The following is a 71,713-nucleotide window of genomic DNA, read 5'->3' on the forward strand; positions in this document are numbered from 1 at the left end:
AGTAACATGTACCATACCCTTCAGAACACAACCAGACTAAAGTCAAACAGCCAATCAGCTCTTCATTATGTCTGCAGTAACATGTTCCCTACCCTTCAGAACACAACCAGACTAAAGTCAAACAGCCAATCAGCTCTTCATTATGTCTGCAGTAACATGTTCCCTACCCTTCAGAACACAACCAGACTAAAGTCAAACAGCCAATCAGCTCTTCATTATGTCTGCAGTAACATGTTCCCTTCAGAACACAACCAGACTAAAGACAAACAGCCAATCAGCTCTTCATTATGTCTGCAGTAACATGTTCCCTTCAGAACACAACCAGACTAAAGTCAAACAGCCAATCAGCTCTTCATTATGTCTGCAGTAACATGTTCCCTTCAGAACACAACCAGACTAAAGTCAAACAGCCAATCAGCTCTTCATTATGTCTGCAGTAACATGTTCCCTACCCTTCAGAACACAACCAGACTAAAGTCAAACAGCCAATCAGCTCTTCATTATGTCTGCAGTAACATGTTCCCTTCAGAACACAACCAGACTAAAGTCAAACAGCCAATCAGCTCTTCATTATGTCTGCAGTAACATGTTCCCTTCAGAACACAACCAGACTAAAGTCAAACAGCCAATCAGCTCTTCATTATGTCTGCAGTAACATGTTCCCTACCCTTCAGAACACAACCAGACTAAAGTCAAACAGCCAATCAGCTCTTCATTATGTCTGCAGTAACATGTACCATACCCTTCAGAACACAACCAGACTAAAGTCAAACAGCCAATCAGCTCTTCATTATGTCTGCAGTAACATGTTCCATACCCTTCAGAACACAGAGCAAATGGTTCTGGACTTTATCATGGAGCCAGACTGCCACCTTGTGGTTAGTTGTGTAGACCTTGGTCCATTTGAGACAAACCGAAGCAGACTCCTTCAGCACAAAACCCCAAACCCATTTATGGCAGTAGGGACAAATATGGATACACCGTGAGGCCAACAGACAGTAAGGACCAAGATGGAGGATGTAGGACAAAGAGGGATACACCGTGAGGCCAACAGACAGTCAGGACCAAGATGGAGGACGTGTAGTTCACAGTAGACAGCGCTACCACTAGACCACCAGACACATTCACACCAATTTCACAGCTTGCCATTGACCTGTTGACCTACCTGTCATCAACAACACCCAACCACCCCATGACCCCCATCCCTTAACCCTTCTACCCCGTGACCCCATCCCCTAACCCTTCCACCCCGTGACCCCATCCCCTAACCCTTCCACCCCATGATCCCAACACCTAACCCTACCCCCACAACACCTAACCCTACCAGCCCATAACCCCTGCTCCCCATCACCTCGTAACCAAGGCAACCATCACACCGGCCACATTATACTTGTTGTTGTTGTCGAGGCCAACTATTTGAACAGCACACACTGGTTCCTACCTGTCATCTTGTATCCGCTCGCCGCCAGCTGTCCAGCCATGTATTCCCCGTCTGAGTTGTTGTGGGAGCAGCCCCACGTCCTCATCCAGATCTTCTGCATGCCCGGGATCACGCTACAGAGAAGAGGATGTATCAACTACAACTACATGCAATGAATGCTGGGCCCCGTTTATACTATGGGAAGGGACTGTTGGCTTTTAGTACCCTGTTTAAATGTGTTGCTATATTTCACAAGAATATGTAGATAAGCAAGAAACACAAGCAATGGAAGGGGAGAGGAAGAGTCGGAGTCTTCGAAGCTGATAATGAAATTAAGTAATTGGGGGTCGATGGAGCTCGACAGCTTCCATTCTATAATGACCCCTAAGTGGCAGTGTTACTCTACAGTTAAATTGAAGTGGCCGAGAAGTACTGATTTGGTCCCTGGCTAGTGGCAGCAGTAGAGCCATCTTCAATACGGCATGGTCATTTGTTTCTTTAGGTCCTCTGTTCACACCTCCTTCTGATTGGAGGTGGTTAGAGGGGAGGAAAGTGTTGAGGAGGACAGAGGTTGTGAGGAATGGAGGGGAAAGACTATTGAGAAAGAGCCATAAAAATAGAGATAAGGTAGTAGCAGCACAGAGGTGTGAAGGAGCCATCCTCCCAAGTTCGTCTAAGCATGCTTTAAAAATGACTGGGACTGATCCCCGGGTTTCCTGCACGTCACAATACTGAGATAGCCCCCTGAACTAAAGCCCCTAGACATTAGCTCAGGAAGACAACTCAAGTCTTCAGCTCTCGGGCAAGGTTCCCTCTTTAATCAAACAAGTGTGCATTGGCCCCACTGCATTGATTTAACCACACCTGTCTGCTTGCAGCACCTCTGTCGTCTGCTGGGTGTTTCTCTTCCTGGCTCTGGGGACGATGCTCTTCCTGGCATACTGCCTCTCCTGTGGAGTCGGGTCGTCAGCTGACACCATGTCCTCAATGTCATCGATCGGGGAGTCACAAGCAGAAGGCATAATGACGATCTGGTAGAAAAACACACACATAAGAGTTACAAAATACAGAGTTAAAAGCCACATTGTGGACCTCTCAGAGTAGTGTAGTCAATGATAATACAGTATGTCTCATAGCTAGATATGTCCGGTGTCGATCCACAGATGAACTAGCAACACGCTGTTCTTTGGCGCGAACGACCCCCTCCTCGGCCCGCCTGAGTCCAGCTAACTTCCATTAGAAAACTAGCTAGGCGACTTACCCAAGATCAGTCTCAGCAGGGACATGTATAGTTATATCTTTACTGGCTGTTTGACAACTTTAATATTGTTCGGATAATATATAGTATGATTTACAAAGGTGGTGTCAAAATAGTCAAATTACTGCGACAGAAGCCTGGTCTAGCTAACAGTTAGCCACTGTTAGCTTTTATATTCAATAACTGATCCATAACTGGGCTACGTAGCTACATTTATGCATAACAATAACACAATTTATACGGCACAGAGCCCGTTTTATACCTATATTGTCTCTTTAAAACGTGGCCTTTCTGCCAGCTAACATTTGCGAACAGTAACACAGCAAAACGACCCACGTGTTTCTGTTTTGGAATGGCACGTGCGTTCAACTTCGTATTACACTTCCTCACCTGTGTTTATGTCCGGTTATTACTTCAGTCGTTAACACGGCACTAATAAATGTCCACTCTCAAGTGGAAGACAAACTCAAAGCTGCTAGCTGGAAGGTTGTTATGATCAGCTCTGACACAAAGATTGTCTATTATATTGACAAGAGAGTCGATTCGCCGCTCTAACGATGGAAATACATGTCCGTAAAGATGGAAGGCAGGTAGGAAGAGGCTAGATCAGGTGGGACCATTCTAGCCAATCAGGGGGCAGATACCCGTATTAGCAGGCCACAGAGACATATAGAGAACTCACTCACTAAGTCACTTTATATATTATCTACCTCACTTGCTTTGGCAATGTTAACACGTTTCCCATGCCAATAAAGCCCTTGAATTGAATTGAACTCATCTTTGTATCTGTGCGAATTGGGGCTGTCTCCATTTTAAAGTAGTACATTTTCTCCATTGGCCGATTGCACCCAGCAATCTACTTTAAAACAGTGGAAGCCCTCAATGGCAATGTCCATGTTAAAATAGGTTTTATCCATCTATCTTGAAGACAGACACAACCCAAATAGTAGTTTTTTTTCTAAGTTGCGGAATTGCCACGTGCGTCCACTTACAAACCAGTGTGTAGGTAACAACCTACCCATTACAAAACGTATATTCGATCAAATAAGCCTCACGTAGCAAATGAGCAATTACATGTTTTGTAGACCAAATTGTACATTCACGGACCCCCATACAAAAGAACCTCACTTCGTGGGCTTATTTTTCGTGTGACGATTCTGGGTGGAGTAAAGCCTCTCGCTTTGCCTCTTTCTCTCTGTCTGGCGTACTTGCTGGGCGCATTTTGATGACCACGTGGAACAATGGAAGGGAGTGAGGGACAAACTTCTTGCCTCGTGACAAGCGAAATCCGTTGTGAGTTACCTGAAACGACCCTAATCGCGGTTTATTTTTTGTACTCTTTCTGCACTCATTTGGGGGGCGAGCAGGGTAGGGCTTTTCCCACCCAAAATGTCATGTTGCCCACCCAAATGATGCTAGAGTCTAGCCAAAACTGCTTTTTTTTATTTTTTACTAGCAAGTCAGTGAAGAACAAATTCTTATTTACAATGACGAAATTGCAGGATATTAGCTCAGAAACAGAGAAAATGTCTGCCCACCCAGAAATATAGTCCTAGAACCAGTAATTAAATTAATTACCATAGTGAAGTTACAATTGCCATATTTATATTGCTTTTATTCAAGTTTTGGTGAATTTCAAACATCCAGAATATAAAACACCTCCTCAATGGCACCAACCCAACAGATGGTCCTGTTCAGATGCATTATATATATATTTATATATACACAATTTATATCAAAGCTTTCAAATAGAACATACATGTTTTAAAAAGCCATGTTACAATAAAACTGAAAATTAAATCTGTATTTTCAAAAATATTCACATAACATACTCTTTCATGCATTCATATAAAATAAAACAAATGGAAAATAAACTTTGAATAAGCAGTGTGTAATCTCCATGGTTACGTCTCAAATGACATGCTATTCCCTATCTAGTGTACTAGGGCTCATAGGGCTCTGGTCTAAAGTGCCACTTACATAAGTTGCCATTTGGGACGTATCCTATTTGTGTTTATAATAAGCATCCATCCACACACACACATTGGGAAAGACAGGCTTCCCTAATCACTTCAAAAATGGTTGAACATCGGAGAGGAATTTGTGACCAGATTCCAGGTCAACATGAGATAAAAAAATGGTTAGCCTGGTTAAACCCGACTTGAATGCTACGTGGAGAATGCAACGCAGCTTTCAATCTGGTTCAACCAGGCTATAAAATTGTAGGGAATTCCTTTTTTTATATAAATTCTTATATAGAATGAAAATCTAATTAGTATAAGAGAAAACAAATTCAAGTTGAGTTTATAAATACATATTCACATTGATATAAATATGAAATTAAAGATCAAGAGAGGAAATGTATTGACAAAATGTTTTGTGCACTTGGGGGGGATTTTTTTTCTACATTTTCCAGTACCTTTATAACAAGCAAAATCATATTAGAGACGCGAACACTGGCAAAATTGTAATCCCAAAAGGTATGGAAAAATGGGATAATTCAACGATGGCAACAATACTACCTAACTATTCAGTTCAGTAAATTCCTCCATTCTCCTCCATGAGAAACACCAATAACGTAAGTGAATCCCCAACCCTGGTTACATGAACTCATCGCTTGAAGAGTTCGGTTTCATTACTATCACCAAGGAACGCGCTCACTACGCAAAAACCATTTACACACACACACACAAATTAACTGGCTAAAACACAAACACACGAATGGAAACCAAGCCATTATATCAGAATATTAATTCATATATGCATCATTCTATCAACATAACACATCCACGTGCCTGACCATCAAGTCACCACCAAACCATCCTAGACCTCTGAACTCAGATACAGGTAAGAGGTAAGCCAAGCAGCCTGTCACCATGACTACTCTGCTAAAAATGGCCACCTATCAGGTAAGAGGTAAGCCAAACAGTCTGTCACCATGACTACAGCTCTAGAAATCAGAACCTCTACTGAAATGGCCACCTATCTGACTAACATAAAACACCCCAAAAATAAACAAGCATTAGCATAGTAATAAAACAACATCTAGAGCCAGAGGTCGTCTACAGTACCTAGTGAGTGATCAGAATCATACCTTCATTTAAAGAAGATGGTTTCTAGACTTCAGGGCACCAACCCCCCCCCCCAGCTTATACCAACATCCAGTCAGCAAGGCAATATCATTCAATTATCATCTAGGGCTAACTTAAGACTATCCTGTCTCTACTTCACTGTGACATCGACAAAAATGATCCAACAATATCTAGCCCCCCCCCCCCACCCAATTAGCCGAATGAACATACAACTGAACACATTTAAGAGTTCATTCGGCATCCAAATCAACCAAGTAGCCACCCTTGATCTGCTTGGTGAAAAGTTCCTTCCTTTTCTTCTCCACACAAAAAGAAATGTTGATGTCCGTCAGAAACACATTTCCCTTTAAGTAGAGGGAGATGTCCCATTCATGAGCTTGTGATTTTAAAATGGGGGGGTGATGGCTGTGTTAAAATATTCAGATGAGCACCGTAAGCAAGCGTAAGGTCCATCTACAACAGCATTGCTCGCTGACTAAAGGGTACATCTGTAGAGGGTATACGGTAATACTGATTGTACACCCAAAAGGGGCGCTATTTTTTGAGGCACAAAACAACTTAGGCAACAGGGCTCTTAAATCCAAGAGGGGGTTGAATATCTCTGTTGTAAACAAGAGACGCTTGTTCTTAACATCTCGCTACTTAGCTTGCACGTTAGCAAACCAAACGCTGGAGCCCTGAGCTGGATATCATTTCACACATCTTAGATTCCCTTATACTTAACCTTTAGATATACAGCACACAACACCCCCCCCCACCCCCCCAAAAGAAAAGTATTGAAAATCATGATATCGATATTTCTAAATCCCCAGTAGAAGGTATAGCGCCCAAGCCTCATCAGCACAGAGCCCAAGACTCTCTTTCCAAGATCATTTGAGGAATTCCATCAGAGCAATAACATACCGGTTGCTTTTAAACTGTGGTTGTTCTTGGAAATATCCATTCAAATCGATACAGACCGGGACAGACCAACTTGGGTTTCTGATTAAACCACGACTTGTTGAATTTAAATTTGGCTGACGCTTGTAAATCCATTATTTGCCCACAGCAACAACAAAAAAAAGGCTAAATATCCCTCGTCAGTCATTAGACAGTTAATATGAATGTCAGTTATAAGTAGGAGATAATATCTTGACAAGTCCCCAATCGAAACTAAGGGGTCAACTTGTACTTTATCATACAGTATCTCCACAATGAGTGTTGCTCTAAAATATTAAGAGTAGAGGCCCTGGTTCCTAAAAAGTTTCAAAGACAAACTCAATGGTTTTTGTGCCAAAATCACTCTCACTGCCATATTCTACATACGAAGACAAAAGCATAGAACTCATCGGCACAAACGTAGATCAGCCATAGGGTCAAACTGGTCACCTGACACGGCAGAGAAGCATCCAGAAGGAACACACGAGCAGCTGTCTAAAAACACACCGTTACAGAGGGGTTTCCACCTGCACCAGTTTGGATAAAAGGCAGCTCTCAGTGATCAAGAAGGTCTGAGAAGTGAGAGAAAGAGTTGGTCAGGGTCGTTTTCATTAGGCCACAAGCGAGGCTAAACATTTCCGCAACCGAAATTGAAAACATCCCCCTGTTTCAGTTTCAATGAGTTTATATGTTTTTTTTTGTTCCTACTGAACACGACCCAGTTTTAAGGCAGTCTACAGTGCCTCGACAAACAGGCAGGTACAGGGAGAGAAAGACAGCGGGTGTGGGGGGGGGGGGTCTCTCACCCACCTGGCCCAGTGTACTGCCTCGACAAACAGGCAGGTACAGGGAGAGAAAGACGGTGGGTTGGGGGGGGGGGGGGGGGTCTCTCACCCACCTGGCCCAGTGTACTGCCTCGACAAACAGGCAGGTACAGGGAGAAAGACGGTGGGTTGGGGGGGGTCTTTCACCCACCTGGCCCAGTGTACTGCCATGACAAACAGGCAGGCACAGGGAGAGAGAGAGAGAGAGATCTTTTACCCAGCATGCCCCGTGTACCTAATCCTCTTTAAACAGAGGGAAAGGATTGCCAAGGAGCTCCCCCCCATGGTGCAGTCTCTCTCTACAGACGGAGCCCTCTCTGCTCCTCCATGACAGTTACATATGAACACAGCAGACATTTCCCTGTCTCTCCTGGTACACGTGAACACAGAAGAGACAAGTGTCCCCTATGTCTCCCTCTACTCAGTAATGGGGGAGGGGGGGGCACATCCAGTCTTCCACCCCTCCCTCTTACATCGAGGGACACATGAGTTCTTCCAGAGGAAGCTTGTCAAAGTCACAGGTGTCGAAGAGATCGCTGATTCCCTCGTCGTCCTCTAAGCTCAGCATGTAGTCCTCGTTGAGGAGAGGGGGGGACAGGTTGACGAAGGGCCCGGCCCCGTGGCCCTCCAGGAGCCCAGACAGGGAGGAGGGGATCTGGTCCTCCGTTTGCAGCAGGAGGCTGGTGAAAGGGGAGGTGATGGGGGACAGGTTGGTCACCATCACCGCAGAGGGATCTGGAGGGACATAGACGTTACTGCTGCCACCTGTTGAGCTCTCTGTGGGGGAAAGGAAACAGGATGTGAGAGATATTACAACTAAAAAAACACTCAATGTTGATTGATCAAGACGCAAAGGAAATTTGATCAGACCTAAAATAATAATTGTAAAGAGCGTGCACATCCTGACGGGAAAGCTACCTGCTGCCCCTCCGCTCTAACCACTAGGCTACCCTGCTGCCCCTCCACTCTAACCACTAGGCTACCCTGCTGCCCCTCCACTCTAACCACTAGGCTACCCTGCCGACAGGAAAGGTACCTGCTGACACTTTGAGGAAAGGTGAGGAGTGTCCTTGGACATCCGGGCCGCCGTTCTTCACAGGACTACCGATGTTCTCCTCCGGACAGAGGAACACCTCAATAGGCCCCTTGGTGCTGGTGAGGAGGACCGACAGGCCCTGGTAAACAAACAACAACAACATGACCCATTGATTAGTTATAGAACAGGTGTCTCTCAACCTCAAGTGACACAGACCCAAAACCACCCAGCTAACAACAAAACGTTCCCGCAACTTTAGAGAACATTCCCTTAAAGAGTGTATTAGGTCATTACCTAACGTTTTCATAGGAATGTTGCAGCAACGTGCAAAGGGCCGTTTCCAAGGACCATTCATGGCAACCATGTTCTGTGTATGTTTGGTGGGATGTTGAAGGAATATTCTCCTAACCCACAGAGAACTAGACACCATGAAACACGTCTAGAACATTAATATTGATTAGTCTGGAGAACATGTAGCTACGTTCAGGGTACGTTATGTTTGACATTCAGGGAATGTTCTCCAAACTAAATGCTCCTAACTCCAATGCTAAATAGGTTCTCAGGTTCTCTAACATATTTAGAATGTTCCCCTAACTAATGGAACACTGGACACTCAAACATCTGGGGAACATGGACAGGTAACATTACAAAAACGTTCTCTCATCCTAATCTTGTTAGCTGGGTGGTCCCTAGGACGTCACTGACTAGTACATGGACAGGTAACATTACAAAAACGTTCTCTCATCCTAATCTTGTTAGCTGGGTGGTCCCTAGGACATCACTGACTAGTACATGGACAGGTAACATTACAAAAACGTCCTCTCATCCTAATCTTGTTAGCTGGGTGGTCCCTAGGACGTCACTGACTAGTACATGGACAGGTAACATTACAAAAACGTCCTCTCATCCTAATCTTGTTAGCTGGGTGGTCCCTAGGACGTCACTGACTAGTACATGGACAGGTAACATTACAAAAACGTCCTCTCATCCTAATCTTGTTAGCTGGGTGGTCCCTAGGACGTCACTGACTAGTACATGGACAGGTAACATTACAAAAACGTCCTCTCATCCTAATCTTGTTAGCTGGGTGGTCCCTAGGACGTCACTGACTAGTACATGGTAACTGCCTGACAACTACAGTATTAGTCCATTCTAAACTCAGCAACAACAAAAACACATCCCCTATTCAGGACCCTGTCTTTCAAAGATAATTCATTAAAATCCAAATAACTTTACAGATCTTCATTGTAAAGGGTTTAAACACTGTTTACCATGCTTGTTCAATGAACCATAAACAATTAATGAACATGCACCTGTGGAACAGTCGTTTAGACACTAACAGCTTACAGACTGTAGGCAATTAAGGTCACAGTTATGAAAACTTAGGACACTAAAGAGGCCTTTCTACTGACTCTGGAAAAACACCAAAAGAAAGATGCCCAGGGTCCCTGCTCATCTGCGTGAACGTGCCTTAGGCATGCTGCAAGGAGGCATGAGAACTGCAGATGTGGCCAGGGCAATAAATTAGAAAGTCCATACTGTGAGACGCCTAAGACAGCGCTACAGGGAGACAGGACGGACAGCTAATTGTCCTTGCAGTGGCAGACCATGTGTAACAACACCTGCACAGGATCAGTACATCTGAACATCATACCTGCGGGACAGGTACAGGATGGCAACAACAACTGCCCAAGTTACACCAGGAACGCACAATCCCTCCATCAGTGCTCAGACTGTCCACAATAGGTTGAGAGAGGCTGGACTGAGGGCTTGTAGGCCTGTTGTAAGGCAGGTCCTCACCAGACATCACTGGAAACAACGTCGCCTATGGGCACAAACCCACCATCGCTGGACCAGACAGGACTGACAAAAAGTGCTCTTCACTGACGAGTCACGGTTTTGTCTCACCAGGGGTGATGGTCGGATTCGCGTTTATCATCGAAGGAATGAGCGTTACACCGAGGCCTGTACTCTGAAGCGGGATCGACTTGGAGGTGGAGGGTCCATCATGGTCTGGGGTGGTGTGTCACAGCATCATCGGACTGAGCTTGTTGTCATTGCAGGCAATCTTAACACTGTGCGTTGCAGGGAAGACATCCTCCTCCCTCATGTGGTACCCTTCCTGCAGGCTCACCCTGACATGACCCTCCAGCATGACAATGCCACCAGCCATACTGCTCGTTCTGTGCGTGATTTCCTGCAAGACAGGAATGTCAGTGTTCTGCCATGGTCAGCAAAGAGCCCGGATCTCAATCCCATTGAGCACGTCTGGGACCTGTTGGATCGGAAGGTGAGGGCTAGGGCCATTCCCCCCAGAAATGTCAGGGGAACTTGCAGGTGCCTTGGTAGAAGAGTGGGGTAACATCTCACAGCAAGAACTGGCAAATCTGGTGCAGTCCATGAGGAGGAGATGCACTGCAGTACTTAATGCAGCTGGTGGCCACATCCGATACTGACGGTTACTTTTGATTTCGACACCCCCTTTGTTCAGGGACACATTATTCCATTTCTGTTAGTCACATGTCTGTGGTACTTGTTCAGTTTATGTCTCAGTTGTTGAATCTTTTTATGTTCATACAAACATTTACACATGTTAAGTTTGCTGAAAATAAAAACGCAGTTGACAGTGAGAGGACATTTCTTTTTTGTGCTGAGTTTAGTTCCAACGAGAGGTCCTTAGAAAGTGTTTTAAAATGGACGCTGTTCTCCCAGGGGGGAAATCATAACTAACCCTTGTATAAAAACACTGCAGTGGACAGACATGCTGCATTGATTAGGTATTGATTCAATTGGTAGTGATCCTCAACCTCAAGTACATGGACTGGTGTCTGGACTGGTGTCTGGACTGGTGTCTGGACTGGTGTCTGGACTGCTGTCTGGACTGCTGTCTGGACTGCTGTCTGGACTGCTGTCTGGACTGCTGTCTGGACTGCTGTCTGGGATATTGTTGACCAGTACCCTCTGTTGTCAGACACTGATTGGGTGATTGTAGTGCGAGCCGTCGTCCAACGCGGTTCGTTTTAGGTGTTAGTCGACGTTGAAAAGAGAAGAACCACAACTGCATGTACCTTGTACACAAACACAATGTTGTAGAACGTACACTAGACGAACACAAAGAGGACCGTCTCAAGGTCATATTGATTGTCTGATTACCTCCTGTGGGTCTGGCACCTCCAACTTGGTCTCAGAGGGAGCTTTCACCACGATGACCGTCTGGTCCTTCAGGTGACGTAGCTGACGGATGTCTTGATATGTCACATATGCAAACGTGGACCAGGAGGGTTAAAGAAATATTGACCAGCTTTGAGCACCTCAGTGACACTAGATATAACGGCTTCATAGTATCCTACGAAGAGAGCCTTGGCTCTTCCTGTTTTTCCTATTATAACAGTGTGGTTAACAGTGTGTGTCTGCTAAGGATATTTGTGGCTGTGCGAGGCCTCCGTCATCTGTTGGACGTCCAGGGTACAGCTCTGGATCAGCTCGTCCAGTCTCCTCTCCTCCTGACCCAGGTCACACAGCTCACGGCTCAGACTCTGGCTGCTGGTCAACGTAGACCCATCCTCAGACAGGTTACAGCCCCTGGAGGGGGGGAGAAAGAGAGAGAGAGAAAAAGAAAGAGAGAAAAATAGAAAGAGAGAGAAAAATAGAGAGAGAGAAAAATATAGAGAGAGAGAGAAAAATATAGAGAGAGAGAGAAAAATAGAGAGAGAGAGAAAAATAGAGAGAGAAAAATAGAGAGAGAAAAATAGAGAGAGAGAGAAAAATAGAGAGAGAGAGAAAAATAGAGAGAGAGAGAAAAATAGAGAGAGAGAGAAAAATAGAGAGAGAGAGAAAAATAGAGAGAGAGAGAAAAATAGAGAGAGAGAGAAAAATAGAGAGAGAGAGAAAAATAGAGAGAGAGAGAAAAATAGAGAGAGAGAGAAAAATAGAGAGAGAGAGAAAAATAGAGAGAGAGAGAAAAATAGAGAGAGAGAGAAAAATAGAGAGAGAGAGAAAAATAGAGAGAGAGAAAAATAGAGAGAGAGAAAAATAGAGAGAGAGAAAAATAGAGAGAGAGAAAAATAGAGAAAGAGAAAAATAGAGAGAAAGAGAAAAATAGAGAAAAATAGAAAAATAGAGAGAGAGAAAAAGGGGAGGGTTTTAACACAGGACACAAGCCTGAAAACTATATTCATTACCTCATGCAGTTAGATCAAGTCAGTGATGATGTCTAGTGATGCCCCCCCCCCCCCCCCCCCCTAAGGGGATGAACTTGTCTGAATCAAGTCGTTCTTGTGAGACACTTACATCCATTGGATGTTATTCTTAGACTTCTTCTTGATCAGATGCACCCCCTCCAGTACGTTGGTGATGTCATAGAGGCGTCTCTTCTGCACCTTGAGAACCTCCGCGGCCTGATTGAGGTCGATGACACCGTCAGACGACTGGCCCAGCAGCTCAACAAACTTCTTCGTCAGCAGGCCTAACGACGTGTCGTAGCGCGTCTTCTCTACCGGTGACCTCGGAGCTACAGTAAGACGGGCGGGGGGGAGAGAGAGACAGAGAGACAGGGACAGAGACAGAGAGACAGGGACAGAGACAGACAGAGAGAGAGAGACAGACAGAGAGAGACAGACAGAGAGAGACAGACAGAGAGAGAGAGACAGACAGAGAGAGACAGAGAGACAGAGACAGACAGAGAGAGACAGAGAGAGAGAGCGAGAGAGCGAGAGAGCGAGAGAGAGCGACAGACAGAGAGCGACAGACAGAGAGCGACAGACAGAGAGCGACAGACAGAGAGCGACAGACAGAGAGCGACAGACAGAGCGACAGACAGAGAGCGACAGACAGAGAGCGACAGACAGAGAGCGACAGACAGAGCGACAGACAGAGAGCGACAGACAGAGAGCGACAGACAGAGAGCGACAGACAGAGAGCGACAGACAGAGAGCGACAGACAGAGAGCGACAGACAGAGAGCGACAGACAGAGAGCGACAGACAGAGAGCGACAGACAGAGAGCGACAGACAGAGAGCGACAGACAGAGAGAGACAGACAGAGAGAGACAGACAGAGAGAGACAGACAGAGAGAGACAGACAGAGAGAGACAGACAGAGAGAGACAGACAGAGAGAGACAGACAGAGAGAGACAGACAGAGAGAGACAGACAGAGAGAGACAGACAGAGAGAGACAGACCGAGAGAGACAGACCGAGAGAGACAGAGCGAGAGAGACAGAGCGAGAGAGACAGAGCGAGAGAGACAGAGCGAGAGCGAGAGCGAGAGAGAGAGAGAGCGAGCGAGAGCGAGAGCGAGAGCGAGAGAGAGATATCCAGTTGAGTATTATATTTAAAGTTGGATGGGAGAGCGTGTTTAATTAAAAAATACATAACATTACAAGTTACAGTATGTTCTCACTGCAGTGAGCAAATAAGCATCTTTACAGAATGAGGGGATTCCATTAAAGCCCCGGGCCACCGTTGATTCCATTCGTTTTGGAACCGAGCTGCTTCCCAGGCGTCTGGTCAGGGCCTTTTGGTCGACGGCAAAGTCGGTGTGGAGTAATGAGTAGGATTGTGTGTTTTCACATACAAAAATTATTTCTTTAGATAAAGGGTCATTATCTGCCTTCCCACTGAAAACTTGTTTGAAAATTCAAACATATATTTTATGGAAAATAGATGTTGTAGGTTTCTGAACGATGCATTATGCGGCCTTGTTGACAACGTGCCCGAGCGGCGCAGACTGTTCGATTTCAGAAGGGCCTGCTTTTACCCACACACATCATGGGCCATAGCCCAGTACACTGAGCCCAACTTCCTCATTGATCATGTTTAGCAGGGGTGGCCAACCATCCTCCAATTGTTAGTAGTTACTATCTTGTCTCATCGTTACAACTGCCGTACAGGCTCGGGAGAGACGAAGGTTGAAAGTCATGCGTCCTCCGATACACAACCCAACCAAGCCGCACTGCTTCTTAACACAGCGCGCATCCAACCCGGAAGCCAGCCGCACCGATGACCGGAGGAAACACTGTGCACTGGTAGGGATATCCTTGTCTCATCGCGCACCAGCGACTCCTGTGGCGGGCCGGGCGCAGTGCACGCTAACCAGGTCGCCGGTGCGCGATGAGACAAGGATATCCCTACCAGCCAAACCCTCCCTAACCTTGACGACGCTGGGCCAATTGTGCGTCACCCCATGGACGCCTCCGGCTGCGACAGAGCCTGGGCTCGAACCGAGAGTCTCTGGTGGCACAGCGCCACCCGGCAGGCCACAGGAGGGCCACTTTATAGGAATGATGGGCTTTATAACACATTCCTCACTTGAACCATCTGCTCTGGTCCAGTCTTACTTTTGGGGCTCTTGAGCCCAGGCCCGGAGGCTCCTCCAGCCTTTCCCCTGGGGGTCCTGGCTCCTTCGATGGGGTACTGGTGGTCCGACTCATCCAACGCCAACCTCCGCTTGGCCTGCAGAAGGTAAACACCGCAGTCAGATTACTTCTCACAAAACAGATAAAAGATGTTCTTCAGTATCGTTCCAACTGTGTGATAGGCTTTAGATAATTCAAACCTCCTCTGTAGAATAGTCTCTACACCTTGAAATGGTATAACACATTTTAACAATGGCAATAGAAAAGAAAGCATTTGACTTCACTTGTAAAATATGCTTGTTTTGTACACGGAGAACGCTCCATTAGCGCCACGTCCCATTAAGAAACTGAAGTGTGTTTGTCAGTGTACAACAGCTGTGCCTCATTCGTTTGAAGACAACTCATTTAGCAGACTTATAAAGAGCAACTTACAGCCTTGTGCCTTCATCTTAAAAAAAAGGAATCCAGGTGAGAACCACATCACATTCATAAAGATTAATTCTATATTGTGAAAAGATCAAATCAACCAACATGCCCTCCATGTCATAAGACCACGACTTGAAGATGGCTCATGGAGTGTCAGTTGAGATGTCGGCCATTTTGTCCAACGACATGGCATGAGGGTTACTTTATTTACAGGCCTGGGGAAGAGTGATGAAAACAGGAGTGCTGAGTATCTCGCCACGGGTGTTTCATGTGTAGAGAAATGCAAATCGAGTCCGTCGGGTCAATGAGGACATTAGTGTGTGTGTAGCAGGTCAAAACTAAAATATGAGGGAAAACATGAGGCCAGTCATTCACGAGGGACAAAATATAAATCGGGTTTGTTTGAGAAAATGAAAATTTTCATAATATCAGATGGCTCTGTCGGGCATTTTCATGAAGCTAGAGATGGAACTAATAAAAGAGGTCCTTGCTGCTGGGACAGTTCATAAATATTAAATATGGCTGCCATCTTTGCACACCACAAACCAATGTCCCAGTCAACCCTCCCTCCCCCCACCCCCCCATCTAATGCATCTTCCTCTGTGAGCAAATGGGGATCCTGAACGCAAACTAGCCATGTCTGTAGACTAATGTCAAAGACAGTACAGTAGAACGTCTGCTATTGTGCTGTGGCTTTTTGATGCATGACCAGAAATGTATCTATATCAGCAGGTCTATATGAAAGGCATTTCCGCAATTTCATGGTTAAAAAACACAGGAAGCACGCAAGCATACGAGCTATTATAACAATGTAGCTAGTTAGCAGCTATAACGATATTCGATATGACGCGGAAAACTAAAAGACAAGACGATAGTCTTAGTTGAGCAACAGAAGGATAGTTGGCCTGTGTTTGTAGTTAGCTGGCTAGCTCGCAGGCTACCTACCGAGTGAGCCAGTCAACCCGCTTTCCAATTCCCTTCCCCCCCCCCAAGTCCAAAACACTAACAGGGCCTAGCCACTCATTTCTGACAAGTAATTATTGTACAGCTAGCCTAGCAAGCTGAAGCACGACTGTGTGTCAAACATGCACGGAAACTTGCAAGGCTAGAGCTGCTCTTGAACCCTACACCAAACCCAAACACTCTCTCAAGTTGGAAAAACGGATGAGAAATTGTTTCGGTGTTGGCTGTTGACCTTTTACGATACGGTTCTGACCCCTTAGCAGTTGATAATACATGGCTGGCATATCTTATCAGCTAGCCAACAGGCTACCCAAACTAAATGACAGATTGATATATAGCTTCACCTGTAAAAGTAGCTAACTGCCGCTTGAACAACAATAACTGCTATCAGACTAGTGTAAAAACCCCAACTATTGAGCGAACCTCCCGAGTCTGTTGGGTGACTCAAGGGGATCAGGGAGAGCGACCCAACTAGCTAACGTTAGCTCGCTAGGCTACCAACGCACGAAGCAGTTTCTGGTTCATTTCATTTCACTGCAATACAACAGAAAACGACATTAGCAAGTTTACCGGTGGACGTCCTAATGTAGGTCGTTGTCCGGTTCCGTTTGTTGCTCCGTTTGGAGTGGAATATATACTGCCAGCTGGAGGTTCGGACAAACAGACATTTGAAGTCTGTGTAATGCTGCAGGGCGGTGGAGTTATAATTTGGATATAAGTGGCAGTTGTAAAATGAGGGGTTAACCGGTCGGACAATGCTGTCAATACCGCATTTTTATCTAAAGAGCCTCCAACCCCTGCTATTATTACTTTATCCGGGGCTGATGAGATCCCTCTTCTCATCTTTGTGGGCTCGGGTACCCTTTGTCCCTTTAGTTTAAAGCCCCTTTTCAGATAATCCACCGCGACAAATTCAAAAATATTGATATGAAAGAGTAGATTATGATCTTATTTGCCGATATTTGTATGTTTAAAAGTATATTGAGAGCACATTTAGGCAGATGCAATGGATTAGAAACTAGCGCGAGTCTCAGCCCTGCCAGCTCAAAAATGGCTCCAGGAAGCTGACAATGAATGAAGGGATACCGTTTACGCGCGAAGGAACCCTCCCGCGAAACTCAGATTTCCCGGGAAATTTTCAAACAATATTTGCATATGTGACGCGATTGGTTACACTAAGTCATAACTCCACCTATTTTATGTACGTTCCCTAGTTTATTGACCAATGACATTATAGAAGATTAGGCGGCACGCGTTCATTGGACAGTCGAAACTGGACAAGTCAGACGCAATCAACGTGTCCATATAATGTCAGCGAAAAAAAAATAATCAAACCGGTTGAATTTTTTCATACAACGTAAACTAAACTGACTTTTATAAACTATGCAGAATTTTGTAGAATTATTTATTTTTATTTATTTATTTAAAATGGGCTTAGTACTTGGTGAGTTTATGGCAGCTAAAGCTAGTTTGCCATTCACAAATGCTGGTGCATTTTACTAGAATCGTTTTCCAAACTGCTGTTGCTACTTTCATTGCCTTTCAGACATGCATACAATCATGTTCTTGCCCGACTCCATTTCTGTCCTTGTCGAGCCAAACATGGCAATAGGTGAAAATGAGTTTGCAATACGTAATAACACAGACTGGCACTCAGGCTTAATGATGTTATGATTGTTTGCTAGTCTGTTGACTATTGCTGCGCACAAAAGACAAGGGAATTTCCCTCATGCTTTACAGCACAACCAATGCTTTAAACCCCGGACCGTCTCACATCTAAACTATGTATTGCTTTACAGCACATCCAATGCTTTGACCCTGTGGAGTGTCTGACCCCCCTACATCTAAACTAATTATGGATAACACGTGAAACTTCTGTATTTACAGAATGACGGGATTCTGTATTGTCATGCCCCAGTGATGGTGTTAAATAAACAATTATCTTTAGTCATTTTGAAATGTCGTGCACTACCTTCACTATACAGCAGGGGGTGCCCTTCACTAAAATCAGAATTAGTAAAGCCATTTATAATATATGTATTTTTTAAATTTAACCTTTATTTAACTTGGTAAGTCAGTTAAGAACATATTCTTATTTACAATGACGTCCTGCGTCATCTGGCCCTACAAGTTCAGCCATTGATGACGCTGTCGAATGCAATGTTCCTATTTTATACATTTGAAATTACAGCGTAAATGAAGAACATACCTCTGTCAATCTCTTGAGAGCCCAATGCCACAAGGTCACAGGGTTCTAATTTTAACAATTGACCACAGCGGGGTCAAAGTGTACAACTGTCTGGACGCTTTGTCTGACCATTAATTATCAACCCGCATGCAATATGTTTTTGGAAACCGCAGAAATTCTACTTTCATATCACCCCAAAATGATGTTACGAATACACATAAAACGTAGTGTTTTAACATATTCACACGGAGGTGTTCTGCATTGCACTTCCCTGAGCTAATGGAAACTCGGAGGGATAAAGCCAATCTGCTGGTTTGAAGCTGTGTTGCATCCTAAACCTCTGTGTTAACCTGTGGTAAAACAACTAACAGTAAAGTGTGGATTTGTAAAGCTATTTTTGAATGATACTTAAGTTGAGTGTTTTCAATGTTACCAAAACCATATAGCAAATCAATGATCAACTGTTTCTCGATAGAGTGTTTCACACTTGACCAAATCACCTCAGCTAATCAAAAGGGATGTGGAATGAGAAGGGCTACCCTGACTTATGACTTGACCCACACCTTGTGTATTACTGCCCCCCCACCCCCCCCCCCCCCCCGCCAAGTTGGAAGAAGTGACGTCACAAAAAACGATACAACCTTTCAGTCCACTAAGACAAAAACTTTCTAACACTGAAACTGAAACTAATTAATATAACACTTTTTTTTAAAAATTTTATTATACAACTTAAACTAAATAAAAACGATCAAATCAGATTTGAAAGTTAAATGAAATTAAACTCAATTCAAAGTAAAAAATAAAAATAAAAAAACGAATTGAAAAATAAATATATATATAATAACCTTGGACCACTAGCTTTTGGGGTGAATTCTATTTCAATTCCAGTAATTTCAGAAAGTAAACCACATTCCAATTTCAATGTACTTCCTGAATTGTCTGGAATACACCCCAACCCTGCGACCTACTCCTTGTGAACATTCAACACAACTGTGTCACGTTCAGAAACTAGATCAGTAGGTGGGATAATGTAGAGTTATTAGAGGTGAGGGGGCCATCCCATCCGCCACCTACTGTTCCTGTTGCTCCTGCCTCAGTCCGTGATACAACTGACAGCTCTGTACCACGCCTTGGTAGGCTACTGGCTATATCAGCAGTCAGCACTAATTCTCGCATATTCGCCAACTGTCACAATAGCATATTGTTGTTAACTACGACTGCACAGAGAGGACGTCGAGTTTTTCTTGAGTCGGCATAAATGCTCGGGATGTATTTCAATCAATGAACAGCAATGAGATTGTAGAAGCGCTTTATTTATTTCTTTGGTAAAACCTTTCTTTCTTTCTTTCTTTCTTTTTTTACGGAGGAGCGACTTCAAACCTTTACCATGCATAATGGACGAGTTGACAACCTCTTCGTTTAAAACCACCGGTTCCAAATGGTTGCTTCCAGTCAGCGATTTCTTTGGATTCCCATTGGATCAGGTAATCTACACTTTTCCAAAATGGGGGGGGGGGGGGGGGGGGGGTGGAATCGATTTGCTTAATTAAAGTCAGTTATTTGAATGTAAAATGATCGTATTAAGTGTCTTGTCCTGCCATAACCCTGGAATGACATGACAACGTTCTGGTCATCTGACTTGGCATTTACACACAATTACATTTGCATAAGTATATGTAGAGACATTCTGCTTGTATCCAAACTAAACACAGAATATAATTGAAAGATTATGTTGTCCTAAGGCAAAAACACACACTATGAATGCATGTAAGAGTCTTGTCAATATCTGGGGGCGTCATGTCTCCGATGCAGGTGAACTTCTTGGCATGTCAGGTGTTTGCCCTTGGTGCATCCTTCTGGTTCCGTCTTTACCTCAGCCCTCAGTTTTCCAGCCCCGTGGTCCGACATGCCGTCGCCACACTCTTTGGCCTCTCCTTTGTCATATTCTGTTTCGGCTGGTAAGGATCACTCTGGTGCACTGGTTAGATGAGGGTATACAGGTTAAAACAATGGTCGGATCACTCTGGTGCACTGGTTAGATGAGGGTATACAGGTTAAAACAATGGTCGGATCACTTTGTTGAATGGAGGACACTACAACAGATAGACCCAGTTTAGTCCTAATCACCCAGTTTAGTCCTAATCACCCAGTTTAGTCCTAATCACCCAGTTTAGTCCTAATCACCCAGTTTTTAACAGTAACCTATCATTTGTTTTGTGTTGTTTTGGTCGCTGCAGGTATGCAGTCCATATCTCCGTCTTGGTGATGGTGTGCTACAGGATTCTGGTCACAGCTGACATCCACAACATTCACAGGTAAACACACACCATCACGTCTCCCAGGCAGACACTTGTAATAACATCTTAACCACATGGGTCCTTCTTTGCTAACATGTTGATGACAAGTTAAGCTAGATAGGAAGTGGGAGCTGGACCAGACTGTCTCTATCTCTATATCTCTCTGTCTCTGTCTGTCTGTCTGTCTGTCTGTTTCTCTCTCTCTCTCCTCTCTCTGTGTCTGTCTGTCTGTCTGTTTCTCTCTCTCTCTCCTCTCTCTGTGTCTGTCTGTCTGTCTGTCTGTCTGTCTGTCTGTCTGTCTGTCTGTCTGTTTCTCTCCTCTCTCTGTGTCTGTCTGTCTGTCTGTCTGTCTGTCTGTCTGTCTGTCTGTCTGTCTGTCTGTCTGTCTGTTTCTCTCCTCTCTCTGTGTCTGTCTGTCTGTCTGTCTGTCTGTCTGTGTCTGTCTGTCTGTTTCTCTCTCTCCTCTCTCTGTCTGTCTGTCACTCTGTCTGTCTGTCTGTCTGTCTGTCTCTCTGTCTCTCTCTCTGTGTCTGTCTGTCTCTCTGTCTCTCTGTCTGTCTGTCTGTCTGTTTCTCTCTCTCCTGTCTGTCTGTCTGTCTGTCTGTCTCTCTGTCTCTCTGTCTCTCTGTCTCTGTCTCTCTGTCTCTCTGTGTCTGTCTCTCTGTGTCTGTCTGTCTGTCTCTCTCTCTCTGTCTCTGTGTCTGTCTCTCTGTCTCTGTCTGTCTGTCTGTCTGTCTGTCTGTCTGTCTGTCTGTCTGTCTGTCTCGTCTGTCTGTCTGTCTGTCTCTGTGTCTGTCTGTCTGTCTCTCTGTCTGTCTCTCTGTCTCTCTGTCTGTCTCTCTGTCTCTCTGTCTCTCTGTCTCTCTGTCTGTGTGTCTGTCTGTGTCTAGGTCCTGGAATGTGATGAATGTAGGTAGAAAACAGAACAGTAACACTGCTGAGGTTTTCCATTAGGGATTCCTTGGAGGAGTCTAGATAGAGACGGCATTGTTCCCTGTGCCATCGCCCATCGCCTCGCCCACTCCAGTCAAAGAAAGATGGGTCGCTGGGTTGTGGGTTACTGTGTGCTAAAATACCATGTTTCACCCTACAGCATGTGTGTGTACTGTCCATCTCCAGTTGTACGTGAAGGTGATTGCTAAGATGAACACGATCCATTCCACCTCGTAGTTGATCATTCTCCCGTATGCAGATGAGGAACTACCAGACTAAAACATGAAAAAGGTTTAATTCATTGAAAGTGCCACTCATTCTTAGCATGGAGGGATGTAGGATGTTACTCTGTAGTTACATGTTCTCAATCTGAATTACATATTAAATATGAGTTTTTATTTCATTTTATTTCACCTTTATAAAGCAGTGCGACACAAACAACAACACAGAGTTACACATGGAATAAAACAAACATACAGTCAATAATACAATAGAATGTCTATATAAGTCTATACACAGTGTGTGCAAACGAGGTAAGGCTATAACTAGGCCATTGTGGTGAAGTAATTACAATTTAGAAATTAAACACTGGAGTGATAGATGTGCAGAAGATGAATGTGCAAGTAGAGATACTGGGGTTCAAAGGAGCAAAAGAATGAATAACAGTATTGGGATGAGGTAGTTGGATGGGCTATTTACAGATGGCCTGTGTACAGGTGCAGTGATCTGTGAGCTGCTCTGACAGCTGGTGCTTAAAGTTAGAGAGGGAGATAAGAGTATCCAGCTTCAGTGATTTTTGCAATTCATTCCAGTCATTGGCAGCAGAGAACTGGAAGGAAAGGCGGCCAAAGGAGGTGTTGGCTTTGGGGGTGACCAGTGAGATATACCTTCTGGAGCGCGTGCTACGGATGGGTGTTGCTATGGTGACCAGTGAGCTGAGATAAGGTGGGGCTTTACCTAGCAAAGACTTATAGATGACCTGGGGCCAGTGGTTTTGGTGACGCATATGTAGTGAGGGCCAGCCAACTAAAGCATACAGGTCGCAGTGGTGGGTAGTATATGGGGCTTTGGTGACAAAACGGATGGCACTGTGATAGACTGCATCCAATTTTCTGAGTAGAGTGTTGGAGACTATTTTGTAAATGACATCGCCGAAGTCGAGGATCGGTAGGATAGTCAGTTTTATGAGAAAATTTTTGGCGGCATGAGTGAAGGACGCTTTGTTGCGAAATTGGAAGCCGATTCTAGATTTAATTTTGGATTGGAGATGCTTAATGTGAGTCTGGAAGGAGAGTTTACAGTCTAACCAGACACCTAGGTATTTGTAGTTGTCCAAGTCAGAACCGTCCAGAGTAGTGATGCTAGTCAGGAGGGCAGGTGCGGACAGCAATCGGTTGAAGAGCATACACTTAGTTTTACTTGCGTTTAAGAGCAGTTGGAGGCCACGGAAGGAGTGTTGTATGGCATTGAAGCTCATCTGGAGGTTAGTTAACACAGTGTCCAAAGAAGGGCCAGAAGTATACAGAATGGTGGGATGTAGGATGCTACTCTGTAGCTTCATGTTCTCAATCTGATTTACATGTCTCCTCCAGGTATACTATGATCACAATCGTGTTCTCGATCTGATTTAAATGTCTCCTCCAGGTATACTATGATCACGACCGTGTTCTCGATCTGATTTAAATGTCTCCTCCAGGTATACTATGATCACGAACGTGTTCTCAATCTGATTTAAATGTCTCCTCCAGGTATACTATGATCATGGCCGTCAGCTACCTCGCAGTGTGTCAGGTGAGCAGAGTCTTCATCTATAACTATGGGATCCTCTCAACAGACTTCTCTGGGTAAGTAGCCATGTTGTTCCAATTCCACCTCTCTCTCTTTCTCTCTTTCTCCTTCTCTTTCTCCTTCTCTCTCTCCTCTCTTTCTCCTTCTCTCTCCTCTCCTTCTCCTCTCTCTCTCTCCTTCTCTCTTCTCTCCTTCTCTCTCTCTCCTTCTCTCACTCTCCTTCTCTCCTTCTCTCTCTCTTATTCTCTCTCTCTCTCTCTCTCTAACTCTCTCTCTCTCTCTCATATATATATGTTGAATCTGCCACTCCCCCCTGGTTAGTTTCTGTCTGTTATCTGCAGGTTTTCTTGGTTCTTGCAGAGATTATGAAGCACTGCCCTAAACAAATAATACAGCTGATAAAACAGTCAGTTAGTTTAACAGTACCTGCCGCTGCCATGCTTGCTATACTGTTGCTATTCTTTGCCAATGCTAATGCTAATTATGCTATTATATGCTATGCTAATTATGCTATTATATGCTATGCTAACTATGCTATTCCTAACCCTAATCAATGCTAACCTTCGCTAACAAACTGTGCTTTCTCTGCAGACTGCAGGCAGGCTGAATGGTGAATGAACTGAATCACACTGTACTGCTGTTGACTGGATAGACAGCACCATCACTGGGATCTGATGCTCCATTCACGTCTGTTGCTCTGCTTTTTCTCAGTCCATCTGGCTACTATCAGCCCTGTTTCTCACTGTGCCTCTGCTTAGACTATAACCTCCAATCTCATACACTTTGAAATACGGTGCACAGTGTTAACACATTGTGATATTCTATTGTGATGTAATGTAGAACACCTGGTTGTTTTAGATGGGTTCTAGAATCAATCAGCATAGTGGTGATGTAATGTAGAACTCCTGGTTGTTTTAGATGGGTTCTAGAATCAATCAGCATAGTAGTGATGTAATGTAGAACACCTGGTTGTTTTAGATGGGTTCTAGAATCAATCAGCATAGTAGTGATGTAATGTAGAACACCTGGTTGTTTTAGATGGGTTCTAGAATCAATCAGCATAGTAGTGATGTAATGTAGAACACCTGGTTGTTTTAGATGGGTTCTAGAATCAATCAGCATAGTAGTGATGTAATGTAGAACACCTGGTTGTTTTAGATGGGTTCTAGAATCAATCAGCATAGTGGTGATGTAATGTAGAACACCTGGTTGTTTTAGATGGGTTCTAGAATCAATCAGCATAGTAGTGATGTAATGTAGAACACCTGGTTGTTTTAGATGGGTTCTAGAATCAATCAGCATAGTAGTGATGTAATGTAGAACACCTGGTTGTTTTAGATGGGTTCTAGAATCAATCAGCATAGTAGTGATGTAATGTAGAACACCTGGTTGTTTTAGATGGGTTCTAGAATCAATCAGCATAGTAGTGATGTAATGTAGAACACCTGGTTGTTTTAGATGGGTTCTAGAATCAATCAGCATAGTGGTGATGTAATGTAGAACACCTGGTTGTTTTAGATGGGTTCTAGAATCAATCAGCATAGTAGTGATGTAATGTAGAACACCTGGTTGTTTTAGATGGGTTCTAGAATCAATCAGCATAGTAGTGATGTAATGTAGAACACCTGGTTGTTTTAGATGGGTTCTAGAATCAATCAGCATAGTAGTGATGTAATGTAGAACACCTGGTTGTTTTAGATGGGTTCTAGAATCAATCAGCATAGTAGTGATGTAATGTAGAACACCTGGTTGTTTTAGATGGGTTCTAGAATCAATCAGCATAGTGGTGATGTAATGTAGAACACCTGGTTGTTTTAGATGGGTTCTAGAATCAATCAGCATAGTAGTGATGTAATGTAGAACACCTGGTTGTTTTAGATGGGTTCTAGAATCAATCAGCATAGTAGTGATGTAATGTAGAACACCTGGTTGTTTTAGATGGGTTCTAGAATCAATTTCTGGCTCCCGAGTGGCGCAGCGGTTTAAGGCACTTGCATCACAGTGCTAGAAGTGTCACTACAGACCCTGGATGGATCCCGGGCTGTATCACAACTGGCCGTGATCAGGAGTCCCATAGGATGGGGCACAATTGGCCCAGCGTCATCCTGGTTAGGGTTTGGCCTGTGTAGGCCGTCATTTGTAAATAATAATTAGCACTTAACTGACTCGCCTAGTTAAATATATATTTTAAGATCAGCATGGTAGTGTTGTCATGTAGGTTCATTGCCGTTCACTAATAGTGTGTCTGTGTGTCACATCCTCTGGTGCCAGCGTTCTAGACCTGACAATGCCAGTCAGTGTCTGTTGACTACGGCTCACGTAACATAACCATACAAAGGACATGCACACACACAAACACACACACACACACACACACACATACACTCTCTCTCTCTCTGTAAGTGCATGCCATGCTCTCGTACAGAGCGTGTGTGTGTTCCTGCATGTGTCACACCAACAAAGAGGTTATTCTATGTAAACGTCTGAATGAAAAGCACCAAAGAATGAGTGATAATTTATTCCTCATGTACAGTTAGGCTGTAATGAAATGCTGTTCACATTCCATTTCTGTCCCTGTTAATGTCCTCAGTGAGCGTTCGACTTTATAAACTAAATATTGTGTTTCCTCCCTTCAGGCCGTTGATGATAATTACCCAGAAAACCACTATGTTAGCTTTTCAAGTGCATGATGGTAAGGAATGTCCAGGGGATCGTAAGGGATCCTCTTCTTCGTTTTCTTACAACATCCTGTGGGTTTGTCTTTGTTCTTTTGATGTTTGGGTTGAAAAAAAACGATATCTCTCTCATCCCTACGTCTCCACGGTTTCCAGGTATGTGTAAAAAGCGCGAGGACCTCACGGCCAATCAGAGGCTCCATGCTGTAGAGTATGTATTCATTACGGTATATACATTTAACTTCCATAGACATGCCTTGCAGTGTGCGTTGGCTCAGTGTTGATGACAGGAACATAGGTTGTGTAGACTTCTGAAATCCACAGCATGACATCCACCATACACATCTACCATCCACCATACACATCTACCATACACATCTACCATCCACCATACACATCTACCATACACCATACACATCTACCGTACACATCTACCGTACACATCTACCATCTACATCTACCGTACACATCTACCATCCACCATACACATCTACCGTACACATCTACCGTACACATCTGCTGTACACATCTACCATCCACATCTACCGTACACATCTACCGTACACATCTACTGTACACATCTACCGTGCACATCTACCGTGCACATCTACCGTACACATCTACATACACATCTACCATACACATCTGCCATCCACATCTACCATCTACCGTACACATCTACCATCCACATCTACCATCCACATCTACCGTACACATCTACCATCCACATCTACCATCCACATCTACCATCTACATCTACCGTACACATCTACCATCCACATCTACCATCCACATCTACCGTCCACATCTACCATCAACATCTACATACACATCTACCATACACATCTACCATCTACATCTACCGTACACATCTACCATACACATCTACATACACATCTACCATACACATCTATCATCTACATCTACCATACACATCTACCATACACATCTACAGTCCACGTCTACTGTAAACATCTACCGTACACATCTACCGTACACATCTACCATCTACATCTACCATACACATCTACAGTCCACGTCTACTGTAAACATCTACATACACATCTACCGTACACATCTACCGTACACATCTGCCATCCACATCTGCCATCCACATCTACTGTACACATCTACCATACACATCTACATACACATCTACCATCTACATCTACCATCTACATCTACCATACACATCTACCATACACATCTACCATACACATCTACCATCTACATCTACCGTACACATCTACCGTACACATCTACCATACACATCTACCATCCACATCTACCATACACATCTACCGTACACATCTACCATCCACATATACCGTACACCTCTACCATACACATCTACCGTACACATCTACCATCCACATCTACCGTACACCTCTACCATACACATCTACCATACACATCTACCGTACACATCTACCATCCACATCTACCGTACACCTCTACCATACACATCTACCATACACATCTACCGTACACATCTACCGTACACCTCTACCATCCACATCTACCATCCACATCTACCATCCACATCTACCATACACATCTACCATACACATATACCGTACACATCTACCATCTACATCTACTGTACACATCTACTGTACACATCTACCGTACACATCCACATCTACCATACACATATACCGTACACATCTACCATCTACATCTACTGTACACATCTACTGTACACATCTACCGTACACATCTACTGTACACATCTACCGTACACATCTACTGTACACATCTACTGTACACATCTACTGTACACATCTACTGTACACATCTACTGTACACATCTTCCGTCCACAAATTACATTGATATTAACTACTTGTCTGTGCACGTCTTCTCACTCAACGTAAACAAGAGCCTAGAATGACATTGATGTTGTCAGGAGAAAACTATTTATTTTCTACAATGATGGTCTAGGAACAGTGGGTTAACTGCCTTGTTCAGGGGAACAGTGTGTTAACTGCCTTGTTCAGGGGAACAGTGGGTTAACTGCCTTGTTCAGGGGAACAGTGTGTTAACTGCCTTGTTCAGGGGAACAGTGGGTTAACTGCCTTGTTCAGGGGAACAGTGGGTTAACTGCCTTGTTCAGGGGAACAGTGTGTTAACTGCCTTGTTCAGGGGAACAGTGGGTTAACTGCCTTGTTCAGGGGAACAGTGTGTTAACTGCCTTGTTCAGGGGAACAGTGGGTTAACTGCCTTGTTCAGGGGAACAGTGGGTTAACTGCCTTGTTCAGGGGAACAGTGGGTTAACTGCCTTGTTCAGGGGAACAGTGGGTTAACTGCCTTGTTCAGGGGAACAGTGGGTTAACTGCCTTGTTCAGGGGAACAGTGGGTTAACTGCCTTGTTCAGGGGAACAGTGGGTTAACTGCCTTGTTCAGGGGAACAGTGGGTTAACTGCCTTGTTCAGGGGCAGAACAACATATTTTTACCTTGTCAGCTCAGGGATTCAATCTTGCAACCTTTCGGTTACTGGCCCATCACTCTAACCACTAGGCTACCTGCCGCAAAGCATGATCAATCAATGTCCCTTCTCTTTCCTATCCTCTACAGTCAGCTCCAATACATAATAAGTTACGAGCTCTCTCTGTCTCTTTGTCTCTCTGTCTCTTTGTCTCTCTGTCTCTCTCTGTCTGTCTCTCTCTCTCTCTGTCTCTTTGTCTCTCTCTCTCTCTCTTTGTCTCTTTGTCTCTCTCTCTCTCTCTTTGTCTCTCTCTCTGTCTCTTTGTCTCTCTCTTTCTGTCTCTCTGTCTCTCTGTCTCTCTCTGTCTCTCTGTCTCTGTCTCTCTCTGTCTCTGTCTCTGTCTGATTACAGTCTCCAATGTCTCTTTCTTCCTCTCTTCTACCTCCAGCTCCAAGCCGTCTCTGATAGAATACCTGAGCTACAACCTGAACTTCCTCAGTATCCTGGTGGGACCCTGCAGTCACTATAAGGACTACATAGACTTTATAGAGGGGAGACACGTTCAGAGGAGGCTGAGAAGGCTTTCAGCGTCCAACACTGGACAGAATGGATATGATAAAGTCTCAGAGCCCTCACCAATGGTAAGACTGGGTACAAGTAGAGTCCTGTTAGTCACAGAGCCCTCACCTATGGTAAGACTGGGTACAAGTAGAGTCATGTTAGTCCCTCACCTTTGGTAAGACTGGGTACAAGTAGAGTCATGTTAGTCACAGAGCCCTCACCTATGGTAAGACTGGGTACAAGTAGAGTCATGTTAGTCACAGAGCCCTCCTCTATGGTAAGACTGGGTACAAGTAGAGTCATGTTAGTCACAGAGCCCTCCTCTATGGTAAGACTGGGTACAAGTGGAGTCATGTTAGTCACAGAGCCCTCACCTATGGTAAGACTGGGTACAAGTAGAGTCAAGTAAAGACGTACTTTCTTTCAGAAACTATATTGCCATTAAGTGTATCTTCTATGTGTATAATAACAATGTAATTACACTACTAACAACATAGCAGCATATTATCAGGTGTTTTCTTTGCCAAATAAGATGTTTTAAATAACTCACCTGGCTCATTAAAAAGTAGTTTCCCTGATGGCCATGAACGATCTGACTCTCTCCCTCTGGTTTTCAGGCTGCTGTCACACGTAAACTGCTGATCTGTGGTGTGTGCATGGTTTTGTTCCTGACCCTCACCAAAGCGTTCCCCGTCACATATAACGTTGACAGCCATTTCGTCAACGAGGCACCTTTCCTGACCAGACTGACGTATGCCTTCTTCTCTATACAAGCCGCCAGACCCAAGTTCTACTTCGCCTGGACTTTAGGTGAGGCTTCACCCACCCAGTGTAGTGTTGGCTATTGTTAAGTTCATTCATATTGGGGAAAGTTCATTCATTCATTAATATTGGGGAAAGTTCATTCATTCATTAATATTGGGGAAAGTTCAGTCATTCATTAATATTGGGGAAAGTTCATTCATTCATTAATATTGGGGAAAGTTCATTCATTCATTAATACTGGGGAAAGTTCATTCATTCATTAATACTGGGGAAAGTTCATTCATTCATTAATATTGGGGAAAGTGCATTCATTCATTAATATTGGGAAAAGTTCATTCATTAATACTGGGCACAGTTAATTCAGTTATTCATTAATGTTGGGGAAAGTTAATTCAGTCATTCATTAATATTGGGGAAAGTTCATTCATTCATTAATATTGGGGAAAGTTCATTCATTCATTAATATTGGGGACAGTTCATTCATTCATTCATTAATATTGGGGAAAGTTAATTCAGTCATTCATTAATACTGGGGAAAGTTAATTCATTCATTAATACTGGGGAAAGTTCATTCATCCTTTCATTCTTCCATTCATGTGTTTGTCCCAACAGCGGATGCCATCAACAACGCAGCAGGTTATGGTTTTAAAGGTGTGGATGAAGCTGGACAGGTGTCCTGGGACCTCATCTCCAACATCAGTATCTGGGGGATTGAGGTACGTTTGGAAACAACAACAATAACAACAACAACAGCAAAAACACTTTTTGAACTTTTAGCTTTGCAGAATGACTTTAGTCATTTAATATTGAACTCTCTCTCTTTTTGCAGACAGCAACTAGCTTCAAGAAGTTCATAGACAACTGGAATATTCAGACTGGTGTTTGGCTCAAAACGTAAGTATTAATTCTACCGAGATATTCTACCGAGATATTCTACCGAGATATTCTAACGAGATATTCTACCGAGATATTCTGCCGAGATATTCTGCCGAGATATTCTACCAAGATATTCTACCAAGATAATGTCCACATATGCATAACATTAGTACAAAACCAATTTTCTGTACATTCATGAATGTTTATTTTATTCTGTTAACTGCATAACAATATATCTGACCCAGGTCTGTTTATAACTCCTCTCTCTTCAGTGTGTGTTACGACCGTGCTCCCCGTTACCCCACAGCCCTGACCTTCATCCTGTCTCCTCTCTCTTCAGTGTGTGTTACGACCGTGCTCCCCGTTACCCCACAGCCCTGACCTTCATCCTGTCTCCTCTCTCTTCAGTGTGTGTTACGACCGTGCTCCCCGTTACCCCACAGCCCTGACCTTCATCCTGTCTCCTCTCTCTTCAGTGTGTGTTACGACCGTGCTCCCCGTTACCCCACAGCCCTGACCTTCATCCTGTCTCCTCTCTCTTCAGTGTGTGTGTTACGACCGTGCTCCCCGTTACCCCACAGCCCTGACCTTCATCCTGTCTCCTCTCTCTTCAGTGTGTGTTACGACCGTGCTCCCCGTTACCCCACAGCTCTGACCTTCATCCTGTCTCCTCTCTCTTCAGTGTGTGTTACGACCGTGCTCCCCGTTACCCCACAGCCCTGACCTTCATCCTGTCTCCTCTCTCTTCAGTGTGTGTTACGACCGTGCTCCCCGTTACCCCACAGCCCTGACCTTCATCCTGTCTCCTCTCTCTTCAGTGTGTGTTACGACCGTGCTCCCCGTTACCCCACAGCCCTGACCTTCATCCTGTCTCCTCTCTCTTCAGTGTGTGTTACGACCGTGCTCCCCGTTACCCCACAGCTCTGACCTTCATCCTGTCTCCTCTCTCTTCAGTGTGTGTGTTACGACCGTGCTCCCCGTTACCCCACAGCCCTGACCTTCATCCTGTCTCCTCTCTCTTCAGTGTGTGTTACGACCGTGCTCCCCGTTACCCCACAGCCCTGACCTTCATCCTGTCTCCTCTCTCTTCAGTGTGTGTTACGACCGTGCTCCCCGTTACCCCACAGCTCTGACCTTCATCCTGTCAGCTCTATGGCATGGAGTTTACCCCGGATACTACTTCACCTTTATTACTGCTATCCCCATCACACTGGCAGCTAGAGCTGTGAGTACCTTTATTACTGATGTACCCATCACACTGGCAGCTAGAGCTGTGAGTACCATTATTGCTGCTATACAAATCACACTAGTAGCAAGAGCTGTGAGTACCCTTATCACTGCTGTACCCATCACACTGGCAGGGCTGTGAGTACCAGTATTACTGCTATACCCATCACTCTGGCAGATAGAGTTGTGAGTACCATTATTACTGCTACACCCATCACACTGGCAGCTAGAGCTGTGAGTACCATTATCATTGCTACACCCATCACACTGGCAGATAGAGCTGTGAGTACCATTATCACTGCTGTACCCATCACACTGGCAGATAGAGCTGTGAGTACCATTATTAAAGTTGTACCCATCACACTGGCAGCTAGAGCTGTGAGTACCATTATTACTGCTATACCCATCACACTGGCAGATAGAGCTGTGAGTACCATTATCACTGCTGTACCCATCACACTGGTAGATAGAGCTGTGAGTATCATTATTACTACTGTACCCATCACACTGGCAGGGCTGTGAGTACCATTATTACTGCTGTACCCATCACACTGACAGATAGAGCTGTGAGTACCATTATCACTGCTGTACCCATCACACTGGCAGCTAGAGCTGTGAGTACCTTTATTACTGCTATACCCATCACACTGGCAGGGCTGTGAGTACCATTATTACTGCTGTACCCATCACACTGACAGATAGAGCTGTGAGTACCATTTACTGCTGTACCCATCACACTGACAGAGCTGTGAGTCTTTCTCTCGCTCTCTTTCTCTCGCTGTCTTACTCACTCACACACACACACACACACACACACACACACACACACACACACACACAGCACTCACCTCACGTGTCTCATCATCTCAGCCTCACCCAGGGCCGACCATCCCCGTGTTCTCTCTCCTGTCTCCCACACCGCAGGTCCGTAAGAACGTCCGGCAGTATTTCCTGTCCTCTCATCCTGTGAAGCTCGTCTATGACGTAGTGACCTGGGCAGCTACTCAGCTGTGTATCTGCTACACCGTCATGCCCTTCCTACTGCTGGCAGTAGAACCTACCATGCAGTACTACAGGTGAACATTCATTTAGGTTATTTTTTCCTTACTGGCCAAATGTGTCTCTTTAACGATGACGGTCGTATGTAGCCTGGCCCCTGATCTGGATGTGCTATCATGTCAACTTCTTGGCATGACAAGGAGTGTAATGTTAGCACAAACAGACTGGTACCCAGGCTAGGTCGTATGTGTAGAATTTAGTAGCTTAGTGTTCTATTATCTTATTAATAAGCCCTGGACACAATGTTCCTCAGTTGTCTTTATGGAGGACAAGTGTGTCATCTCTAACCGTCAGTTGTCTTTATGGAGGACAAGTGTGTCATCTCTACCGTCAGTTGTCTTTATGGAGGACAAGTGTGTCATCTCTAACCGTCAGTTGTCTTTATGGAGGACAAGTGTGTCATCTCTACCGTCAGTTGTCTTTATGGAGGACAAGTGTGTCATCTCTACCGTCAGTTGTCTTTATGGAGGACAAGTGTGTCATCTCTACCTTTTCTCTTATTCTATCCATCTTTGGTGTTTTGGTTTCAGTAGCATTTCATCACATCTTCTTTCCCCCCCTGTAGGTCAATGTACTTCCACATTCACATCATCAGTATTCTGACTGTGATTGTACTGAGCCAGAGCCACAAACCAAGAGGCAGCAGCAGCAGCAGCAGCAACGGCACCAAGCCTGGACCGTACGATCCTCATCCCCAGGCCCAGCCTCAGCTCCAGCCCTACAACAACAACGTGAAAAGAAAGTGAAGTGTCCCTCTGTGTGAGGAGGCAGCCAGAGACCTGAATGGGCCCACTGGGTCAGACAAAGACGTCTCTGTGTGTCCACAACAAAGAGAGAGCTCAGCGGGGTGTAGGGGGGGCTGAGAGGGGCTCAGAGGGGCCGAGGGACTGTGCCTGCTGGCTGGTCGGCCTTGCCACCCTGTACATCCAACACTTCTACTGCCAGGCTCCTAAAAGGCCTCTCTCTGCCCTGCTTGCCAATTCTCTGTTCTTTCTTTCCAAGTGTGCACTTGTTCACTTCCCTGCATGGATCTGAAAGGAAAGGACTGGCATACGATCTCCCTCTAGTCCAGCCCATAAACTCACCAATACAACACTTTTCATTCAATGTGTGGGAAGCTGTGCACAAGTGAGATAGTATACTTCAGGAGAAAGATCTGAGAACTGGGCTCACAGACAGACGGACGGACGGACGGAGACCCAGAGACAGACGGACGGACAGACGGACAGAGACCCAGAGACAGACGGACAGAGACCCAGAGACAGACGGACAGAGACCCAGAGACAGACGGCCAGAGACCCAGAGACAGACGGCCAGAGACCCAGAGACAGACGGCCAGAGACCCAGAGACAGACGGACAGAGACCCAGAGACAGACGGACAGACGGACAGACACCCAGAGACAGACGGACAGAGACCCAGAGACAGACGGACGGACGGACAGACAGACAGAGACCCAGAGACAGACGGACGGACAGACAGAGACCCAGAGACAGACGGACGGACGGACAGAGACCCAGAGACAGACGGACAGAGACCCAGAGACAGACGGACAGAGACCCAGAGACAGACGGACGGACAGACAGAGACCCAGAGACAGACGGACGGACGGACAGAGACCCAGAGACAGACGGACGGACAGACAGAGACCCAGAGACAGACGGACGGACGGACAGAGACCCAGAGACAGACGGACGGACGGCCAGAGACAGACGGACAGACAGCAACAGACAGACGGACGGACAGAGACCCAGAGACAGACAGACAGACAGACAGACAGACAGACAGACAGACAGACAGACAGACAGACAGACAGAGACCCAGAGACAGACAGACAGGTCCTAGAATTAGATGTGGCTGGCCCATTTCTTTTACATCTTACATCACTAGTTGTAGATATTATGTCAAACATGTTCATACCCTTAGGGGTTAGTGAGATATTAATGGTGTCTGTTTATTGTTGTATGAATACAGGAAACATTATCCCTCAGGATGGCAGGTAGCCTCGAGGTTAGTGTTGGGCCAGTAACAGAGATGAAAAATCTGTCGCTGTGCCCTTGAGCAAGGCACTTTAAACCTAATTGCTCCAGGGGCTCTGTACAATGGTGACCCTGACCGTGACCCCACTCTCTGCAGGTGTCTCAGGGGGAGTTGGGATATGGTGATCCTGACCGTGACCCCACTCCCTGCAGGTGTCTCGGGGGAGTTGGGATATGGTGATCCTGACCGTGACCCCACTCCCTGCAGGTGTCTCGGGGGGAGTTGGGATATGGTGACCCTGACCGTGACCCCACTCCCTGCAGGTGTCTCAGGGGGAGTTGGGATATGGTGACCCTGACCGTGACCCCACTCCCTGCAGGTGTCTCAGGGGGAGTTGGGATATGGTGACCCTGACCGTGACCCCACTCCCTGCGGGTGTCTCAGGGGGAGTTGGGATATGGTGACCCTGACCGTGACCCCACTCCCTGCAGGTGTCTCAGGGGGAGTTGGGATATGGTGACCCTGACCGTGACCCCACTCCCTGCGGGTGTCTCAGGGGGAGTTGGGATATGGTGACCCTGACCGTGACCCCACTCCCTGCAGGTGTCTCAGGGGGAGTTGGGATATGGTGATCCTGACCGTGACCCCACTCCCTGCAGGTGTCTCGGGGGAGTTGGGATATGGTGACCCTGACCGTGACCCCACTCCCTGCAGGTGTCTCGGGGAGTTGGGATATGGTGACCCTGACCGTGACCCCACTCCCTGCAGGTGTCTCGGGGGGAGTTGGGATATGGTGACCCTGACCGTGACCCCACTCCCTGCAGGTGTCTCAGGGGGAGTTGGGATATGGTGACCCTGACCGTGACCCCACTCCCTGCAGGTGTCTCAGGGGGAGTTGGGATATGGTGACCCTGACCGTGACCCCACTCCCTGCGGGTGTCTCAGGGGGAGTTGGGATATGGTGACCCTGACCGTGACCCCACTCCCTGCAGGTGTCTCAGGGGGAGTTGGGATATGGTGACCCTGACCGTGACCCCACTCCCTGCAGGTGTCTCAGGGGGAGTTGGGATATGGTGATCCTGACCGTGACCCCACTCCCTGCGGGTGTCTCAGGGGGAGTTGGGATATGGTGACCCTGACCGTGACCCCACTCCCTGCAGGTGTCTCAGGGGGAGTTGGGATATGGTGACCCTGACCGTGACCCCACTCCCTGCAGGTGTCTCAGGGGGAGTTGGGATATGGTGATCCTGACCGTGACCCCACTCCCTGCAGGTGTCTCAGGGGGAGTTGGGATATGGTGACCCTGACCGTGACCCCACTCCCTGCAGGTGTCTCAGGGGGAGTTGGGATATGGTGATCCTGACCGTGACCCCACTCCCTGCAGGTGTCTCAGGGGGAGTTGGGATATGGTGACCCCACTCCCTGCGGGTGTCTCGGGGGAGTTGGGATATGGTGACCCCACTCCCTGCGGGTGTCTCAGGGGGAGTTGGGATATGCAAGAAATACACTTGTGTGTGACAGCACAATCCTTTCGAAAGATTCGTCCCAAATGGCACCCTATTCCCTGTATAGTCCAGATGGGTTCTGGTCCAGATGGGTCCTGGTCCAGATGGGTTCTGGTCCAGATGGGTTCTGGTCCAGATGGGTTCTGGTCCAGATGGGCCCTGGTCCTGGTCTAGATGGGTTCTGGTCCAGATGGGCCCTGGTCCAGATGGGCCCTGGTCCTGGTCCAGATGGGTTCTGGTCCAGATGGGTTCTGGTCCAGATGGGCCCTGGTCCAGATGGGTTCTGGTCCAGATGGGTTCTGGTCCAAAGCAGTGTAGTGTATAGAGAATAGGAGCTGTTTGATTCGGAACATAGTTATGAGGCTCTAGTTAGGAGCTGTTTGACTCGTTTTTAACAGTGGATGCTGTACATCAGGTCTCCTAATATTCATTTCATGTGTCTCTATGTATTTGAGAGGATGGACAAGTTTACTTTTATTTGGCAGGAAGTTGAGATTTCATTAATTTTGTCCGTTTAAATAAGAAAAGAAATGTAAATGTTGTATTAACTTTAAAGTCTCACAGTCTCAGATGAGGTGCAGGAAGCACCAATGACTTCTGAAGGAAAGTCTTTGGGTTCTGTCCCGAATGGCACCCTATTGCCTGTGTAGTGCACTACCTTTTTAAACAGGGCCTTATGGGGGACGCAGACGTTGACTTTGTTTCAGGGGATGATGTGGAAGTCTTCTATGCCTCAGAAGAAGGTCCAAGATCTTCACACTACAAGATCTTCAACATTTCAAGTCCTGAAGCAGCTGAACCACTAATGATGCTAATATGAAGAGTGTCTGGACACTACACACTACACGCTACACACACACACACACACACACACACACACACACACACACACACACCACACACTACACACACACACACACACCACACACTACACACACACACACTACACACACACACACACACTACACACACACCACACACTACACACTACACACACACACTACACACACTACACACACTACACACTATAATTCTAGTCAGGACACCATAAACTGTTGAATAGTTGTTTTTTACCCAGACGGTTTGAATGTGTCTTCTTTTTAAAAATAATTCCACCAATCAAGTTATTAACCAATATTAAGAGCATAAAGAAATTACAAATGATCAATGTGTGCCTTTTAGCCTTTTGATTGTGTCTTGAATAATACCGTCAAATTGTATCGTCAGTAGCATAACGTTCACTATGGCGACACAATGGCAATAACATAAGTTGTATGTAACTACTATGAGCCCATATGATAGAGGAGATAGTTACTGATCTGATCTGATCAATGGAGACAAGACGGCAACATACTGTACAAGATGTCCATCTTCAGATAACTATCTTCCTCAACCACAGAAAAGCTGGTTCAGTCTCATTCCAGGTGATCCGTCATCTCTAGAGGCGGCAGGTAGCCTAGTGATTAGAGTGGAGGGGCGGCAGGGTAGCCTAGTGGTTAGAGTGGAGGGGCGGCAGGGTAGCCTAGAGCATTGGACTAGTAACCGGAAGGTTGCAAGTTCAAATCCCTGAGCTGACAAGGTACAAATCTGTGGTTCTGCCCCTGAACAAGGCAGTTAACCCACTGTTCCTAGGCCGTCATTGAAAATAAGAATTTGTTCTTAACTGACTTGCCTAGTTAAATAAAGGTAAAATAAATAAAATGGAACTGAAGGGGTTAATTTGTTTTGTTGTCAGAATGTATACATGTAAAACCTCTGTCTAAGACTCCCTAGGGGGATGTTATTAAGTTGATTTTTCCTCAATGAGCTGACCTAAAATATATAATTGAATACAACTACAATCAGTCGACCACCACCCAGCTACGTCGAAGAAAATACGAACTGTTGTTATACTCGTTCTGCGGAGAAGAAAACCACATCTTGTTATGTATGGACTCTGAATGCCCCACGATAATGAACATGAAAACTCACGAGAGTGGCCTTGGAAGACAGCAGGGGGAGCTATCAAACAGACGACTTCACACTAGAATCTGGAGCTCGATCAAATGGTGTGATACTTCATACATCACGTCTGTGGCCATCCCTTCCTACTGGAGAGTTATCCTCCCACGGGAATTTGTTCCAGAATGCATCTCTCAGAATTTAAAACGGCATAAACTTCAGGCTTCAAATCTGTGTTTGATGTGATATCACTGTTACCCAATTCCTGTCCTCCAGTACCCCCAACAGTCCAACTCCAGGCCCCCAGTACCCCCAACAGCCCAACCAGTCCCCCCAACAGCCCAACTCCAGTCCTCCAGTACCCCAACAGCCCAACTCCAGTCCTCCAGTACCCCAACAGCCCAACTCCAGTCCTCCAGTACCCCCAACAGCCCAACTCCAGTCCCCCAGTACCCCCAACAGCCCAACCAGTCCCCCAGTCCTCCCAACAGCCCAACTCTTGTACCCCCAACAGCCCAACTCCAGTCGTCCTCCAGTACCCCCAACAGCCCAACTCCAGTCCTCCAGTAGCTTCAGACAAACTCACCTGATTCAACTTGTCGTGTGCTACCAACATAAACGTGGGCTGTTGAGGGGACACAAGGATGTCCGTCAAACACAGAGGGATGCTATGTTAGCTAGCTGGCTATGGTTATCCAACAGAGAGGGGTGCTATGTTAGCTAGCTGGCTATGGCTATCCAACAGAGAGGGATGCTATGTTAGCTAGTTGGCTATGGCTATCCAACAGAGAGGGATGCTATGTTAGCAAGCTGGCTATGGTTATCCAACACAGAGGGATTCTATGTTAGCAAGCTGGCTATGGTTATCCAACAGAGAGGGATGCTATGTTAGCTAGCTGGCTATGGTTATCCAACAGAGAGTGATGCTATGTTAGCTAGCTGGCTATGGCTATCCAACAGAGAGTGATGCTATGTTAGCTAGCTGGCTATGGCTATCCAACAGAGAGTGATGCTATGTTAGCTAGCTGGCTATGGCTATCCAACAGAGAGGGATGCTATGTTAGCTAGCTGGCTATGGTTATCCAACAGAGAGGGATGCTATGTTAGCTAGCTGGCTATGGTTATCCAACAGAGAGTGATGCTATGTTAGCTAGCTGGCTATGGCTATCCAACAGAGAGTGATGCTATGTTAGCTAGCTGGCTATGGTTATCCAACAGAGAGGGATGCTATGTTAGCTAGCTGGCTATGGTTATCCAACAGAGAGTGATGCTATGTTAGCTAGCTGGCTATGGCTATCCAACAGAGAGGGATGCTATGTTAGCTAGCTGGCTATGGCTATCCAACACTGGAACTCTTCCAAGTCAAGGTAAACATTTAGTTTTATTAATTTATTGCTAAACTGCTTGCTGCTGACTGTACACTGTACACTGTACTGCATGATTGTAGCAGGTTTACTAACGCGTTAGTTAGTTCCAGTAGCTATGTTGACTATGAAGTTAACATGGTGACAACGATGTAGGCTGTGTGTAGCGGTTATGGTATGTATGTTGGGCTAGGAATGTTCTCTTTCTTGTCACAGACAGCTGATGTGTTGTGCACTGAAGTCCACAACCGAAGGGAAAAGGCGACCGGAGGAGCGCACGTAGATGCGAGAAGGAATTATACAGCGATCAAAGTGATCATGCTGTTCGTATGTGGCTGCTATGAAAGTCAACTCGGTTTGCTTGTATTCAGGGGTGTATTCATTCCGCCGATTCTGTTGAAAAACGTTTCTTAAACGGAAGCAAACGGGAGAAAAAAATCGAGGATTAACATACCTACATTTGTCCAATAGAAACTCTTGTTTGCAACTGTTGGACTAATGACTACACCCTAGATCAGCTAGATGCAGGCAAGAGTGTTGAAGGCGGTATTGAATGTGTCACTGTCTTTCACCTTGATTACTCAACTGTCTCTCAACCTGTGTACACCTACGCTGTAATCTTTTATTCATAGTCTAGGACGGTTGCAGCAACCTCATGATGGGGACATGGAAAATGTGAGTATCACGTAGTAGTCTAACCCTATCGATGTTACGTTGAACTGGGTGAATGGAATATGAACGACAGTCATCCAATATGCTGGAATAGAAATAAGTCCGTGCTCATGAAAAAAAAAAATGGTCCTCCCTCATCTTAAACGGCACCAACCGCCACTGGTAGATGGTAGAGCCACTGGTAGATACAAAAAAAAAGACATTGAATGTCCCTTTGAGCATGGTGGAGTTATTAATTACACTTTGGAATGGGGTATCCAGGAGCGCCGGCAGGGATTTTGGGTCCCATTAAAAGATACCACATTGGGCCCCACCACCACAGGCCACACCAACCCTGCAATTGCTGTAACCACACACCCCCAGAACCCAATCGACCCATTCAACGCTTTAAATAACTCTGCCTTGCAGCTCTCATGTAGTCCAAAATTTACTGTACGATATTTTACTGACAGTGAGCTGTGAATTCACTATCTAATGGAAGACTGATCCCCTCTATAAGAAATGTGCTGAAGGCTATCTTTTTACAGTCTAAATGTCATTTTAATGGGAAAATTCTTGAATGGAAAATTCCCTTAACGTTAAAACTTCTTCAGGCTAGGGTCTATTTTTCTCCACTTCCTGTCTGAATGACGAGCCCAAAGTAAATTGCCTGTTGCTCAGGCCCTGAAGCCAGGATATGCATAGAATTGGTACCAAATTCTTGAATGGAAAATTATCTTAACATTGATGAATAACTTAAAATATACGTTAACCTCTTCAAAATAAAATAAATTAACAATATCATCTATAGAGTGATATAACAAACAAAATAATAAAATCAGCAGTAGATTTTTTAACTAAGTATAAGTACCAACTAGACAATAAGCAGGTGTAAAAATGGAAATGGAAAACAAAATGGGAATGAAAAGGCCCCATGGTGGCGCTAGAGGTAAGGTCAAGAGGTCACCAAATCGACAGGTTTCTTCCACTTGGGGTCTTGATTAGGCACAACAAATATTATGGCAATCCAGCCATTAGTTTGAGATATAACTTGTTTATCAGTCTTGTTCTCAGCCTGTGGGCATCATGTGTGTCGTGATCCAATATCCATAGCCATTTAACAGTTATCACTGGCTCAGCCTTACTCACCAAGAGCCCAGCGCCGAGCCTTCTTACTAGCAAAGTCCCTGATCAAGTCTTTGAAGTCCAGCTTTCTAGCTAACGGACTTTCAATGGACAGCATGACAAGACTGCAAAGCCTGTCCAGGGACATAGTGGATTTCAAATTGTTTTTGAATCAGTTTTAGCTTACTGAAAGCTCTCTCGCCACTAGCAATAGTCACAGGCAGTGTGGAAAACATACCTAAAGCAATGCACACTTCTCCCAAAATGCTTTGCAGCTGCATCTTACTAATTTCATTCAGGAGACCAAGAGGGGACAGGTTAGGAGGGGAAAGAGTCAGCATATACAGTGTTCAGGTGTCAGGAGACCAAGAGGGGACAGGTTAGGAGGGGAGCAGCATATACAGTGTTCAGGAGACCAAGAGGGGACAAGTTAGGAGGGAAAGTGTCAGCGTATACAGTGTTCAGGAGACCAAGAGGGGACAGGTTAGGAGGGAAAGAGTCAGCATATACAGTGTTCAGGTGTCAGGAGACCAAGAGGGGACAAGTTAGGAGGGGAGCAGCATATACAGTGTTCAGGAGACCAAGAGGGGACAAGTTAGGAGGGAAAGTGTCAGCGTATACAGTGTTCAGGTGTCAGGAGACCAAGAGGGGACAGGTTAGGAGGGGAGCAGCATATACAGTGTTGAGGAGACCAAGAGGGGACAAGTTAGGAGGGAAAGTGTCAGCGTATACAGTGTTCAGGTGTCAGGAGACCAAGAGGGGACAGGTTAGGAGGGGAGCAGCATATACAGTGTTCAGGAGACCAAGAGGGGACAGGTTAGGAGGGGAGCAGCATATACAGTGTTCAGGTGTCAGGAGACCAAGAGGGGACAAGTTAGGAGGGAAAGTGTCAGCGTATACAGTGTTCAGGTGTCAGGAGACCAAGAGGGGACAGGTTAGGAGGGGAGCAGCATATACAGTGTTCAGGTGTCAGGAGACCAAGAGGGGACAAGTTAGGAGGGGAAAGTGTCAGCATATACAGTGTTCAGGAGACCAAGAGGGGACAGGTTAGGAGGGGAGCAGCATACTGTATACAGTGTTCAGGAGACCAAGGGGGGACAAGTTAAGAGGGGAGCAGCATACTGTATACAGTGTTCAGGTGTCAGGAGACCAAGAGGGGATAAGTTAGGAGGGGAAAGTGTCAGCATATACAGTGTTCAGGAGACCAAGAGGGGACAGGTTAGGAGGGGAGCAGCATACTGTATACAGTGTTCAGGTGTCTTACTTCATTACGAAACTCAGGTGTAAGATCTCTGGAATACTTCATGATCAGTGGTTGGCACACAGAAGGGACTTTATCCTCACTAATCTGCCCGACTTTCTGAACAGCAGGAAATTATTCTACAATTTTTTTGCAGTGGTGTGGAACCTAGTGTCCAGGTCACTTATGATGTCGTCCATAGCAGTAAAAACACTGTGTTCTGGAACCTAGTGTCCAGGTCACTTATGATGTCGTCCATAGCAGTAAAAACACTGTGTTCTGGAACCTAGTGTCCAGGTCACTTATGATGTCATCCATAGCAGTAAAAAACACTGTGTTCTGGAACCTAGTGTCCAGGTCACTTATGATGTCATCCATAACAGTAAAAACACTGTGTTCTGGAACCTAGTGTCCAAGTCACCTATGATGTCATCCATAGCAGTAAAAACACTGTGTTCTGGAACCTAGTGTCCAGGTCACTTATGATGTCGTCCATAGCAGTAAAAACACTGTGTTCTGGAACCTAGTGTCCAGGTCACTTATGATGTCGTCCATAGCAGTAAAAACACTGTGTTCTGGAACCTAGTGTCCAGGTCACTTATGATGTCGTCCATAGCAGTAAAAACACTGTGTTCTGGAACCTAGTGTCCAGGTCACTTATGATGTCATCCATAGCAGTAAAAAACACTGTGTTCTGGAACCTAGTGTCCAGGTCACTTATGATGTCATCCATAACAGTAAAAACACTGTGTTCTGGAACCTAGTGTCCAGGTCACTTATGATGTCATCCATAGCAGTAAAAACACTGTGTTCTGGAACCTAGTGTCCAGGTCACTTATGATGTCATCCATAGCAGTAAAAAACACTGTGTTCTGGAACCTAGTGTCCAAGTCACTTATGATGTCATCCATAGCAGTAAAAACACTGTGTTCTGGAACCTAGTGTCCAAGTCACCTATGATGTCATCCATAGCAGTAAAAACACTGTGTTCTGGAACCTAGTGTCCAGGTCACTTATGATGTCATCCATAACAGTAAAAACACTGTGTTCTGGAACCTAGTGTCCAGGTCACTTATGATGTCATCCATAGCAGTAAAAAACACTGTGTTCTGGAACCTAGTGTCCAGGTCACTTATGATGTCATCCATAGCAGTAAAAACACTGTGTTCTGGAACCTAGTGTCCAAGTCACTTATGATGTCATCCATAGCAGTAAAAACACTGTGTTCTGGAACCTAGTGTCCAGGTCACTTATGATGTCATCCATAGCAGTAAAAACACTGTGTTCTGGAACCTAGTGTCCACTATGTCTCGGGGGGGGTGACTACTTTCTGAATGCAGCACTGTACATATCTACCTCCAGTATCCCTGCTCACCGTTAATATGATACTGGAACTGACCCTGTGTCTACAGTAGCTAACTTCTCATGGTCTTATTTCTTATATCTCCCGTGTTTTTGTTCTACCTTGTTATTTCAGTACCACATTGATGTTGATTACTGCATTGTTCGGGTTTTTAGAGTTTGCAAGAAAAGCATTTCAGTCTTGGTAATCAAGAGTACAAATGGAACACCCCACATAACATATTGTTCCATTGCTAATCAAGAGTACAAATGGGACACCCCACATAACATATTGTTCCCTTAGTAATCAAGAGTACAAATGGAACACCCCACATAACATATTGTTCCATTGGTAATCAAGAGTAAAAATGGAACACCCCACATAACATATTGTTCCATTGGTAATCAAGAGTACAAATGGGACACCCCACATAACATATTGTTCCCTTAGTAATCAAGAGTACAAATGGAACACCCCACATAACATATTGTTCCATTGGTAATCAAGAGTACAAATGGAACACCCCACATAACATATTGTTCCCTTAGTAATCAAGAGTACAAATGGAACACCCCACATAACATATTGTTCCCTTATTAATCAAGAGTACAAATGGAACACCCCACATAACATATTGTTCCCTTATTAATCAAGAGTACAAATGGGACACCCCACATAACATATTGTTCCATTGGTAATCAAGAGTACAAATGGGACACCCCACATAACATATTGTTCCATTGGTAATCAAGAGTACAAATGGAACACCCCACATAACATATTGTTCCATTGGTAATCAAGAGTACAAATGGAACACCCCACATAACATATTGTTCCCTTAGTAATCAAGAGTACAAATGGAACACCCCACATAACATATTGTTCCATTGGTAATCAAGAGTACAAATGGAACACCCCACATAACATATTGTTCCATTGGTAATCACGAGTACAAATGGGACACCCCACATAACATATTGTTCCATTAGTAATCAAGAGTACAAATGGGACACCTCACATGACATATTGTTCCATTGGTAATCAAGAGTATAAATGGGACACCTCACATGACATATTGCTGTATCTCTGAAGTTGCTTAAAAACCTGCTAAACTTTCAACAATTAACAGTGTCCTTCCTCACCAGATCTAGACAGGGAGAGATGAGAGACGAGCATCTCCTTCCCTGGGTCTAGACAGGGAGAGATGAGAGAGGAGCATCTCCTCCTTCTCTGGGTCTAGACAGGGAGAGATGAGAGAGGAGCATCTCCTTCCCTGGGTCTAGACAGGGAGAGGAGAGAGAGGAGCATCTCATTCCCTGGGTCTAGACAGGGAGAGGAGAGAGAGGAGCATCTCTTTCCCTGGGTCTAGACAGGGAGAGATGAGAGAGGAGCATCTCCTTCCCTGGGTCTAGACAGGGAGAGATGAGAGAGGAGCATCTCCTCCTTCCCTGGGTCTAGACAGGGAGAGGAGAGAGATGAGCATCTCCTTCTTCCCTGGGTCTAGACAGGGAGAGGAGAGAGAGGAGCATCTCCTAACCAGCCCCCCTTGGACAATGTGGAGAGACATTAGATCCAAGTCACAAATGTTACCCTGTTCCTTATCCAGCGCAATACGTTTTGACCAGGACCAGTAGCGCACTATGTCGGGAATAGGTTGCCATTTGGGACACAAGCCTTCATTGCAGTACAGTAAGTGGCCCCTGGCCAGAGATTCTCCTCGTCAAACCTGCTGAGAGAAGATCAGTTTCATTTCACTGGTTCATTCATCATCTTTAATCCTTCCCCCGCCCCCCGCTCTCCTCTCACAGTCTGTGAAGATGCCTCAGTCCCCCCCCCCCCCCCCCCCCCCCCATGGGTCTTAAAATTAGATCTCAAATCTGGTCATAACTTTGGGATATTGAGTTCATCCCAAATTAAACCCTATTCCCTACGTAGTGCACTACTTTTGACAAGAAGCCCTGTGAGCCCTGATCAACAGTAGGGCACTTCATAGGGAATAGGGTGCCATTTGGAAAACAGACATAGCGTCTGGGTTGATACACACGGTCTTCACCGTGGAGCATTGGATTAATATGAAGCAAAATATGTTGAAAGACTTTACCCTGTAAGTGCAATTCTTTTGACGTTATTTCCTTCCTCAAAAAATACACGTCATTATGACCAATGTCACATTGACATGAAAGACAAGTTTGTTGTTTGCTTAACTGGAACAGACTGAGATAGCGTAGAACTCTTGCAATATTTACGGTAATATTACAGGAAAGAGATCTGGTGGTATTTGGATGATTTAAAATGTATTTAACTAGGTAAGTTAGTTATTAAGAACAAATTCTTATTCACAATGACGGCCTACTGGGGAACAGTGGGTTAACTGCCTTGTTCAGGGGCAAAATTACAGATTTTTACCTTGTCAGCTCGAGGATTCGATCTTGCAACCTTTCAGTTACTAGTCCAACGCTCTAACCTCTAGGCTACCTGCTGCCCCTACACTCTAACCACTAGGCTACCTACTGCCCCTACACTCTAACCACTAGGCTACCTGCCGTCCCAACACTCTAACCTCTAGGCTACCTACTGCCCCTCACTCTAACCACTAGGCGACCTGCCGTCCCTACACTCTAACCACTAGGCGACCTGCCGTCCATACACTCTAACCACTAGGCTACCTGCCATCCCTACACTCTAACCACTAGGCTACCTGCCGTCCCTACACTCTAACAACTAGGCTACCTGCCGTCCCAACACTCTAACCACTAGGCTACCTACTGCCCCTACACTCTAACCACTAGGTGACCTGCCGTCCCTACACTCTAACCACTAGGCGACCTGCCGTCCCTACACTCTAACCACTAGGCTACCTGCCGTCCCTACACTCTAACCACTAGGCTACCTGCCGTCCCTCCACTCTAACCACTAGGCTACCTGCCGTCCCTCCACTCTAACCTCTAGGCGACCTGCCGTCCCTCCACTCTAACCTCTAGGCTACCTGCCGCCCCTACACTCTAACCACTAGGCTACCTGCCGCCCCTACACTCTAACCACTAGGCTACCTGCCGTCCCTCCACTCTAACCTCTAGGCTACCTACTGCCCCGGGAGGGATAGGTCTTGAGGCAGTGAACTAAAAACTCCATTAAAAAAATGCAATATTTTATTATGAATGAATGAATTAAAAACAGGGTCACGGTGGACCTTCTTCATTTCTGATTGCTACAGTGGCTCACATGGTAAATCAAACTCCCCAGTTCTTCCACCACATTGAGCAGACAGAAGCCTTGTTTAGACCTGCCTTCTAACATGCGTCCTTTTGTCTTGATCTTGGACCTGATCTTGTCTAACACTTAGAGAATCTGATCACGATCAGATCACAGTGAGTCTTTGAATCGTCGACACGTCTCTAACAATGAGGTGGACAACATCAGGACCCGGGTATAAACAGGGCCAGAGACAGACTACGTTGATTGGCTGTGGGCCTCGGTAGGATGAGAGAAACATCAATCTGGGTACGGTCTGTTCCTGTTCTGAAAATAGTGTGAATGAATTCCCATGTTGGAAAGAGGAGGACTGTGTATATAACAGACAGTTATAACAAACAGTTAATTTTACAAGTTGAGTGGTGAATAGTTTTATTCAAATGTTCATTCAATCATTTTGTGTTCCTGTGTGGAATCTTTCTTCCTAGAAAAATCTTTGTTGACACTAGATAGGATAATGTGTGGAATCTTTCTTCCTAGAAAAATCTTTGTTGACACTAGATAGGATAATGTGTGGAATCTTTCTTCCTAGAAAAATCTTTGTTGACACTAGATAGGATAATGTGTGGAATCTTTCTTCCTAGAAAAATCTTTGTTGACACTAGATAGGATAATGTGTGGAATCTTTCTTCCTAGAAAAATCTTTGTTGACACTAAATAGGATAATGTGTTGCCGATTGGGGACGCATTACTTGTCATATGAAGGTGACTGGATTCAGAGCGGGGAGACCATTTCATTTCCTAACTGGTCACAGTACAGTGCTGTTCTCTGTACGGAGCCATACTGTAGTACCAGAGTTATACTGTAGTTATACTATAGTACCAGAGTTATACTGTAGTTATACTGTAGTACCAGAGTTATACTGTAGTTATACTGTAGTACCAGAGTTATACTGCAGTTATACTGTAGTACCAGAGTTATACTGTAGCTATACTGTAGTACCAGAGTTATACTGTAGTTATACTGTAGTACCAGAGTTATACTGTAGTTATACTGTAGTACCAGAGTTATACTGTAGTTATACTGTAGCTATACTGTAGTACCAGAGTTATACTGTAGCTATACTGTAGTTATACTGTAGCTATACTGTAGTACCAGAGTTATACTGTAGTACCAGAGTTATACTGCAGTACCAGAGTTATACTGTAGTACCAGAGTTATACTGTAGTACCAGAGTTATACTGCAGTACCAGAGTTATACTGTAGTACCAGAGTTATACTGTAGTTATACTGTAGTACCAGAGTTATACTGTAGTTATACTGTAGTACCAGAGTTATACTGTAGTTATACTGTAGTTCCAGAGTTATACTGTAGTACCAGAGTTATACTGTAGTTATATTGTAGTACCAGAGTTATACTGTAGTTATACTGTAGTACCAGAGTTATACTGTAATTATACTGTAGTACCAGAGTTATACTGTAGTACCAGAGTTATACTGTAGTTATACTGTAGTACCAGAGTTATACTTTAGTTATACTATAGTACCAGAGTTATACTGTAGTTATACTGTAGTACCAGAGTTATACTGTAGTTATACTGTAGTACCAGAGTTATACTGTAGTACCAGAGTTATACTGTAGTTATGCTGTAGTACCAGAGTTATACTGTAGTTATACTGTAGTTATACTGTAGTTATACTGTAGTACCAGAGTTATACTGTAGTTATACTGTAGTTATACTGTAGTACCAGAGTAATATTGTAACATCTACTACCATACCCCGTTCAAAGGACGCTAAATATTTTGTCTCCCCCTGAATGGCACACATACACGATGTTTCCTGTTAGCTATTACTGCACTGTCGGAACTAGAAGCATAAACATTTCTGTACACTCGCATTAACATCTGCTAAACACGTGTATGTGACCAATAACATTTAATTTAATTTCATTTGATGGGTCAATTGTCTCAAGGCTCAAAAATCCTTCTTTAACCCCGTCTCCTCCCCTTCATCTACACTGATTGAAGTGGATTTAACAAAGTGACATCAATAAGGGATCATATCTTTCACCTGGATTCACCTGGTCAGTCTGTCATGGAAAGAGCAGGTGTTGCATTTGTCACTGAATAATTAACTCCAGTTCATTGAGACGAATTGAGAGGTAAATGAATCGAAAGTATGAGAATTAATGAGTCATTAGGGACACAATTAAGAGCCAATAAGTTCTGCGGTTGCAGCCAACAGTATTCATTATTGTCCCGTTCTAAAAAGGAATGTTTCTAAACTGAGGTTGTGTCTCAAACGGTTCCCTATTCCCTGGTTGGCAGCACTACGTTTGACCAGGGCTCATAGGGAATAGGGGTTGACAGTAGTGCACTATATAGGATGACATTTGGGAAATAGGCAGAAGTCCCTGTGTCGCGTAAAACGAAAGCTTGAGCAATGTTTTAATTTACTTTTTAATTTTTTTTTGCAGTTTATTTATCAAAGTTGAATTCATTGAAAACCTCTCTCTCTCTCTCTGTCCTGCCAAGGTTTCTAGACTGTTCATTTGAAGTTCATTAGACTCGGTAGCGGTACACAGACAACAGCTTGCTAATTACTGTATGAGACGTCGTCTGACATCAATGGATTGCTCAGAACAATCTTGGATGGTTGCACGGTCTGCCACTATGATAATGAAATGGAAGTTTGTCCTATCCTTGTCACTGTACTAATCTTGAAACGCTTAGGAACACATGATATTGGAAGAAGATGGATGGGTTTCCTCATTGGTAATGTTAGAGAGCAGATAACAGATGCTTCTTCCCCGTCCCCAAAGACCCCCCTGGTTCCTCTCTAGGTTTCTTCCTAGGTTCTGGCCTTTCTAGGGAGTTTTTCCTAGCCACCGTGCTTCTACACCTGCATTGCTTGCTGTTTGGGGGTTTTAGGCTGGGTTTCTGTACAGCACTTTGAGATATCAGCTGATGTACGAAGGGCTATATAAATACATTTGATTTGATTTCTTGGGATTCAAGAAGGGGAGAGAGGGGAGAGGTGGGAGGGGAGTGGGAGAGAGGGGAGAGGTGGGAGGGGAGTGGGAGAGAGGGGAGAGGTGGGAGAGAGGGGAGAGGTGGGAGGTGGAGAGAGGGGAGAGGTGGGAGGGGGAGAGAGGGGAGAGGTGGGAGGGGGAGAGAGGGGAGAGGTGGGAGGTGGGAGGGGAGGGGAAGGTGTCTCAGTTCACATCCTGCTGTCACGTCAGAAACCCTTATCTTCAGGCAGAGGGTGAAAAGATGAAAATCACTCAGTACAGGAAATCTGTATTTCCTGATGTATGACAGTACAGGAAACAGTCATATGATTATAAATCTGTATTTTCTGATGTATGACAGTACAGGAAACAGTCATAATGATTATAAATCTGTATTTCCTGATGTATGACAGTACAGGAAACAGTCGTAATTCAGTCCGATGGTTGCTATAATAAATTTGATATTTTCTTGCCTTTAAATCTGGATATGACTTCTTAGACCACATAGAGAGGCAGAGGTAACACTGGTTCCATCTGACTCTCATCTGTTAAATGGTACAGGAAATGTGTCCTCCAATCTAACGTCATTACCTTGCACAGCACAGGCAGCCTCCTCTCACAGCAGGGGGGTGCTGGAAATTATCAGGCTCAATCTGTCTGATAACCTCTCCAAATGTTAATGGATTCACTCCCATAAAGGGCAAGCGTGGATTTCAACAGATTTCGTTTATCACACTTATTGGTCATAGCAGCCCGCAGGGCAACGGCTAGGCTACGCACACAAAGTTGAGACATTAGAGAGGGATGGGGATAGACTGAGAGAGGAATGGAGGAAGAGAGAACAGCGTAAGAGCAAGGGGCTGAAGGGCGGGGGAGAGAGAGAGAGAGAGATGGATGAAGACATCAGAGCAAGGGGCTGAAGTGTGGTGGAGAGACAGAGAGATGGATGGATGAAGACGAGCAAGGGGCTGAAGGGCGGCGGAGAGAGAGAGAGATGAAGACATCAGAGCAAGGGGCTGAAGGGCGGCAAAGAGAGAGAGAGATGGATGAAGACATCAGAGCAAGGGGCTGAAGGGCGGTGAAGAGAGAGAGAGAGATGGATGAAGACGAGCAAGGGGCTGAAGGACGGTGGAGAGAGAGATGGATGAAGACATCAGAGCAAGGGGCTGAAGGGCGGGGGAGAGAGAGATGGATGGATGAAGACGAGCAAGGGGCTGAAGGGCGGGGGAGAGAGAGAGAGAGAGAGATGGATGAAGACATCAGAGCAAGGGGCTGAAGGGCGGGGGAGAGAGAGAGAGCGAGAGAGAGATGGATGAAGACGTAAGAGCGAGGGGTTGAAGGGTTTAGGTATCCAGCTTCAGAGAGGTGTGTGGCTTGACTGCCACAGTCAATGATTCTGATGCAGAGTAGTTGTCATGAGGGAGCACTGTGGACATCACAGGCTAATTTAAGCTGAGAGTCCACTGGGCACAGACTGGGTACAGACTGGGTACAGACGTCAGTCCATATCACTGGATTCAGAGAGATGCATCCATCTGGCACATAAAGGGTCTGGAGATATTATTTTAAAGGGTCTGGAGATATTATTTTCAATAGAGTGAGAGAGAGAGAGAGAGGGTATATATAGCGAGAGAGAGATAGAGAGAGAGATAGAGAGGGAATAGAGAGAGAGAGAAAGAGAGAAAGAGAGAGCGAGAGAGAAGGGGTGTATATATATAGAGAGAGAGGAGAGAGAGAATATATATATATATATATATATATATATATATATATATATATAAAGAGAGGGTATAGAGAGAGAGAGAGAGAGAGAGAAAGAGAGGGTATTTATTTATATGTATACAGTTGAAGTCGGAAGTTTACATACACCTTAGCCAAATACATTTAAACTCAATTTTTCACAATTCCTGACATTTAATCCAATTAAAAATTTCCTGTTTTAGGTCAGTTAGGATCACCACTTTATTTTAAGAATGTGAAATGTCAGAATAATAGTAGAGAGAACGATTTATTTCAGCTTTTATTTCTTTCATCACATTCCCAGTGGGTCAGAAGTTTACATACACTCAATTAGTATTTGGTAGCATTGCCTTTAAATTGTTTAACTTGGGTCAAACATTTCGGGTAGCCGTCCACAAGCTTCCCACAATAAGTTGGTGAATTTTGTCCCATTCCTCCTAACAGAGCTGATGTAACTGAGTCAGGTTTGTAGGCCTTCTTGCTCACACATGTTTTTTCAGTTCTGCCCACACATTTTCTATAGGATTGAGGTCAAGGTTTTGTGATGGCCACTCCAATATATTGACTTTGTTGTCCTTAAGCCATTTTGCCACAACTTTGGAAGTTTGCTTGGGGTCATTGTCCATTTGGAAGACCAATTTGCGACCAAGCTTTAACTGATGTCTTGAGATGTTGCTTCAATATATCCACATAATTTGATTTCCTCATGATGCCATCTATTTTGTGATGTCCACCAGTCCCTCCTGCAGCAAAGCACCCCCACAACATGATGCTGCCACCCCCATGATTCACGGTTGGGATGGTGTTCTTCGGCTTACAAGCCTCCCCCTTTTTCCTCCAAACATAACGATGGTCATTATGGCCAAACAGTTCTATTTTTGTTTCATCAGACCAGAGGACATTTCTCCAAAAAGTATGACATTTGTCCCCATGTGCAGTTGCAAACCGTAGTCTGGCTTTTTATGGCGGTTTTGGAGCCGTGTATAAATATAAATATATAGAGAGAGTTTATAGAGAGAGAGAGAGAGAGAGAGAGAGTGAGGAGAGAGAGAGAGGGTATATATATATATATATATATATATATATATATATATAGAGAGAGAGAGACAGAGAGAGACCACATCGTCCATCACTATGACAGGACAACCCCTCACCAGGCAGCAGATAGGCAACACCAGTTCTGGTTTACTTCTCCTGAGTCTTGGCTGAGTCTTGGCTGTGTCCTGGCTGAGTCCTGGCTGTGTCCTGGCTGTGTCCTGGCTGTATCCTGGCTGTGTCCTGGCTGAGTCTTGGCTGTGTCCTGGCTGTGTCCCGGCTGTGTCCTGGCTGAGTCTTGGCTGTGTCCTGGCTGAGTCTCGGCTGTGTCCTGGCTGAGTCTTGGCTGAGTCCTGGCTGAGTCCTGGCTGAGTCCTGGCTGAGTCCTGGCTGAGTCTTGGCTGTGTCCTGGCTGTATCCTGGCTGTGTCCTGGCTGAGTCCTGGCTGAGTCTTGGCTCTCCTGGCTGTGTCCTGGCTGTGTCCTGGCTGAGTCTTGGCTGAGTCCTGGCTGAGTCCCGGCTGTGTCCTGGCTGAGTCTTGGCTGTGTCCTGGCTGAGTCTTGGCTGTGTCCTGGCTGAGTCTTGGCTGAGTCCTGGCTGAGTTCTGGCTGAGTCCTGGCTGAGTCCTGGCTGAGTCTTGGCTGTGTCCTGGCTGTGTCCTGGCTGAGTCTTGGCTGAGTCCTGGCTGTGTCCTGGCTGAGTCTTGGCTGTGTCCTTGCTGTGTCCTGGCTGTATCCTGGCTGTGTCCTGGCTGAGTCCTGGCTGAGTCCTGGCTGAGTCTTGGCTGTCCTGGCTGTGTCCTGGCTGTGTCCTGGCTGAGTCCTGGCTGTGTCCTGGCTGAGTCTTGGCTGTGTCCTGGCTGAGTCCTGGCTGTGTCCTGGCTGAGTCTTGGCTGTGTCCTGGCTGAGTCTTGGCTGTGTCCTAGCTGAGTCTTGGCTGTGTCCTAGCTGAGTCTTGGCTGAGTCTTGGCTGAGTCCTGGCTGAGTCCTGGCTGAGTCCTGGCTGTGTCCTCAACTCCTGGACAGTCTGTGGTGCAACGTGGCTGAGATCTGGGACCTGTGGAGTTGTTCTGTGTTGGAGTGTAACGTGGACAATGGTTTTACAGGACTCAGCCAGGACTGGTTTTACAGGACTCAGCCAGGACTGGTTTTACAGGACTCAGCCAGGACTGGTTTAACAGGACTCAGCCAGGACTGGTTTTACAGGACTCAGCCAGGACTGGTTTTACAGGACTCAGCCAGGACTGGTTTTACAGGACTCAGCCAGGACTGCTTTTACAGTAAAGCTAGTGAAGTTCATAAACGTACAACAACAACAACAACAACAATAACAAATAATAATCTGTTTTGGGGTGAATTGTTTGTAGAAATGAAACATTTGATTGTTGTCAACATTCCCAAAATAAAACAGATAACAGTGTTTCTGTTATGAAACGTAGAACATTAAGTAAGAACAGACACATCTAATGATGAAATCACTCGTCTGAACAACAACAATAAGGTTGACATGTTGTGTGTATAGAATACAGAGGCACAGTCATGTCATGACACCAAATAGGGAGTTTGAAGATGTTTATTGCCACTAAATAATGAAACGACTTAGTCCCCCCCCTAATAAACCTGCTGTTATGTGCTCTACTGTTGTATTTACAGATATACTAAAAGTCCAACATTTCACTCAGCCTAACAATTAAAATTCTGAATTAGTTTCATGATTAGCATGCAGCTATGGCGTTATCGAGTTATCCGCCAAAAAAACAAAACACAGCATTTCCATTGGAATTATGGGAGATGTTTTTCGTATTCTGAAAGTCCAAAATGGAGGAGGTTGTTTGTGACCGTGTGACATGAGCAGCTTCTTCCTTCTACAGTACATGCAAAAAAAAGGATATATTCAGCATTTCAGGGACAATCTGCCTCACAACGTAACAAAATAAATCATTACTGAATAACCTTTTTCCTACTTAACACAGACCCTTCAATCGCTACGTAGGATCGAAAATAATCTGTATAAAATAAATAAAATCCAAAATCATGCCAATATAAAAATGTAATTTAAAAACAACAACATTTTAAATGCTCAGTTCTACATCAGAGTGTTTCAACAACTGAGTTGGTCTTCTTCTACAGAAACTACAATGACAATCAGACCTTCGTTTAGTTGAAACTCATTAAGAACGACCGAACACAAAGGGATAAGATAAGTACAACGCTTTCCTTCCTTCCTTCCTTCCTTCCTTCCTTCCTTCCTTCCTTCCTTCCTTCCTTCCTTCCTTCCTTCCTTCCTTCCTTCCTTCCTTCCTTCCTAATGAGTACTTTGTGCTTAACAGTTTTCCTTCAAAATCACATAAATAACATTTATTTATTTTTTATTTTTTTAAATAATTATCTTCAGACCAGTGCTTAATTTGTATATTTGGAGGCGCCAGAACAACAAAAAAAAGTGAGTGCTAGAGGGGATTGTCCTGGGGAGTTCTGAGGTAGCAGAACGCAGGAGAGAGAAATCCCCTTTATAATAAAGCACAGAATACGTAGCATCACATTTGCGTTGTGGCATGGAGCAGTTAGAGTAGAGGCACTTACACAAGTCATACACACGGGGAACATTTTTAGTAGCCCGCGAGGTCCGGGGGAAATGTTGGCCTTTCATAAATTACATTACATTACACATCTATTTACACGACTGGAGACTTTGCCAGAATATTATTTTTTAAATACAGCACAAAATGATAGAAACGGCAGGCTCCTTTGACACGGACAAACTGAGAATCTGAGATCAATAAAAACAGCGTTTGTCTTGAATCCATCACTAGCCCAGGCCTCGGTGTGTGGAGACACGTTGTAGGTTACAATATGAGGAGGAAATGATAGTCCTAATAATGCCTTCCAGTTTCACTGACTCTCCCCCCATGATGCACAGCTCACTGGCTGGGGATGGTCGATGTGCTCGTGCCAAAAGCTTCTCTCTCTCTTTTTGTAAAACAATATTTGGAAGTAGATCTAGTATGTTGGTAGCCTACAGCAGAGTGTTTTCAGCAGGAGCCATTGTATTCGATTGTATTTGAAATGTTGAGAAAGGCCTGTTGTTGTCTGTGTGCTGTTTTTTTACACTGACAGATTTGCCGTGCGTTCCTGACTGTAGGCTACTCCTTGTTATTGGGCTACAATCCACAGCTAGGCTATTTAAAAAAAAAAAAAGCTATTGATCCTCTGTGGCTAAATTATAAGCCTTCTCATGGTCTCTCTCTCTCTCTCTCTCCCTGTCTCTCTCTCTCTCCCTCTCTCTCTCCCTGTTTCTCTCTCTCTCCCTCTCTCTCTCTCTCTCTCCCTGTCTCTCTCTCTCCCTCCCTCTCTCTCCCTCTCTCGCTCTCTCTCTCCCTCTCTCCCCCTTCTCCCTCTCTCTCTCTCTCTCTCCCCCTTCTCCCTGTCTCTCTCTCTCTCTGTCTCTCTCTCTCTCCCTCTCTCTCCCCCTTCTCTCTCTCTCTCTTTCCCCCCCTTCTCTCTGTCTCTCTCTCCCTCCCTCCCCCCCTTCTCTCTGTCTCTCTCTCTTCCCCTTCTCTCTCTCCCTCTCTCCCCCTTCTCTCTCTCTGTCTCTCTCTCTCCCTCTCTCTCTCTCTCTCTCTCTCTCTCTCTCTCTCTCTCAGTACCTCTAAAACAATCTGTTCCCAAAGGTAGTATACGGTCTGTCTCAGAATACAACTGCTTTAATAATCACTGAAGGAGGCTGTCAGAGAGAGAAACAGAGAGAGAGAGAGAAGGGGGGGGGGGGGGGGAGACATACAGAGAGAGAGGGAGAGAGAGAGAGAGAGGATAAGGTTACCTCAGTGTGAATGAATGGGACATCAATATGAATCACCATAGGGCTCTGGAGAAAAGTCCCAAAAGGGTGCCATTTGGGACAAATCCCTAGCTATAAAGGCAGGCAGATGATGAACCTGTACTGTTAGTGGAGGTTACTGGGACTGTAGTCGAGGTTACTGGGACTGTAGTGGAGATTACTGGGACTGTAGTGGAGATAACTGGGACTGTACTGTTAGTGGAGGTTACTGGGACTGTACTGTTAGTGGAGCTTACTGGGACTGTAGTCGAGGTTACTGGGACTGTAGTGGAGGTTACTGGGACTGTAGTGGACGTTACTGGGACTGTAGAGGAGGTTACTGGGACTGTAGTGGAGGTTACTGGGACTGTAGTGGAGGTTACTGGGACTGTACTGTTAGTGGAGGTTACTGGGACTGTAGTGGAGGTTACTGGGACTGTACTGTTAGTGGAGGTTACTGGGACTGTAGTGGAGGTTACTGGGACTGTACTGTTAGTGGAGATACTGGGACTGTACTGTTAGTGGAGCTTACTGGGACTGTAGTGGAGGTTACTGGGACTGTACTGTTAGTGGAGATTACTGGGACTGTAGTGGAGGTTACTGTGAGGGTGGTGGAGGTTACTGGGAGGGTGGTGGAGGTTACTGGGACTGTAGTGGAGGTTACTGGGACTGTACTGTTAGTGGAGGTTACTGGGACTGTAGTGGAGGTTACTGGGACTGTACTGCTACTCAACAGAGTTCTAGAGGCTGTGAGTAGGCTTGCTTTCCATATACTGCTCAATATCCAGATAAGAGACTAGATTACAGGCGTATGCATGTTAAGATGAGAGTTTCCACAACCAATAGCCAACTCATGTGGATAATGCACACAGACAGTCATGCTTGGGGTGAGTTGGCTCCACAACGCCCTCTGGTGGTAGGATTATATGCCCAGCACTCAATAAAGCTGTCCACCTTTACCACAGGCGTCAGACTCGTTCCATTATATGTCTATGGGCCGAGTGTCTGTGGGTTTTTGCTCCTCGTTTGTACTTGAATGATCGAGTAAGGTCACTGATTAGTTAGGAACACCCCTCCTCACCTGGTTGTCTAGGTCGTCATTGGTTAGTTAGGAACTCCCCTCACCTGGTTGTCTAGGTCTTAATTGGTTAGGAACTCCCCTCACCTGGTTGTCTCCCTCTTAATTGGTCTTAAAAACCAGCTGACACTGGGCCATGGAATGAGTGACACCCCTGACCCCTGGTATCCATACAACCCTAGTCTCATGGGACAATCCTTCCAAATCTGACCCCTGGTGTCCATACAACCCTAGTCTCATGGGACAATCCTTCCAAATCTGACCCCTGGTGTCCATACAACCCTAGTCTCATGGGACCATCCTTCCAAATCTGACCCCTGGTATCCATACAACCCTAGTATCATGGGACAATCCTTCCAAATCTGACCCCTGGTGTCCATACAACCCTAGTATCATGGGACTTCCAAATCTGGTCTCATTGACTGAGTGAAGATGGGGTCTCCGGGGGGGTAAACTGTCCCAAAACATCTAAAAGTGACAAGTAATATGAATCTCTCCCAAGTTACACAGGCTCCCTAGAGTTACTCAAATTCCTCATCTCAAACTCAAACACTAAATCCTCCAAAACAAAGAGATGGAAACTCTCAAACACCAAATCCTCCAAAACAAAGAGGTGGAAACTCTCAAACACTAAGTCCTCCTAAACAAAGAGATGGAAACTCTCAAACACTAAATCCTCCAAAACAAAGAGATGGAAACTCTCAAACACTAAATCCTCCAAAACAAAGAGATGGAAACTCTCAAACACTAAATCCTCCAAAACAAAGAGATGGAAACTCTCAAACACTAAATCCTCCAAAACAAAGAGATGGAAACTCTCAAACACTAAATCCTCCAAAACAAAGAGATGGAAACTCTCAAACACCAAATCCTCCAAAACAAAGAGATGGAAACTCTCAAACACCAAATCCTCCAAAACAAAGAGATGTATACTCTCAAACACCAACACCTACACTCTAACCACTGAAATCCAGTAGGAAAGGTCCAACCTCAGTATACTAACTGAAGACTGAATAGTTTCTGTAAATGTGTTATCTAGCTATAGCAGCTGGCCTTGTCCTCTCCTCACACGGTCCTTTAATCTAAAGAGACAACAGCCACACAGCATGTTGATTACTTACACCAGATGTTGCAGGAATATCCCCCCCCCCCCCCCCCGTTGAGAGATATTAAAGTTCAATTGAACTGAATTGAGTGTAGTCCACCAGAAATCCATCCTGACCACCTCTAACTGATTAGGACTAAGTTACACCAAACTTAAAAAAAGGAAAAGTTGCACCAAACTCAAAAAACAAAACAAAACCCAAAGAAGCAGCAGGAAACGTGGTTGGAAGAAGTGGTCCACTTGTATTTATATCATCGTTGTTGTTTTTCTTCATACTGCTTTTTGAACGTTGCAGTAGGAACTATTTAAGACGTTGACATCAACAATTGACATCCGTAGTCACGCTTGATTGAGGTTATTCATTACGCAGTAGTTAGGTTGTGAAGTAGCAGGTAGTCCAACGATAAGTTCTCTCTCTCTCGCTCTCTCTCTTCCCGAGAAGGTGAGTCTTTCTGTCAAGTTGCCTCAACTGCTGCTGCTGCCAGTGGAGATGGAGGTTAGTGATCCATCTTTACCCTCCCTCTCCGCTGCTTTCTTCTTCGTCTCATCTTTGAAGAAGAGGAGCGGGAACATCCCTAAGATGCAGCCGATGGCAACGCCGATGGCTTTACCCTGAAGACAAAACGAAACAAGAAACAACGTTCCATTACTACTCTGATGCCTAGTACTAATACTAATACTATACTAATACTAAACGAATACTAATACTATACTAACACTAATACTAACACTAACACTAATACTAATACTAACACCAACACTAATACTAATACTAACACTATACTAACACTGATACTAACACTACCACTAATACTAATACTAACACTAATACTAATACTAACACTACTACTAACACTAATACTAATACTAATACTAATACTAATACTAACACCAACACTAATACTAATACTAACACTATACTAACACTGATACTAACACTACCACTAATACTAATACTAACACTAATACTAATACTAACACTACTACTAACACTAATACTAATACTAATACTAACACTGACACTAATACTAACACTAATACCAGCACTAATACTAACACTAATACTAATACTAATACTAACACTAATACTAATACTGACACTAATACTAATACTAACGCTACTACTAACACTAATACTAATACTAATACTAATACTAATACGAATACTAATACTAACACTAATACTAATACTAATACTAATACTAATACTACCACTAATACTAATACTAACACTAATACTAACACTAATACTAATACTAACACTAGTATTAACACTAATACTGCAGTGCTACCAGTACGTAACCTACACACAACTCTTGGCCAATAAACTCTGTGAAGGAACGTTTATTTTTTATTAGCCTGACTGCTGGATTCACATAAAAATACTGTCTTCAGCGAAATGGCTGCACAACCAAAAGCATATTCTGTAGGATGTATTCTGACTGATTTAGGGCTCTATTCAACCAGATCCACTAAGCAACACAGAGAGGACTGACAGAGAGAGAGAGAGAGAGAGAGAGAGAGAGAGAGAGAGAGGGAGAGAGAGAGAGGGAGAGAGAGAGAGAGAGAGAGAGAGAGAGAGAGAGAGAGAGAGAGAGGGAGAGAGAGAGGGAGAGAGAGAGAGAGAGAGAGAGAGAGAGAGAGAGAGAGAGAGAGAGAGGGAGAGAGAGAGAGGGAGAGAGAGGGAGAGAGAGAGAGAGAGGGAGAGAGAGGGAGAGAGAGGGAGAGAGAGAGAGAGAGAGAGAGAGAGAGAGAGAGAGAGAGAGAGAGAGAGAGAGAGAGGGAGAGGGAGAGGGAGAGAGAGAGAGAGAGAGAGAGAGAGAGAGGGAGAGAGAGAGAGAGAGAGAGACAGAGAGACAGAGAGACAGAGAGGGAGGGAGGGAGGGAGGGAGGGAGGGAGGGAGGGAGGGAGGGAGGGAGGGAGGGAGGGAGGGAGGGAGGGAGGGACAGTATGTCCTCTCAGACAGTATGTCCTCTCAGAGATACGACAGAGACTCACACTGTGGGTGCTAACCCTGGTCTGCCACATGTCAGCCTGTTTGGGGTTCAGATCAGGGCCCACCAACCCACAACGACAGGCCAGGGCTTCCACGTAACCTGCAAGGCTAACACAGGAAAATACCATGGTTACATACTAGAAACACACTAGAAAAAGGTTTGGTGACATACATCAATGTATTATCTCTGTACTATCTCTGTTGACGTAAAACCAGAAGTAATGTGATCAGCTGCACGATTAACTTCTGTGTTCATACTGTACGTGTTAGAAATTGAGAGTTCCAGAAAAAAACAAAGTCTCTACCCTTACCCTCAGCCAACCCTCCCAGCCCCTTCTGATCCGCGTGGGGACACGCAGCAAACACGAGGCGAAGAAGTTTAAGCACCGTCTTCTCCCAGTTTCTGATACGTCCAAATAACCAGTGATGAACCCCCCCCCCCCCTCTGTCAACACGCAGAATCTGCCCACGGCAGAACCACGTTATCGACAGCTCTCAACACGCAGAATCTGCCCACGGGAGAACCACGTTATCGACAGCTCTCAAACTCTGGCCCATATTGGGTCCAATTGTTGTGCTCTTTACTTATTTATTATTTGTCTACTTATTCGGAAAGGATGAACTTTGCTACTTGACATTATTCTGTACGGTTGAGGAACAGAGGCAGGTAAAGCATTATACTGTCTCTATTACACCAGCTGTAAACTTGACATTATTCTGTACGGTTGAGGAACAGAGGGAGGTAAAGCATTACACTGTCTCTATTACACCAGCTGTAAACTTGACATTATTCTGTACGGTTGAGGAACAGAGGGAGGTAAAGCATTACACTGTCTCTATTACACCAGCTGTAAACTTGACATTATTCTGTACGGTTGAGGAACAGAGGGAGGTAAAGCATTATACTGTCTCTATTACACCTGCTGTAAACTTGACATTATTCTGTACGGTTGAGGAACAGAGGGAGGTAAAGCATTACACTGTCTCTATTACACCTGCTGTAAACTTGACATTATTCTGTACGGTTGAGGAACAGAGGGAGGTAAAGCATTACACTGTCTCTATTACACCAGCTGTAAACTTGACATTATTCTGTACGGTTGAGGAACAGAGGGAGGTAAAGCATTACACTGTCTCTATTACACCTGCTGTAAACTTGACATTATTCTGTACGGTTGAGGAACAGAGGGAGGTAAAGCATTACACTGTCTCTATTACACCTGCTGTAAACTTGACATTATTCTGTACGGTTGAGGAACAGAGGGAGGTAAAGCATTACACTGTCTCTATTACACCTGCTGTAAACTTGACATTATTCTGTACGGTTGAGGAACAGAGGGAGGTAAAGCATTACACTGTCTCTATTACACCTGCTGTAAACTTGACATTATTCTGTACGGTTGAGGAACAGAGGGAGGTAAAGCATTACACTGTCTCTATTACACCTGCTGTAAACTTGACATTATTCTGTACGGTTGAGGAACAGAGGGAGGTAAAGCATTACACTGTCTCTATTACACCTGCTGTAAACTTGACATTATTCTGTACGGTTGAGGAACAGAGGGAGGTAAAGCATTACACTGTCTCTATTACACCTGCTGTAAACTTGACATTATTCTGTACGGTTGAGGAACAGAGGGAGGTAAAGCATTACACTGTCTCTATTACACCAGCTGTAAACTTTACATTATTCTGTACGGTTGAGGAACAGAGGGAGGTAAAGCATTACACTGTCTCTATTACACCTGCTGTAAACTTGACATTATTCTGTACGGTTGAGGAACAGAGGGAGGTAAAGCATTACACTGTCTCTATTACACCTGCTGTAAACTTGACATTATTCTGTACGGTTGAGGAACAGAGGGAGGTAAAGCATTACACTGTCTCTATTACACCTGCTGTAAACTTGACATTATTCTGTACGGTTGAGGAGGTAAAGCATTATACTGTCTCTATTACACCAGCTGTAAACTTGACATTATTCTGTACGGTTGAGGAACAGAGGGAGGTAAAGCATTACACTGTCTCTATTACACCAGCTGTAAACTTGACATTATTCTGTACGGTTGAGGAACAGAGGGAGGTAAAGCATTATACTGTCTCTATTACACCTGCTGTAAACTTGACATTATTCTGTACGGTTGAGGAACAGAGACAGGTAATTACACTGTCTCTATTACACCTGCTGTAAACTTGACATTATTCTGTACGGTTGAGGAACAGAGGGAGGTAAAGCATTACACTGTCTCTATTACACCAGCTGTTATCTTGACATTATTCTGTACGGTTGAGGAACAGAGGGAGGTAAAGCATTACACTGTCTCTATTACACCTGCTGTAAACTTGACATTATTCTGTACGGTTGAGGAACAGAGACAGGTAATTACACTGTCTCTATTACACCTGCTGTAAACTTGACATTATTCTGTACGGTTGAGGAACAGAGACAGGTAATTACACTGTCTCTATTACACCTGCTGTAAACTTGACATTATTCTGTACGGTTGAGGAACAGAGACAGGTAAAGCATTATACTGTCTCTATTACACCAGCTGTAAACTTGACATTATTCTGTACGGTTGAGGAACAGAGACAGGTAAAGCATTATACTGTCTCTATTACACCTGCTGTAAACTTGACATTATTCTGTACGGTTGAGGAACAGAGACAGGTAAAGCATTATACTGTCTCTATTACACCTGCTGTAAACTTAACATTATTCTGTACGGTTGAGGAACAGAGACAGGTAAAGCATTATACTGTCTCTATTACACCTGCTGTAAACTTAACATTATTCTGTACGGTTGAGGAACAGAGGGAGGTAAAGCATTACACTGTCTCTATTACACCTGCTGTAAACTTGACATTATTCTGTACGGTTGAGGAACAGAGGGAGGTAAAGCATTATACTGTCTCTATTACACCTGCTGTAAACTTGACATTATTCTGTACGGTTGAGGAGGTAAAGCATTATACTGTCTCTATTACACCAGCTGTAAACTTGACATTATTCTGTACGGTTGAGGAACAGAAGGAGGTAAAGCATTACACTGTCTCTATTACACCAGCTGTAAACTTGACATTATTCTGTACGGTTGAGGAACAGAGGGAGGTAAAGCATTATACTGTCTCTATTACACCTGCTGTAAACTTGACATTATTCTGTACGGTTGAGGAACAGAGACAGGTAATTACACTGTCTCTATTACACCTGCTGTAAACTTGACATTATTCTGTACGGTTGAGGAACAGAGGGAGGTAAAGCATTACACTGTCTCTATTACACCAGCTGTAAACTTGACATTATTCTGTACGGTTGAGGAACAGAGGGAGGTAAAGCATTATACTGTCTCTATTACACCTGCTGTAAACTTGACATTATTCTGTACGGTTGAGGAACAGAGACAGGTAATTACACTGTCTCTATTACACCTGCTGTAAACTTGACATTATTCTGTACGGTTGAGGAACAGAGACAGGTAAAGCATTATACTGTCTCTATTACACCTGCTGTAAACTTGACATTATTCTGTACGGTTGAGGAACAGAGGGAGGTAAAGCATTACACTGTCTCTATTACACCTGCTGTAAACTTGACATTATTCTGTACGGTTGAGGAACAGAGACAGGTAAAGCATTACACTGTCTCTATTACACCTGCTGTAAACTTGACATTATTCTGTACGGTTGAGGAACAGAGACAGGTAATTACACTGTCTCTATTACACCTGCTGTAAACTTGACATTATTCTGTACGGTTGAGGAACAGAGGGAGGTAAAGCATTATACTGTCTCTATTACACCTGCTGTAAACTTGACATTATTCTGTACGGTTGAGGAACAGAGACAGGTAATTACACTGTCTCTATTACACCTGCTGTAAACTTGACATTATTCTGTACGGTTGAGGAACAGAGGGAGGTAAAGCATTATACTGTCTCTATTACACCAGCTGTAAACTTGACATTATTCTGTACGGTTGAGGAACAGAGACAGGTAAAGCATTATACTGTCTCTATTACACCTGCTGTAAACTTGACATTATTCTGTACGGTTGAGGAACAGAGGGAGGTAAAGCATTATACTGTCTCTATTACACCTGCTGTAAACTTGACATTATTCTGTACGGTTGAGGAACAGTGGCAAGTAAAGCATTACACTGTCTCTATTACACCAGCTGTAAAAACCTGGGCATGTGACGAATAAACTTGATTTGATTCAAAAAAGTTTCTCAGAATAAGAGTTCTGGTTCAGGTTCAGCTGCGCCCTTCTTTATGAGCTAAAAAACACTGATCCTAGATCAGCACTCTGAGATTTATGAATACAAGTCCTGAGCTTTAAGGGATCACCAGAGGAAAGATCCCATTCATTGCTGGAGTGATGTACTATGAAATTACCATAATACGAAATATGGAAATATTAAATTCAACCAGTAAATATGCACGGCAGAAAACCTTCTGGCGTACAGACGTATGTGCATGGAATCATAAAAATATGGGGGAAAAATGTTTTAAATCATCATTAATCAAAATACACGCTGTTATTCAACACCAGACCTTCTCGGTCCTGGTCCTCCGATGGTGGAATGAGCTTCCCCCTGAAGATATGTCCTCCGATGGTGGAATGAGCTTCCCCCCTGAAGATATGTCCTCCGATGGTGGAATGAGCTTCCCCCTGAAGATATGCCCTCCGATGATGGAATGAGCTTCCCCCTGAAGATATGCCCTCCGATGGTGGAATGAGCTTCCCCCTGAAGATATGCCCTCCGATGGTGGAATGAGCTTCCCCCTGAAGATATGCCCTCCGATGATGGAATGAGCTTCCCCCTGAAGATATGCCCTCCGATGGTGGAATGAGCTTCCCCCTGAAGATATGTCCTCCGATGGTGGAATGAGCTTCCCCCTGAAGATATGTCCTCCGATGGTGGAATGAGCTTCCCCCTGAAGATATGCCCTCCGATGGTGGAATGAGCTTCCCCCTGAAGATATGCCCTCCGATGGTGGAATGAGCTTCCCCCTGAAGATATGTCCTCCGATGGTGGAATGAGCTTCCCCTGAAGATATGCCCTCCGATGGTGGAATGAGCTTCCTCCTGAAGATATGACAACAGATGGTGGAATGAGCTTCCCCTGAAGATATGCCCTCCGATGGTGGAATGAGCTTCCCCCTGAAGATATGCCCTCCGATGGTGGAATGAGCTTCCCCCTGAAGCTATGCCCTCCGATGGTGGAATGAGCTTCCCCCTGAAGATATGTCCTCCGATGGTGGAATGAGCTTCCCCCTGAAGATATGCCCTCCGATGGTGGAATGAGCTTCCCCCTGAAGATATGCCCTCCGATGGTGGAATGAGCTTCCCCCTGAAGATATGCCCTCCGATGGTGGAATGAGCTTCCCCCTGAAGATATGTCCTCCGATGGTGGAATGAGCTTCCCCCTGAAGATATGCCCTCCGATGGTGGAATGAGCTTCCCCCTGAAGATATGTCCTCCGATGGTGGAATGAGCTTCCCCCTGAAGATATGTCCTCCGATGGTGGAATGAGCTTCCCCCTGAAGATATGCCCTCCGATGGTGGAATGAGCTTCCCCCTGAAGATATGCCCTCCGATGGTGGAATGAGCTTCCCCCTGAAGATATGACAACAGATGGTGGAATGAGCTTCCCCCTGAAGATATGTCCTCCGATGGTGGAATGAGCTTCCCCCTGAAGATATGCCCTCCGATGGTGGAATGAGCTTCCCCCCTGAAGCTATGACAACAGAGTCCCTGTCTATCTTCCCCCTGAAGCTATGACAACATAGTCCCTGTCCATCTCCCCCTGAAGCTATGACAACAGAGTCCCTGTTCATCTCCCCCTGAAGCTATGACAACAGGGTCCCTGTCCATCTTCCCCCCCTGAAGCTATGACAACAGGGTCCCTGTCCATCTTCCCCCTGAAGCTATGACAACAGGGTCCCTGTCCATCTTCCCCCTGAAACTATGACAACAGAGTCCCTGTTCATCTCCCCCTGAAGCTATGACAACAGAGTCCCTGTTCATCTCCCCCTGAAGCTATGACAACAGAGTCCCTGTTCATCTCCCCCTGAAGCTATGACAACAGAGTCCCTGTTCATCTCCCCCTGAAGCTATGACAACAGAGTCCCTGTCCATCTTCCCCCTGAAGCTATGACAACAGGGTCCCTGTCCATCTTCCCCCTGAAGCTATGACAACAGAGTCCCTGTTCATCTCCCCCCCTGAAGCTATGACAACAGAGTCCCTGTTCATCTTCCCCCCCTGAAGCTATGACAACAGAGTCCCTGTTCATCTCCCCCTGAAGCTATGACAACAGAGTCCCTGTCCATCTCCCCCCTGAAGCTATGACAACAGAGTCCCTGTCCATCTTCCCCCTGAAGCTATGACAACAGAGTCCCTGTTCATCTCCCCCCGAACCTATGACAACAGAGTCCCTGTTCATCTTCCCCCTGAAGCTATGACAACAGCTGTGTTGTGTTATGTGGTCGCTGTGTTATGTTGTTGCTGTGTTATGTAGTTGCTGTGTTATGTGGTTGCTGTGTTATGTAGTTGCTGTGTTATGTAGTTGCTGTGTTATGTAGTTGCTGTGTTATGTGGTTGCTGTGTTATGTGGTTGCTGTGTTATGTGGTTGCTGTGTTATGTAGTTGCTGTGTTGTGTAGTTGCTGTGTTATGTGGTTGCTGTGTTATGTAGTTGCTGTGTTATGTAGTTGCTGTGTTATGTAGTTGCTGTGTTATGTAGTTGCTGTGTTATGTGGTTGCTGTGTTATGTAGTTGCTGTGTTATGTGGTTACTGTGTTATGTAGTTGCTGTGTTATGTGGTTGCTGTGTTATGTAGTTGCTGTGTTATGTGGTTGCTGTGTTATGTACTACGACGGTGTTATGTAGTTGCTGTGTTATGTGGTTGCTGTGTTGTGTAGTTGCTGTGTTATGTAGTTGCTGTGTCATGTGGTTGCTGTGTTATGTGGTTGCTGTGTTATGTGGTTGTTGTGTTATGTAGTTGCTGTGTTATGTACTACGACTGTGTTGTGTGGTTGCTGTGTTGTGTGGTTGCTGTGTTGTGTAGTTGCTGTGTTATGTGGTTGCTGTGTTATGTAGTTGCTGTGTTATGTAGTTGCTGTGTTGTGTAGTTGCTGTGTTATGTGGTTGCTGTGTTATGTAGTTGCTGTGTTATGTAGTTGCTGTGTTATGTAGTTGCTGTGTTATGTAGTTGCTGTGTTATGTGGTTGCTGTCTTGTGTAGTTGCTGTGTTATGTAGTTACTGCGTTATGTGGTTGCTGTGTTATGTGGTTGCTGTGTTATGTAACAAACTGAACACCTTCTTCGCCCGCTTTGAGGATAATACAGTGCCACCGACGTGGCCCACTACCAAGGACTGCACCACCCCCACCTCCTTCTCCATGGCCGGCGCGAGTAAGACATTCAAACGGGTTAACCCTCGCAAGGCTGCCGGCCCAGACGGCATCCCTAGCCGTGTCGTCAGAGCATGCGCAGACACAGCTGGCTGGTGTGTTTACGGACATATTACATTTCTCACTATCTCAGTCTGCTGTCCCCACATGCTTCAAGAGGGCCGCCATTGTTCCTGAACCCAAGAAGGAAAAGATAACTGAACTAAATGACTATCACCCCGTAGCACTCACTTCTGTCATTATGAAGTGTTTTGAGAGACTAGTCAAGGATCATATCACTTCCACCTTACCTATCACCCTAGACCCACTGCAATTTGCATACCGCCCCAATAGGTCCTCAGACGATGCAATTGCCATCACACTGCACACTGCCCTATCCCATTTGGACAAGAGGAACACCTATGTAAGACAACATAGTACCCTCAAGTTCAGCATTAAGCTTGAGGCCCTGGGTCTCAACCTCGCCCTGTGCAATCTTGGACTTCCTGACGGGTCATGGACTTCCTGACGGGCCACCCCCAGGTGGTGAAGGTAGGAAACAACATCTCCACTGATCCCACAAGGGTGCGTGCTCAGCCCCCTCCTGTACTCCCTGTTCACCCATGACTGCGTGGCCATGCACACCTCCAACTCGATCATCAAGTTTGCAGACGACACAACAGTAGTGGGCTTGATCACCAACAACGACAAGACAGCCTATAGGGAAGTGGTGAGGGCACTCGGGAGTATGTGTCAGGAAAACAACCTCTCACTCAACGTCAACAAAACAAAGGAGATGATCGTGGACCTCAGGAAACAGCAGAGGGAGCACCAACAAAGGGTATATAACAAAGTATTGAGATAAACTTTTGTTATTGACCAAATACTTATTTTCCACCATAATTTGCAAATCAATTCATTAAAAATCCTACAATGTGATTTTCTGGATTATTTTTTCTCATTTTGTCTGTCATAGTTGAAGTGTACCTATGATGGAAATTACATGCCTCTCTTAACCTCTCTCCAGTTTCATCCTGACAGGTTAGAGGACATCATTAACCTCTCTCCAGTTTCATCCTGACAGGTTAGAGGACATCATTAACCTCTCTCCAGTTTCATCCTGACAGGTTAGAGGACATCATTAACCTCTCTCCAGTTTCACCCTGACAGGTTAGAGGACATCATTAACCTCTCTCCAGTTTCATTCTGACAGGTTAGAGGACATCATTAACCTCTCTCTAGTTTAATCCTGACAGGTTAGAGGACATCATTAACCTCTCTCCAGTTTCATTCTGACAGGTTAGAGGACATCATTAACCTCTCTCCAGTTTAATCCTGACAGGTTAGAGGACATCATTAACCTCTCTCCAGTTTCACCCTGACAGGTTAGAGGACATCATTAACCTCTCTCCAGTTTCATCCTGACAGGTTAGAGGACATCATAAACCTCTCTCCAGTTTCATCCTGACAGGTTAGATGTTACGGTGCGTGAATGAGGACCCAAAAGCGAATTAACTTAAACAGAGCTTCTTTAATTACCAAACATAGGTAGGCTCAGACGGACCGGCAGATTCCGACAGGACAAGACAAGGTTACAGCAAACATGACGACAGTCTGGTTCAGGCATGAAACACAACAAACAAGAATCCGACAAGGACAGGAACAGAAACAGAGAGAGATATAGGGACCTAATCAGAGGGAAAAAGGGAACAGGTGGGAAACGGGGTGAATGGGTAGTTAGAGGAGACAAGGAACAGCTGGGGGAAAGCGGGGGAGAAAAGGTAACCTAACAACGACCAGCAGAGGGAGACAGGGTGAAGGGAAAGGACAGAGACAAGACACAACATGACAGTACATGACAGTACCCCCCCACTCACCGAGCGCCTCCTGGCGCACTCGAGGAGGAAACCTGGCGGCAACGGAGGAAATCCTCGATCAGCGCACGGTCCAGCACGTCCCGAGAGGGAACCCAACTCCTCTCCTCAGGACCGTACCCCTCCCAATCTACGAGGTACTGGTGACCACGGCCCCGAGGACGCATGTCCAAAATTCTACGGACCCTGTAGATGGGTGCGCCCTCGACAAGGATGGGGGGGGGGGGGGGGGAAGACGAGCGGGGGCGCGAAGGACGGGCTTGATGCAGGAGACATGGAAGACCGGGTGGACGCGACGAAGGTATCGCGGAAGAAGAAGTCGAACTGCGACAGGATTAATGACCCGAGAAATACGGAACGGACCAATGAACCGCGGGGTCAACTTGCGAGAAGCCGTCTTAAGGGGAAGGTTCTGAGTGGAGAGCCAAACTCTCTGACCGCGACAATATCTAGGACTCTTAGTTCTACGCTTATTAGCAGCCCTCACAGTCTGCGTCCTATAACGGCAAAGTGCAGACCTGACCCTCTTCCAGGTGCGCTCGCAACGTTGGACAAAAGCCTGAGCGGAGGGGACGCTGGACTCGGCGAACTGAGATGAGAACAGCGGAGGCTGGTACCCGAGGCTACTCTGAAAAGGAGATAGCCCGGTCGCAGACGAAGGAAGCGAGTTGTGGGCGTATTCTGCCCAGGGGAGCTGTTCTGACCAAGACGCAGGGTTGCGAAAAGAAAGACTGCGTAAGATGCGACCAATAGTCTGATTGGCCCGTTCTGCTTGACCGTTAGACTGGGGGTGAAAGCCGGAAGAGAGACTGACGGAAGCCCCAATCAAACGGCAAAACTCCCTCCAAAATTGAGACGTGAATTGCGGACCTCTGTCCGAAACGACGTCTGACGGAAGGCCATGAATTCTGAAAACATTCTCGATGATGATTTGTGCCGTCTCTTTAGCAGAAGGAAGCTTAGCAAGGGGAATGAAATGAGCCGCCTTAGAGAACCTATCGACAACCGTAAGAATAACAGTCTTCCCCGCTGACGAAGGCAGTCCGGTGACAAAATCTAAGGCGATGTGAGACCACGGTCGAGAGGGAATAGGAAGCGGCCTGAGACGGCCGGCAGGAGGAGAGTTACCGGACTTAGTCTGCGCGCAGACCGAACAAGCAGCCACGAAACGACGCGTGTCATGCTCCCGGGTGGGCCACCAAAAACGCTGGCGAATGGAAGCAAGCGTACCC

The 71,713-nt window shown here is 45.2% G+C and overlaps 5 protein-coding genes across 7 annotated transcripts in view; 1 reads left to right on the top strand and 4 right to left on the bottom strand.

Annotated features, from left to right (window-relative positions):
• cdkal1 (CDK5 regulatory subunit associated protein 1-like 1) overlaps positions 1-3,291 on the bottom strand; it is a 746,123-nt gene extending 742,832 nt beyond the window's left edge. Inside the window, exons 1-3 of one of the 2 annotated variants that reach the window (XM_036935217.1) lie at positions 3,069-3,291; positions 2,285-2,451; positions 1,442-1,554 (exon numbers count right to left, since the gene is read on the bottom strand). In XM_036935217.1, coding sequence (XP_036791112.1) covers positions 1,442-1,554; positions 2,285-2,442 — 271 coding nt within the window. In that variant the 5' untranslated portion in view covers positions 2,443-2,451; positions 3,069-3,291. Of the gene's footprint in view, positions 1-1,441; positions 1,555-2,284; positions 2,452-2,940; positions 3,025-3,068 lie in introns of those variants that run through there. The other variant, XM_036935222.1, reaches the window with a different exon arrangement.
• Positions 3,292-4,924: 1,633 nt separating this feature from the next.
• Positions 4,925-17,391, bottom strand: LOC118937342 (transcription factor E2F3-like). The gene is made up of 7 exons (XM_036935254.1): positions 16,862-17,391; positions 14,885-14,999; positions 12,839-13,058; positions 11,972-12,130; positions 11,702-11,816; positions 8,549-8,687; positions 4,925-8,289 (listed from the first exon to the last, which is right to left on the bottom strand). The coding sequence occupies exons 1-7, from the start codon at positions 17,132-17,134 to the stop codon at positions 7,982-7,984; spliced, it is 1,329 nt and encodes a 442-aa protein (XP_036791149.1). The 5' UTR covers positions 17,135-17,391; the 3' UTR covers positions 4,925-7,981.
• Positions 17,392-19,465: 2,074 nt separating this feature from the next.
• On the top strand, positions 19,466-34,378 carry mboat1 (membrane bound O-acyltransferase domain containing 1). 2 transcript variants are annotated; one of them, XM_036935245.1, is made up of 14 exons: positions 19,466-19,612; positions 19,846-19,963; positions 20,292-20,437; positions 20,717-20,794; positions 23,458-23,553; positions 26,134-26,189; positions 26,329-26,383; positions 29,048-29,240; positions 29,778-29,970; positions 30,538-30,641; positions 30,755-30,819; positions 31,894-32,026; positions 32,953-33,104; positions 33,653-34,378. In XM_036935245.1, the coding sequence occupies exons 2-14, from the start codon at positions 19,874-19,876 to the stop codon at positions 33,831-33,833; spliced, it is 1,542 nt and encodes a 513-aa protein (XP_036791140.1). In that variant the 5' UTR covers positions 19,466-19,612; positions 19,846-19,873; the 3' UTR covers positions 33,834-34,378. The 2 variants fall into 2 exon arrangements, with proteins under 2 accessions (XP_036791140.1, XP_036791131.1); XM_036935236.1 differs by having other exon boundaries at positions 19,469-19,963.
• Positions 34,379-53,364: 18,986 nt separating this feature from the next.
• Positions 53,365-55,820, bottom strand: LOC118944031 (protein PBMUCL2-like). Its single transcript, XM_036961539.1, has 2 exons — positions 55,797-55,820; positions 53,365-54,135 (listed from the first exon to the last, which is right to left on the bottom strand). Exons 1-2 carry the CDS (start codon positions 55,818-55,820, stop codon positions 53,365-53,367), a joined length of 795 nt encoding a protein of 264 aa, XP_036817434.1.
• Positions 55,821-59,435: 3,615 nt separating this feature from the next.
• LOC110514058 (transmembrane protein 65) overlaps positions 59,436-71,713 on the bottom strand; it is a 73,613-nt gene continuing 61,335 nt past the window's right edge. The window contains exons 7-8 of the mRNA XM_036935266.1: positions 61,213-61,318; positions 59,436-59,825 (exon numbers count right to left, since the gene is read on the bottom strand). Coding sequence (XP_036791161.1) covers positions 59,679-59,825; positions 61,213-61,318 — 253 coding nt within the window. The 3' untranslated portion in view covers positions 59,436-59,678. The remainder of the gene's footprint in view (positions 59,826-61,212; positions 61,319-71,713) is intronic.

Source organism: Oncorhynchus mykiss, chromosome 2, assembly GCF_013265735.2.
Source record: "Oncorhynchus mykiss isolate Arlee chromosome 2, USDA_OmykA_1.1, whole genome shotgun sequence".
Taxonomy (NCBI): Eukaryota; Metazoa; Chordata; class Actinopteri; order Salmoniformes; family Salmonidae; genus Oncorhynchus; species Oncorhynchus mykiss.

Excerpts from the sequence above, each read along its gene's own strand:
- LOC118937342 (XM_036935254.1), bottom strand. The coding sequence starts at position 17,134 with ATGAGAAGAGGGATCTCATCAGCCCCGGATAAAGTAATAATAGCAGGG. Across the intron at positions 15,000-16,861 it reads CTACATTAGGACGTCCACCG|GCCAAGCGGAGGTTGGCGTT; the intron begins GTAAACTTGCTA and ends TACCTTCTGCAG. Across the intron at positions 11,817-11,971 it reads GAGGCCTCGCACAGCCACAA|GTTTGCATATGTGACATATC; the intron begins ATATCCTTAGCA and ends CTCCTGGTCCAC.
- mboat1 (XM_036935245.1), top strand. The coding sequence starts at position 19,874 with ATGGACGAGTTGACAACCTCTTCGTTTAAAACCACCGGTTCCAAATGG. Across the intron at positions 20,795-23,457 it reads GACATCCACAACATTCACAG|GTATACTATGATCATGGCCG; the intron begins GTAAACACACAC and ends TGTCTCCTCCAG. Across the intron at positions 33,105-33,652 it reads CCTACCATGCAGTACTACAG|GTCAATGTACTTCCACATTC; the intron begins GTGAACATTCAT and ends CCCCCCCTGTAG.
- LOC118944031 (XM_036961539.1), bottom strand. The coding sequence starts at position 55,820 with ATGTTCCCCGTGTGTATGACTTGT. Across the intron at positions 54,136-55,796 it reads TCCCCGTGTGTATGACTTGT|GACACAGCCAAGACTCAGCC; the intron begins GTAAGTGCCTCT and ends AGACTCAGCTAG.